This window comes from Pinus tabuliformis, chromosome 8, assembly GCF_031772625.1.
Source record: "Pinus tabuliformis cultivar Carrire ecotype Pingquan chromosome 8, CPIR1, whole genome shotgun sequence".
NCBI classification, from domain to species: domain Eukaryota; kingdom Viridiplantae; phylum Streptophyta; class Pinopsida; order Pinales; family Pinaceae; genus Pinus; species Pinus tabuliformis.
The window spans coordinates 1618940904-1619012992 of NC_142294.1; the positions used below are offsets into that span (position 1 = coordinate 1618940904).

The 72089-nt window shown below is 36.5% G+C and overlaps 1 protein-coding gene, 1 non-coding gene and 1 pseudogene across 2 annotated transcripts; 2 read left to right on the forward strand and 1 right to left on the reverse strand.

The window, feature by feature from the left end:
• The first annotated feature begins 692 nt into the window (after window positions 1-692).
• Window positions 693-810, forward strand: LOC149242281 (U5 spliceosomal RNA). Its single transcript, XR_016246858.1, has one exon. It is a non-coding gene; the product is annotated as a U5 spliceosomal RNA (small nuclear RNA).
• A 25817-nt stretch (window positions 811-26627) lies between these two features.
• LOC149242282 (putative pectinesterase/pectinesterase inhibitor 51) lies at window positions 26628-38899 on the reverse strand. Its single transcript, XM_089367668.1, has 3 exons — window positions 38270-38899; window positions 27088-27273; window positions 26628-26963 (listed from the first exon to the last, which is right to left on the reverse strand). Exons 1-3 carry the CDS (start codon window positions 38796-38798, stop codon window positions 26740-26742), a joined length of 939 nt encoding a protein of 312 aa, XP_089223794.1. The 5' UTR covers window positions 38799-38899; the 3' UTR covers window positions 26628-26739.
• LOC149242283 (uncharacterized) lies at window positions 34226-37224 on the forward strand (annotated as a pseudogene).
• Window positions 38900-72089: the final 33190 nt, after the last annotated feature.

Consider the following 72089-nt stretch of genomic DNA (forward strand, 5'->3'; position numbering starts at 1 on the left):
TGGGAAAGTTCTGGTCGTGAATTGGCATGGCGGTCCCAATATAAGGCGTAGCTACCGTTATCACCGCGGGAGGAAAGCCTTGAGCCATACTCCTGGTTTGCATCGAGCCCAGAGCTACCATGCTCGACTTGAATGCGTCGTCCCCTCGGCTCTGCTTCAAACTGAATTCAATTGCCGTCTGCATTAACTGATATTCTCCTTTGCAGGCCTCCGCGTACAGGTGCCGTCCTTCCGTCCTCATCCTAGGTGTCGTGGCGTGTGCCATGATTAATGGCAAGTAAAAGCACCCGCATCCGGGTTTGAAAAGCTTTAATGTTAACTATTGTCTCATATATAATATTTTTCATATAATTTTTTATTGAATTTTATTTTATTTTTTTAAAAATAATTTCGTGTTGACCTATATCATTTTAATTAAATAAATTTAAAATTATATGCACACAATTTATATATGTAAATAAAGAATAACATAAGTAATAACACTTAACATTTTACTACCCAGAAATACATGGTTTTTGTTGAATCAGATGCGCTGCTTTATATTCCACCTGAACAAATTTACTAGCAATATAATTTTTGAATAAATAAAAGTGAGGTGTGTATGGTGATAGCCTGTCCCACATTCATTGTGAGATTAGAAGGGAGAGAGGACGGACTACAAATACGCGGGCGATTGACGTATGAACTCACGGAGCCGTGTGGTCAACACAAAGCGAACTATTCTTTCGCCTTTTACTAAAGAATACCGTGTGTTGGCCACTTTCAGCGGCATACGCCAATTTTTGGAGGCTTCTCTCTCACTTGAGATATGAAGCCCACAAAGCAGATACAAAGAGGAATCAATGCACACCCTATATGCTCTTCAATTTGCCGGTATGTAGGTGTCTTAATTTGGAACTATATTATATATATAAAAGGTCACTCTTTTGCACACCCTTCAATATTGAGTGTTCCCATTGAACTTCACAGTGGAGTCATATACTTAAGAAGAAATGTTTAACATATTTCCTAATGGGAACTTCACAGTGGAGTCATATACTTAACAAGAAATGTTCAACATATTTCCTGTCCCACCGGGTAAACATGTGCGTCTAGTGCAGGGCCAGAGATGCGTATTGCGGATATACATTAACCAATGCTACTTCACAAAATTTAATGGCTTTGAGTAGCTCACTAAGGTCCATTCAGGTTGCTTCAAAATGCTATATTCATCAGTGGAAGCATCATAGTCATAGCTATCAGTAATAAAAGGGCCTCCTGTTGAATAACCAAAATTTGTTCCTCCGTGATACATATAATAGGTCTCTAATGCACCCTCGCTTTCGACGAACTGTGCAACAGACAGCGCAAGCTCCTCTGCATTCTTAACGATCATAATAATCACAAGTCTACAAAAAGATCAATCCTTCAAATCAAAAAATACTTCTCGACTACCAGAGGTTTTTCTGCAATAGAGACTGATAAATAGAAATAGGAATTTGTGTGATAAATTATCTAACAACAAAGATGCCGAGATGGCACCTACCAGTAGATTCAACAACAAAATTGCAGACAGATGAAGAAAAGAGTTAGGAACCACTTTCCTCTTTAAAAGAGTTAGTTTTAGGTTCACGGTTAGTTTTAGGTTCACGGGTCTTGCCAGTTCAATTTTCTGTGCCGGCCTTGTGTTGTGTAATATATTGGACATGATGAAGAATTTAGTCCTGCCAAGCTTAAAAAAAGCTGGTGTTAAGAGAATTTAGTCCTACCAAGCTTAAAAAAAAACTGGTATTAAGATATGGTGTTTAGGATAGATTTATGTTAGTTTAATTTATTATTTATTACATATAATTTTTTAATAGTAATAATAATTTAATTTCATTGTCATGATTTAGTTAGAAATTAAATTGATAGAAAAAATTCTGCTTAAAAGATATGGTGTTTAAGATAGATTTATGTGAGTTTAATTTATTATTACATATAATTTTTTAATAGTAATAATAATTTAATTTCAGAAATTGAATTGATAGAAAAAATTCTTTTGTTTAAATGACAGATTAATAGAAAAATTCCATTGTTTATGGGAGAAGGGACCTTTTTCTCTCTAAAGCAATTTCACTGGTTAAGTGTGAAATGTACCTACCGTATCTTATCTGGAACCTCCAAAACACATGTTTTTCACTGTTAGGTCTAGTCATTTATATATCATAATAATTAATGGTTTTTTTTATGCTTCAACTTTTTTCAGTTTGATTTACCAGCTATATGCTAGATACACCCGATGTTACACATCTCATCCATACTGTATTGCTTAAGTGTGAAATGTACCTACGGTATCTTATCTGAAACCTCCAAGACACAAGTTTTTAACTGTTAGGTCTAGTCATTTATACATCATAATAATTAATGGTTTTTTTGTTGTTCAACTTTTTTCAGTTTGATTTACCTGGTATACACTAGATACACCAGATGTTACACATCTCATCCATACTGTATTGTCGAGTGCGAGTGCAGTTAGCTTCTCTCTGTGTAATAATACTATCACACAATTCAATTGTTGTAGAAAAGGCAACCCAAAACCAATCTATAAAGTCCCATTTTTGAGAACTAATCAGATTCCAATGTCATAAGAGTTCTTGTCAGGTCAACACATAAAAATCTAGCAAAAATGGGAACACAAAGATGAATCCATTTGTACCTGAAATGTTGCCAAACATAAATTTACAGCAGAAGGGAATACATATTTCTCTCCCAGTTTTCATATACCAATCTACAGAGTCCCATTTTTGAGAAATAATGAGATTCCAATGTCGTAGGTCCTTGTCACCTTAACTAACAAAAAAAACCTATGGAAAAATAGGAACACAAATATGAAGTCATTTATACCTGAAATGTTACCTAACATAAATAAATTTACAGTGGAAGGGAATACATATTTTCTCTCCCACGGTTCATAGAATTTTACAATGCTTTGTTGACTGCGTGCCATAACCATACTTGAAATGTAAAAAAGATTTGACCCGAGTTATAATTAGAGTTCACTCCAAAAGCATAGGGAAATTTTCCACATATATGCAAGACAGAACCTAAAATTGAAAGTGGATATATCCAAGCATGTCACATTGAACACTGTAATGTTAGAGAGACTAAAACTGATTTTTTTCCAGAGTCTTGGGCTTGCTTTTATCATACCTTAATACTTTTCACTGTTCATACCATTTATATTCTTCGTGAAGATAAAAAAAATTGTGACTTAACTTTAGAAACAATATGCCCAAACTCATGTATGTCTGTACTTTGTGATCAGCGTGACTACCTAGATTAGTAGTTTGACACAAAGTATTGAAGGAAGCACATGAGAAATTGGAAAGGGGCATTGAAATAAAGAGATCCTAGAAAATGCGATTTTTTTTTTTTTTTCATCCTCCTCCATTATTCAGCCGACTTTGGAAATTTGTGTTGTGAACATGGGAGGATCATGACGCTTACTCAAGGGCAGAATATTTTATTGCATGGACAATGGGAAATCGTAGTTGTATGAGGCATGATGATGGTATTCGATGCTTCAAGTTTGTTATGGTTGCCGTGGCTGCGATTTTGGCAGAGCACCTACATTTACTGCTCCACTGGGCTTCCGGGAGATGAAGGTTTGACTGCTTCGGCAGAGATGCAGGTGTACAAAAAGTTCATTTTTTTGCAATCTCTGCGGTCGTCCAAAATGTTCATTTTTCTGCGTTCTACAACCTGTTAGGAAACACTTGTGATTTCACGAAATTTACACTTGTTTATTTTAAAAATAAAATAAAATATGTTCTAAATAAAAAATTAACACCTGTGATTTCACGAAATTTACACTGGTTTATTTTAAAAATAAAATAAAATATGTTCTAAATAAAAAATAATGTAAACTAAGATAAAAATATAAATGAATTTAAATATTTGGTTAATTTTAATTAAAATTATTATTTGAACTAGATAAAAATAAAATATAATCTAAATAAAAATCAATGTAAGCTATGATAAAAACATAAACAAATTTAAATATTTAATTAATTTTATTTAATTAAATTTAGCTTGAGTTTAGTTGAGATGATATTCAAAAGTGCAACACTAATAGCATAAAATTGATGCATATAATGTCATTCACACAAGAATAAAATAGGTAGGGTAGTAAGATGACTATAAATGCAGCAAAATTGATAGGTAAAGAAAGACCACAAAAACCAGTGGCTCAGATTTAAGCAAGGCAGGAATACACTTGTAGCTCTGATACCATGTTAGATGTACATGGAATGTGGACATCCCAATAAGATAAAACCTGAATGCATTTTTGTTGGCATTATGGCTAAAGTGTTGTCCTTGATGGCAACCCATTCAGGTGATAGACCACAGTACTTCAAGTTAGCAGCAGAGATTGATGATCAGCTATCAAATATAGAAGAAAATAAGGGGTACGCAGGTACACCTTACAGAAAGTGCGTACCCGCAAGTACACCGTGAAGGGACCGCGGCCTAATACGTAGATAAGCCGTCCAGGAGGTGCGTACCCCAGTGCACACATTTCAAGGCAAAGAAAAGCACACGTGGGGTTTCTTATGTTTAACTAGCCGACGGTATTTGTGTTTCTATGGTTTTGGCTTGTGGTATTGATCCATGTTTTTAGGAGGAGCTTGCCTATATAAAGCAAAGGAGATCATTTGGCTTGGGCATGTGCTTGGGTTGAACATCTTATGAGAGCTAGATCTGAAATATCATGATCTCTTGGGTGTAATGTCTAGATCTAAATAAGGCGAATCTACTGATGAATTGAGATCTCTTCGGCGCATGATCAGATCTGTAGATCTGACTGTCTGGGTTGTTCTTGAAGTCTTGAAATTATCTATGCCCGAAGGTACGCAGGTACAGTGAAAGAAAAGTGCGTTTCAGGTGCGCCGGTACGCAGGCACAGAAGGGTTGCAGGTGCGCCGGTACGCAGGCACAGAAGGGTTGCAGGTGCGGAGGTACGCAGGCAGATCAAAGGACACAGTGCGTAGGTAAGCAGGTGAGCAGTTCAGTTACCTGCGTAGGTAAGCAGGTGAGCAGTTTAGTTACCTGCGTAGGTAAGCAGGTGAGCAGTTGAGTTACCTGCGTACCGTAAGCAGGCTGTACATGGGTGAAGCTGCTTACTTCTCTTGAAATCTCTGTTTATCATTGCTGTGTTCTGGGTTGGTTCTATTATTGTTGATCTGGTTACTACAGTTGACTGGGTGATTTTCTTATACTTGATGATCATTTGATGCTTATGGATCCAGTTTGAAAATTTATGAAAAGTGGTCCTTGTAAGAAAAGAAGTAGGGGGTTGTAGCTCCCTTCCAGGAGAGACTGGAAAACGAGAGAGAGAGTTGTAGCTCTCTGCAGGTTGCAGCCTGCGTACTGGTAAAGGACTGCACCAGTACATAACCATTGTAAAAGGAGTTTCTAATTTGAAAGAAGATAGAGACATATTGCAGCAGGTGGTTTTCACCCACATTGGGTTTCCACCTTACATCTTGTGTTCTTTGGTGTGACTATCTGTTTTCTTTGTTCATGTTCATTATTTTATGGTACTGACATGCAAAAATAATTCAAAGAACAAATAAGGAAGATTTATTAAAATTATTAGATAATACTGATTCACCCCCCCCCTCTCAGTATTATTTCCAACAATTGGTATCAGAGCAGGTCCTTCAGAGAAGCTTGATCGCTTGAAGGTAGATCGTTCATCATGAGCAACTACGAGAGAGAAGCATCAATCAGGCCACCGGTTTTTGATGGGACAAACTTCAATTATTGGAAGGTAAGAGTTACTGCCTATCTTCAATCTCTTGGTACAGAAGTTTGGGACATCGTAGAGACAGGCTATGCTTTTCCTTCAGCTACTCCTACAGATGCAGACGAGAAAAAGAAGTATGAAACAAATGCAAAAGCAGTCAGTACCCTATTAGGATGTATATCCCAATCGGAATTCATGAAGGTAATGCACTATAAATCCGCAAAAGAGATATGGGACAAAATTGTCACGAGCTATGAAGGAGATGAACAGGTAAAGCGTGCCAAACTTCAAACTCTCAGGATTCAGTATGAGACTCTCAAGATGTATAATGATGAAAGTGTGGCTAACTATTTTCTTCAGGTAGATGAAGTTGTTAATTGTATGAAAAATTTGGGTGAAGAAATAAAAGAGGCTATTGTGGTTGAAAAGGTTCTAAGATCATTGTCCCCCAAGTTTGAATCTAAAGTATCTGCAATAGAAGAAAAAGAAAATCTACGAATTCTTACTATGTCTCAGCTACATGGAATTCTAACTGCTTATGAAATGAGAAAGGGAGGTCCATCAGACAGAAGAGAAGCTGCTTTCAAGGCATCAGGCAAAGGAGATTATTATGAAGCAAGCCACGTCCCAGAAGAAGAGGAAGAAGAATCAAACTTTGTCAGAAATCTTCAAAGGGGTTCTGGAAGGTTCAGAGGTAAGTTGCCTTTTAAATGCTTTGCTTGTGGAAGAGTAGGTCATTATGCTGCAAAATGTCCTTATAAGGATAAAGGAAAGGAACCTGCTAGATGGAACAAGAAACAAAGTGCAAATAAGAAAAGCTACTACACTCATGAAGATAGTGATGGTCTATCAAACAGTGATGAAGATGAACGAGGTAATGAATATAAATTGTTAATGGCATTTGAAGATGATGATTATATGGATGCTATAGATGTGGATTACCTTCATGAAGAAATTACTAGACTTAAGAGATGTATAGAAGAGAAGAATATGATCATTGATACTCTACAATTTCAAATTGATGAAAAGGAAAGACATCTTGAAAAATTAGAAGGTGAAATTGTTGGTCTTAGAAAAGAGATTGAGAAAACAAAAGCTATTAATCTTAAGTTTGTCAAAGGATCTGAAACTTTGGATGAGATTATCAATGTGCAGCGGTCTCCTCTAAACAAGACAGGTCTGGGCTATAATGGAGAAACTTCTCAAGCATCCACCTCAAAAAGTTATCTTGATGCAGCAAGAAGAAATGAGCAAAAGCACAATGAAGACCATCAAGTAAAGCAGGGACGAATTGCAAACAGAAACTATCAGGGGCAATCCATCTTAAGGGTGAACAAAAGCTACAACCAGCCACAGGTAAAATCTTCTCAATTTGGTTCAAGAATAGATGACAATAAAAATTACAATCAATTGGCTGGTAGATTCGATAACCGCAGAAGTTTTTTCAATGGACAATGCTTTTCTTGCCATAACTTTGGTCACAAAGCAGCGCAATGTGTTGCATATAAAACAATCATGACTAGGGAAGCTCAAAAACAAAGAAGTATGACCGGGATTACAAAAAGGACCTATAACAACTTTTCGGTTCTTGAAAATGAAGTTGAATGTTCTATTTGCAATAACTTTGGTCATGAAGACTCTGAATGCAGGAGCAGGTTTCAGCAGAAAAAGGAACAAGCCTCAAGCACCAAAACATGGAGAATAAAGGAACCACAAACAGAAAGATGTGGGATAGCATTTTATGCAGAGGGACAGGAAAATCTATGGTACGTTGACAGTGGATGTTCGAAGCATATGACAGGTGATAAAGAAAAACTTGAGTCATATTCTGCTCTAGAAAAAGGAAAGAAAGTCTCTTTTGGAAATGATACTCCTGCAACTATAAAAGGAAAAGGTATTGCTCACTTAAAAGAAAAGGTCAAGGCTGGAAATGTTTTGTATGTTGATGGATTGAAGCATAATCTTCTAAGTGTCAGTCAGATGTGTGACCAAAGAACCGAGGTAATATTCAGATCAAATGGATGTCTTGTTCGTGGTCTTGATACAGGTAAAACAGTGATCAAAGGCAAAAGAACTCCAAATAATCTGTACATATTTGAAGAAGGACAACAACAATGCTATCTAAGCAAGGATGATGAGCACTGGTTATGGCATCGGAGGTTGGGACATCTAAGCTTTTCACAAATAAGGAAAGCATGCAAATATCAGGCAGTTCGCGATCTTCCAGATATCAAAATTCCTGACAACACCATATGCAAATCATGTCAGTTTGGAAAACAGACCAGAACTAACTTTCCAGAGAAAGAAGGATCAGCTAGCATGCCTCTTGAGCTAGTACATACAGATACATGCGGTCCGTTCAGGAAAAGAACACCTAGAGGAGAAGAATACCTGATATTATTCATTGACGATTTCTCCAGGTTTGTCTGGTTAGGACTTATGAAGCACAAAGATGAAGCATTTGAAAAATTCAAATCCTTCAAAGCCTTGGTTGAAAATGAATTAGGTCACAAAATTAAGTGCCTCAGATCTGACAGAGGTGGGGAATTTACTTCAAATGAATTTTTCGATTTCTGTGAAGAACATGGGATAAGAAGAGAATTCTCTACAGCAAGAACTCCTCAGCAAAATGGAGTTGTGGAAAGAATGAACAGAACAGTCCAACAAATGGCTCGTGCTATGCTTGATGAGTCAGGAACTCCCGCAACTTTCTGGGGTGAAGCTGCACATGCTGCGGTTGTTATTCTCAACAAAACAAATGTCCGGGTGAACAGCACTCAAACTCCTCATGAGCTCTGGAGTGGTAGGACTCCTTCGGTAAAGCACTTCAAAATCTTTGGGAGCAAATGCTATATCAAGAATACTGATGAGCAGCTTGGCAAACTTGAACCTAGAGCAGATGAAGGCATTCTTCTTGGTTACTCTCCACATAGCAAAGCATACAAATGCTACAATAAAAGACTTGGCAGAATTGTTGACAGCATTGATGTAGTGGTTGATGAGAAGGGATACATTCCTAGACAAGTACATCATGAAGACATCGAAGAAGATGAAGGATACCCTCAACGACAGAATGATGAAGAAGAAGAACCTCAAGAAGAACCAGAGGAGCAAACAAGAATAGAAGAAAAGACTCCATCCAGATATGTTCAGAAGAATCATCCAGAATCTCAGATTATGGGGCAGAAAGAAGCAGGTGTACAAACAAGAAGAACACTTGCAGAAGCTTCAAGCTATTTGGCATTACTCTCTTCTACTGAACCACAAAATGTGAAAGAAGCATGCAAAGATGAATGTTGGGTGAAAGCAATGGATGAAGAACTTGAGCAGATCGAAAAGAACAACACTTGGGAGTTGGTTCCTAGACCAAAGGATAAGAATGTTATCGGAACAAAATGGGTCTTCAAAAATAAATTGAATGAAAATGGAGAAGTAATTAGAAACAAAGCCAGACTTGTTTGTAAAGGGTATGCGCAGCAAGAAGGAATAGACTTTGAAGAAACCTTTGCTCCTGTTGCAAGACTTGAAGCCATCCGAATGTTCCTTGCTCTCTCAAGTTTTCAAAACTTCAAAGTATTTCAAATGGACGTAAAATCAACCTTTCTGAATGGAGACTTGGAAGAAGAAGTATACATTGAACAGCCAGATGGGTTCATTCTTGGAAATGATCCAAATCTTGTATGTAGATTGAAAAAGGCTCTCTATGGTCTCAAGCAAGCTCCAAGGGCTTGGTACTACCGTTTGGACAAATATCTTCATCAACAAGGTTTTTCAAAAGGATCAGCAGATAGCAATCTTTATATAAAAGTTGAAAATGACAAATTACTAATACTTGTTGTGTATGTAGATGACATTATTTTTGGCAGCAATGAAGAAGCTATGAGTCAAAGCTTTGCCTTGGTCATGCAGAAAGAATTTGAAATGTCCTTGCTAGGAGAACTGACATATTTCCTTGGTTTGCAAATCCAACAAAAAGAAGGAGGAATCTTCTTATCTCAAACCAAGTATCTCAAACAGATTTTGAAGAAATATGGCATGGAAGATGCAAAACCAGTATGTACACCCATGGTCACAGGATGTAGCCTCAGTACAAATGATGAATCTGCAGCAGTACATCAACCAACCTACAGATCTATGATTGGCAGTTTACTTTATTTGACAGGTACTCGACCGGACATCATGCATGCAGTTGGAATAGTTGGAAGATTTCAGGCAAATCCGAAGGAGACGCATCTTCAGGCAGTGAAGAGAATTTTCAAATATCTTCAAGGGACCCAAAATTATGGGTTATGGTATCCTAGAGATACAGATCTTACACTTCATGCCTATACAGATGCAGATTGGGCCGGAAGCGTGGATGACAGGAAAAGCACAAGTGGTGGTGCGTTCTTTATGGGTTCCAGACTGGTATCTTGGTTCAGCAAGAAACAGAGTTCGATTGCCTTGTCTACAGCTGAAGCGGAATATGTTGCTGCTGCATCTTGTTGCACCCAACTCCTTTGGATGATGCAGACTTTGCAGGATTTTCAAATCACTTGTACACCACCTATCCCCATCTTATGTGATAACACAAGTGCAATCAGCATCTCAAAGAATCCTGTTATGCATTCAAAAACCAAGCACATACCAATCAAGTATCATTTTCTTCGGGAACAAGTGCTTGAACAGAAGGTCAAGTTGGAGTACGTTCCTTCTAAGGAACAAGTTGCTGATATACTCACCAAACCATTGCCCAGGGACACTTTTGAATACCTCAGGCAAAAGCTAGGGGTTGTTGATGCATCATCTTATTGTTGAACCTCTTCTGATTGATGGTTGTATATGCATACATGAGCTGGGTGGCTGATTGGTTGAAGATTGATGGTACAGGTTCAGGGGGAGCATATAATGCATTGTTGGCATTATGGAGGATGTGCAGAAGGAGATCATGGAAGTAGCTGCAATATGTCTCTATCTCTTTCATGGTGGATTATGGTTTTTCGCTGCAGATCTGGTTCATATTCAGGGGGAACATGTTCTTAGGGGGAGCATAACCCTTTGCCCTTGATGTCAAAGGGGGAGAATGAAGATGAAGCTTGTGAGGTTGCCATCAAGTCCAAAGGGGGAGATTGTTGGCATTATGGCTAAAGTGTTGTCCTTGATGGCAACCCATTCAGGTGATAGACCACAGTACTTCAAGTTAGCAGCAGAGATTGATGATCAGCTATCAAATATGGAAGAAATTAAGGGGTACGCAGGTACACCTTACAGAAAGTGCGTACCCGCAAGTACACCGTGAAGGGACCGCGGCCTAATACGCAGATAAGCCGTCCAGGAGGTGCGTACCCCAGTGCACACATTTCAAGGCAAAGAAAAGCACACGTGGGGTTTCTTATGTTTAACTAGCCGACAGTATTTGTGTTTCTATGGTTTTGGCTTGTGGTATTGATCCATGTTTTTAGGTGGAGCTTGCCTATATAAAGCAAAGGAGATCATTTGGCTTATGCATGTGCTTGGGTTGAACATCTTATGAGAGCTAGATCTGAAATATCATGATCTCTTGGGTGTAATGTCTAGATCTAAATAAGGCGAATCTACTGATGAATTGAGATCTCTTCGGCACATGATCAGATCTGTAGATCTGACTGTCTGGGTTGTTCTTGAAGTCTTGAAATTATCTATGCCCGAAGGTACGCAGGTACATTGAAAGAAAAGTGCGTACATACGCTGGGACGAAGCGTTTCAGGTGCACTGGTACGCAGGCACAGAAGGGTTTCAGGTGCGCCGGTACGCAGGCACATAAGGGTTGCAGGTGCGGAGGTACGCAGGCAGATCAAAGGACACAGTGCGTAGGTAAGCAGGTGAACAGTTCAGTTACCTGCGTAGGTAAGCAGGTGAGCAGTTCAGTTACCTGCGTACCGTAAGTAGGCTGTACATGGGTGAAGCTGCTTACTTCTCTTGAAATCTCTGTTTATCATTGCTGTGTTCTGGGTTGGTTCTATTATTGTTGATCTGGTTACTACAGTTGACTGGGTGATTTTCTTATACTTGATGATCATTTGATGCTTATGGATCCAGTTTGAAAATTTATGAAAAGTGGTCCTTGTAAGAAAAGAAGTAGGGGGTTGTAGCTCCCTTCTAGCAGAGACTGGAAAACGAGAGAGAGAGTTGTAGCTCTCTACAGGTTGCAGCCTGCGTACTGGTAAAGGACTGCACCAGTACATAACCATTGTAAAAGGAGTTTCTAATTTGAAAGAAGATAGAGACATATTGCAACAGGTGGTTTTCACCCACATTGGGTTTCCACCTTACATCTTGTGTTCTTTGGTGTGACTATCTGTTTTCTTTGTTCATGTTCATTATTTTATGGTACTGACATGCAAAAATAATTCAAGGAACAAATAAGGAAGATTTATTAAAATTATTAGATAATACTGATTCACCCCCCCTCTCAGTATTATTTCCAACATAAACAAATTTAAATATTTAATTAATTTTATTTAATTAAATTTAGCTTGAGTTTAGTTGAGATTATATTCAAAAGTGCAACACTAATAGCATAAAATTGATGCATATAATGTCATTCACACAAGAATAAAATAGGTAGGGTAGTAAGATGACTAGAAATGCAGCAAAATTGATAGGTAAAGAAAGACCACAAAAACCAGTGGCTCAGATTTAAGCAAGGCAGTAATACACTTGTAGCTCTGATACCATGTTAGATGTACATGGAATGTGGACATCCCAATAAGATAAAACCTGAATGCATTTTCTATTAACAAATGATATACATTTATAATACATGGGAGTGACCATTGGATTCCATATTCCAAGGTCTCTTGGACTCCCTTTGACGATTTATCTTCCACACCATAACCCTTAGAGGATTAGGTGTCCAATAATTTTCAATGATTTTTTTCTAAAACTATTGAAAAAAATTGCTAGAATTGTAAATTTAAATTGTGTTGTAATTGTGTAGTTTATACAATCAATTAAGAACGACACTTTCAAGATATTGTATTTATTTACACATTCAAAAATGCAATTTAAATAACTAAAAAGTACACATGGTGTATGTATATATATATGAATGAACTCTTTTGAGATACATATTTTTTTTTCAAGTTTTGCATGCTAAAATGAGTTTTCTTATATAAGAGATTTGATCCCCTATGGGGCTTGTAGAGCCGTGGTTAAAATGGATTTATAATGGTTAATTAAATTTCAATATGAAGTTTTGAAATATAATGTTTACCCATATGAATCATTATGTTAATTCATATGGTCAAATCAATTTATATATTTATTTATATTTAGAAATATTTTCAATTTTAATTATATATTTATTAATTAAATTTATTAAGTTTTATATACTTATTAATTATATGTTGTGGAATAGTCTTTATGGACAGTTCAATTGGTGATTGTTGTGATATGAATTCTTTGTCAAGGTTGTTTTAGGTTGTTGATTTCTCGATTCTCTTCAATTCCTAGATTCCTTGACCATTAATTCTGAAAATAAACATGTATAATTTCTTCGATGCTCAATATATCATTGATATACGATAGAAGATCCATATTAATCACTCATCTATCAAACATCTAAACACATAATCTATTAAACATCTAAAAACATTAAATATTTTAATATGAAAATATTTTTTCAAATTTTGTATTGTAACAAAAAGTTTAAGCTTTATTTGATCCTTTTAACATTTAATAGATTTAAGATTAATATAGAATCTATACTAATAGTTATTCCATTCATTAATTTTATAATTAAGAAATAATATTAAATTTTGACCCAGAAAGATATCTGGAGATCGCAGAGAGATTTATAGAGAAGTTGTGTGGTTTCTTTCTCTTTTTGGGGGAGTTGTACGTGTTTAGTGAACCAGAGGTGATGATGTTGAAAAAATGATTGGGCTGTTTTGGCCTCTCTTCTTTCTCTTATCTGTTTAACTTATCAATTTGACTAATTACATAGATAAATAAATATATATATATTTTTTGTGTGAAAACTCTGTTTACAAAAATCCAATCTTACCATTCTCTAACACACATGTCGCTTCCACCTTTTCATTCATGAATTTCCCCACTTTGGCGGGGTGGTCAACTGAGGGGAATCTTACCATTCTCTAACACACATAACATTAGCAGGAGGCTGTGAAAAGTAAACCACAACACCCAATCGTTTTTCTCACCATCCTACTTCATCACCTCTTTGTTCACTGAAGGCGTACAACTCCCTAGAAAAGATTGAAACCACACAACTTATCTATAAATCTCCCTACAATCTCGACATATCTTTGTGGCTTCTCCAAGTTCCTACTCTTGGGGCGAAAATTTTTGTTCTGCTTAGCCCATGAATTTATCTTCAAAGAAGGGGTCGTTAATGGGAAGTATCTTTTTCGAGGTGCCGTTAGCAAGGTTGAATCAAGCACAACATCTGCTGCTTGTCTCACATTTTTTTTTGGGTGGGCATATAGCTTAGGTCTGCTCACCATAGTCTCATAGATTCTGCACACAACTTTCAATATATTGTGTGATTAGTAAGGGTTTGTATGGAGTGATCAATTAAACAACATATGCATGGTTTGTTGTGCTGAGACCTTCTTTTGGAATGATCACTGATTGGTTAAGTGTTGAATCTGAGCGCTGCTAAGAGTCAACACAATGTTGTAGAGATGCCCCGGTTGAAAGTTGTAATCAATTATTAGAATAAATCTGCTGAAGTAGAAAAAGACCAAGATCTGTGCGGGATTTGAGATCCAAGGGTCTCACCATTATCAAAGTCACATATACTAAGCATGAAACAAGTTGTTTGCACTTCTGATTGTGTCGCGGCAGAGAAGCCTTAAGTCTGAAGAGTCCATCTTTGGTCTCATGTTGCAGAGTTCGCTCTTTGGGTTTCATCGTCTCTCGTCTTGATCTGCATGGTGTAAAGAATCAGTGTGTTGTTGTTGGTCTTCTCATTCTGATCTGCGTCGTGCACTGTAAGCGATTGCAGATCGACGGATCTATGTTGTGGATTTATCCATATATTTGCTTTTTCTTTTGCAAGGATGTGCTCTCAGGCTGACTCTCTTGTCGAAAGCAGTGAATATCATTAGAGTAATTGATTTAATGAATCGTGTTCTTGTGAAAGAAAAACAAACCGACTACTATCTAAATAGATCTATTTATTATGATCTGCACCCTCATAGACTCACTGTACAGTGTAAACACGGTAGAATAAGAGTTCAGATCACGACAGCGTAAGAGTTTGGATCTCTTGCAGGTGGAAATAGAGACGTGTTTCTTGTTTTGTTCTTTCAAAAGGAAGGCAAGACAATATAGTTTGTTGTTGTAGCGAGGGAGAATAATCTAATCCGCTCAAATCTCAAACGTCCACGCTCTGAAGGAGAATCGTTCTCAATGTTAATTTCATAGCTACTTTGTAACATATTTTTAGAGAAAAAAGATTATTTTGTTGTCGTCTCCAACCACTGTGAACATGCAGATCCTCGTTATAGGATATCACAGAACTTATCCATCGTTTCTTCCATGATGGAATTTTCCAATCTACACACAAGACTGCGATGATTTCGAGCGTCGACGACAATGAAGAAAAATGTTCCATCAAGGTTATGACGAGAGCATGTGTTTGAATCCCAACTAATTCTTCATCCCCTGAGTGGTGGAAATATGACAGACCAAGGAGGTGAAGATCTTGGGAGGCAATTGGGAGCTTCACAAGTGTAGAAATCAGAGCTTGTGAGATTGCTTTACTGTATTGATTGTGGGTTTGTTTATATGTTTGTTCATGTGTACAAGTGTGTTTGTGTTGTGTTATATTTTGGTTATAAAAAGGGTTGGTGGTTTTTAAACTAAAGCTTTGGTGTTTGAAACATTAATTCTTGTGTGTTTTTATTAGTTATTAAAAGGGTTAGTGGTTCTTAAATTGGAAGCCCTGGTGTTCGAAACATCAATTCCTGTGTAAGGTCAAGTTGTTTGATAAACTTTTAAACACATTTAGTATCTAGACAACGAAATATTCGACAGATGCTGGTTGGTTCATAGGATGGTTCATTACTTGACGACACTTATCGTGGAAGCCTCTACGAGTAGAGGCATCAATATTGTTGATCTTGCAAATTTCATCAATGATGGTGAGAGGTGGTTATGTTTTAAATGGAGGTCAAGTAACAACTCGAAGATGTAGTGGTGAAAGAGTGGAGTTTGCAAGATTCTAGAGTGGATGTGAGTGTTGACAAAGACGAGTCGGACAAATATCATATTGTTGTTGTCATATGTGTTTCATGTAAGCATTAAGTGAGGGTGTTGGAAGGAATGCTTCCATGTCATGTGTTGTTGTCATTAGGAGTTACGAGGAGTTAGTGAGTCAGTCTAAAAGTCATTATTTCCAATGTATGAGTTGGAGTCATTATCTAGAGGTGTCGAAGTCAGTGTATTATGTTTTATATAATTGTAATTTTTGTGATCAATAATATATTGAAGTGTGATTTGTGTTGTGTGCAATTGCTCTCTGTGTTCTTGATCTCAATTTCTAATATCGTAAGAGCGATTACACATAATGCAAATCTCATTTGATACTTTTATTGATCACCATATGTACAAATATATAAGACAAATTACTAACTTCAACACAACTAGATCATCATTATAACTTACACATTGGAAACAAGAACTTCTAGACTGACTTATCGTAACTCCTAATGACAACTACATATGACATGGAAGCATTACTTCCAACACCCTTTCTTAATGCGTACATGGAAAACATTGAAAACACATATTACAACAACAAAGATAATCTGTCTTACTGGTCTTTATCGACACTCACATCCACTCAAGAATGTCGCAAACTCCACTCTTTCACCACCACATCTTTGAGTGGTCACTTGACCTCCATTTAAAACGTAAGTGCCTCTAACCATCACTGATGAACTTTGCAAGATCAACAATATTGACACCTCGACTTGTCGGGGCTTCCATGATAAAAGTTGTCAATGAATCATCCTATGGACCAACCACCATTGTCAGATATTTTTCTTTCGGCTATCCATTAGTTGCTAGGATGAAACTCTGTATATTGAATGTGTTAAAAAATTAATCAAACAAATTGATCTTACAAAAATTAATATTTCAGACAACGAGACTTCTAGTTTAACAACTACCAACCTTTTTTTATCAAAACAAACAAATCAAAATCTAAATATTGTTAAGTGTGAAGCAAAATTCATGCAGGATTCTAGATCCTTCTACACCACCAGTAGTTTCTAGAATCACATGCAGGATTCTAGATTCTTCTACACCGCCATTAGTTTCTAGATCATTCCAGATCTCCATCTGAATCACATACATGATTCTAGATCCTTCTTCTGCCTCTATAAATTTGTAATTTCTCCCGCCAGGGATAGCAAACCAAGGCCCAAGCCTCTTACGTAATGCAAAGTGATTTCTGTTCTCTAGTGATTGTTTTATCTATTCCGCTCTTTCTGATTGAGTAATATTGTTGTTTCTCCATTTGTCTATCTCTGAAATTATTCTTTGCTATTGCCGTCTAAGTCTCTGAGTATAAATCTGTTGTGTGTGTTATGTATGCTCTGCTCTAACAACTGGTATCAGAGCTAGGGTCGAATATCCACTGTGCAAGCCGCTTAGTGCCATCGCCTTACTCTGGCAGTGTTCGTTAAAACGTTGGTTGTTACCCCTAGAGCTGTTGAAGGATCTGTCCAGAAAATAGCTGAGGAACGCTGGAACTAAAAGACAGTTGCTGCAGGAAAAACAAGGTCATGGATCTATGTTGAAACATGTTGCTGGAGTTTGAAACGTGGAGATCTGTGGAGTTTGGAGTTGAAACGTGGTGTTCGTAAGTTTTTTTTTCACATCAAGCTTGCACGTATACGTCAAGTTTTTTCTCAAACCAACATATGTATGTGTGAAATGTGAAAAGGTTAAAACATTATATATGTTTTTATATTTATTATGAAGCATATATAATTATATGTTGGAATTTTGAAAAGCATATTTTACAAAGGAGTAGGAATTTTGAAAAGGGTATTTTAAAAGGAGAAAGAGTAATAATTAAAGTTTTATTTTTAAGTGGAGTTTTTGTGTTTTGGGGCGTGAATTTGATTGAAAATGGAGACAACAGTTACAGATATGGAGAAGTTGAGCGGGGCTAATTTTTCCCTATGGAAATCACAGATGGAGGATACACTGATTTTAAAGGATCAGTATTTTCCGATTGAGGGCACAACAAAGAAACCCTCATCAATGACAAATGAAGAATGGAATAAGCTAGATAGAAAGGCGATTGCAACAATCCGCCAATATCTAGCAAAGAATGTGTATTTCAATGTGTCCGGAGAAAAGACGGCTGAAGGATTATGGAAGAAGCTCCATGATCTATATGAGAAGAACACAACATCAAACAAAGTGTTCTTGATGAAGAAGCTTTATAATCTCAAAATGAAGGAGGGTGCTTCAGTTGCTGAGCACTTGAATGCATTTAATATTATTACTAATAAGCTTGCCTCTGTTAAAATCATTTTAGATGATGAAATTAGAGCTATTTTGCTAATGTGTTTTATGCCAGACAGCTGGGAAAATTTAATTGTAGTTATGAGCACTTCAACAACTACAGGGACCCTAAAGTTTGATGATGTCAGCAATAGTTTAATGAATGAGGAGCTGTGACGCAAGTCAATTGCAGAAAATCAGGGAGGAGAGGCTCTAGCTCTAGCTGATCGTGGTAGGAGAATGGATTGAGGCTGGCAAGGGCGATCAAGATCGAGAGGTCGATAAAAATCAAGGAGAGGAAGGATCATCTGCTTTCATTGTGGCAAACTCGGGCACATGAAGAAAGAATGTTGATTTTGGAAGAAAGGACAAAAGGATCAGAGACCGTCCAGTACAAATCACAAGTCATTCAGCACAAATGAAGGTGAGACTACTACTGTAGCCACAGATGGTGATGTGTTGTTTACTGTTTCAGTAGAGGATTCATGTGTATATACATCTAGCAGTATCTTTGATTGGATCCTTGACTCTGGGGCATCTCACCATGTAACCCCATGCAAAGATAGCTTTGTTTCATATAATCTTGGTGATTATGGTAGAGTGCATTTGGGGAATAATCTTTTTTGCAGTATTGATGGAGTGGGAGATGTCCAGATTAAGATGAAAGATGAACGAGATATATTGTTGAAATAGATCAGGCATGTACTAGAAATGCGCATGAGTTTAATCTCTATGGGACGACTGGATGATGAAGACTATTCGACAAGCTTTGGAAAAGGAGGCTGGAAAATTAGCAAAGGTGCATTGGTCGTGGCCAAAGGACCCAAGACAGGAACATTATACATATTGAAGACACTGATAGAAAAATCAGATTTGGCTACTGTCACAAAAAAGGAAATTTAGCAGATCTGTGGCATAAACGTTTGGGTCACATGAGCGAGAAGGGTTTAAAAATCCTTGTTGATAAAAAATTATTGCTAGGTTTGAAATCCTACAATCTTGATCTTTGTGAGCATTGTATATATGGTAGACAAAGAAGGGTTTCATTCCTTAGAGGTGGCCATGACAGAAAAAATAAAATAAAATGTGTTAGAATTGGTACACTTAGATGTGTTTGGGCTTGTTAACATCAAATAATTAGGAGGAGCATCATATTTTGTTTATCGATGATGCATCCAGGAAGGTTTGGGCATATCCGATGAAAAATAAAAGTGAAGTGTTTGGAATATTTCAAAAATTCCATGTTGCTATTGAAAGAGAGACTAACAAATTGTTGAAGTGTTTAAGAACAGATAATGGTGGAGAATATTGCTCAAATGCATTTAAGGAATATTGTAACATGTTTGGCATAAAGCATGAGAAGATTATGCTTGGTACTCCTCAACAGAATGGTGTCGCAGAAAGGATGAATCGCACCATTATGGAAAAGGTGCGAAGTATGTTGTCCAATTCCGGTTTGGAGAAGAATTTTTGGGCTGAAGCAGTTAGGACTGCTTGCTACCTCATAAATAGATCTCCAACTACAGCGTTGGATGGCGATATCCCTGAAGAAGTTTTGACTGGTAAGAATTTGAATTATTCTCACTTGAAAATCTTTGGATGTGAAGCATTCGTACATATTCCCAAAGAAAATAGAACTAAGCTAGATGATAAATCTATGAAATGCATATTTTTGGGATATGCGGATGAAGATTTTGGTTATCGTCTATGGGATCCAGTCAAACATAAAATTATTAGAAGTAGGGATGTTATATTTAATGAGTCAGAAATGTTCAAGAGGACTGTAGGTGAGTTGGAGGTCAAGAAGGTTATTGACAGGTTTGAAGAGCAGCAGGAACACAGACCACCAATACAAGAAAATGAACAGCAAATTCAGGAGCATGAAGAACAACAAGTGGAAAATGATGAACAACAAGAAATATTGCAGGAACCTTTACAGGAGATTCAACCTGATAATGCACCACCACAGTTGGTTCGCAGATCCTCTAGGCCTCATAAGCCTTCACAAAGTTATCCTCCTTCAAACTATATTTTGTTGACTGATGAAGGTGAACCTAATTGTTTTCAAGAAGCTTGTAAAGTCGAGCACAGTAAAGAATGGAAGAAATGGAAGAAGAAATGAACTCTTTGCAGGAAAATAAAACTTGGGAGTTGGTAAACCTCCCAAAAGGTAGAAAGGCTCTACAAAACAAATGGGTGTACAGGATTAAGCATGAAGGTGACGAAAAGAATAAAGCAAGGCTGGTGGTGAAAGGTTTTGCCCAAAAAGAAGGTATTGAATTCACTGGAATTTTCTCACCTATTGTTAAAATGTCATCCATTAGAGTCATTCTTGGTCTAGTTGCTACTTTAGACTTAGAATGTGAACAGTTAGATGTAAAAACTGCTTTCCTTCATGGTGAATTGGAGGAAGAAATTTATATGGACAAGCCAGAAGGCTTCATAGAAAAAGGCAAAGAAGGCCTTGTTTGTAGGTTGAAGAAGAGTTTCTATGGGTTTAAACAGGCACCTCGACAATGGTACAAGAAATTTGATTCATTCATGTTGGAACATGGTTTTCAAAGGTTGGAAGCTGACCATTGTGTCTATATCAAGAGGTATGATCAAGGAAAGTATATCATATTATTGTTATATGTGGATGACATGTTGATTGTTGGGCATGATAAGAATAAGATCAATAGGTTGAAGAAAGATTCAGGTAGAAAATTTGCAATGAAGGATTTGGGACCAACACAACAGAGGTTGGGCATGCAGATTATGCGTGACAAGGAAAACAAAAGGTTATGGCTGTCACAAGAAAAATATATTAAGAAGGTGCTTGACAGGTTTAGTATGAAGGATGCCAAGCAAGTTGGTACACCCCTTGCAGCCCACTTCAAGCTGAGTACTGAATTATGTCCTAGTGATGACAAGGAGAAAGAAGAGATGAGCAAGATTTCTTATGCTTCTGCAGTTGGCAGTTTGATGTATGCCATGGTATGCACATGACCAGACATGCCATATTCAGTGGGAGTAGTGAGTAGGTTCCTTGCCAATCCAAGGAAACAACATTGGCAAGCAGTAAAATGGATTTTGAGGTATCTCAAGGGTACTAATCATTATTGTTTATGTTCTGGCCATGATGAGACTGTGCTTGAAGGATTTACAGGTGCGGATATGGCTGGAGATATGGATACCAGAAAGTCCACTACAGGTTATTTGTATACCTTTGCAAGTGCAACAGTATCTTGGGTGTCAAGGCTACAAAGAATAGTATCCCTCTCTACAACAGAAACAGAGTACATAGCTGCAACAGAAGCTTCTAAAGAGATGTTGTGGATGCAACGATTGCTAAGAGAGATAGGAATAAAGTAGGACAAGTATGTGTTATATTGTGATAGTCAGAGTGCCATTCACTTGGTGAAAAACCAAGCATTTCATTCAAAAACCAAGCACATTGACTTAAGGTACCATTGGATACGACATGTGTTGGAGGAAGAACAATTATCCTTGGAAAAGATCCATACATATAGGAACCCTGCTGATATGCTCACTAAGATTCTACCACGAAATAAACATGAGTTATGTAGAGGCATGTTAGGAATCGGTGTGACTTGATTCATATTTGGCTTCAAGAGGGAGAATGTTAAGTGTGAAGCTAAATTCATGCAAGATTCTAGATCCTTCTACACCGCCAGTGGTTTCTAGAATCACATGCAGGATTCTAGATTCTTCTACACCGCCATTAGTTTCTAGATCATTCCAGATCTCCATCTAAATCACATACAATATTTTAGATCCTTCTTCTGCCTCTATAAATTTGTAATTTCTCTAGCCAGGGATAGCAAGCCAAGGCCCAAGTCTGTTACATAATGCATAGTGATTTCTGTTCTCTAGTGATTGTTTTATCTATTCCGCTCTTTCTGATTAAGTAATCTTGTTGTTTCTCCATTTTTCTGTCTCTGAAATTATTCTTTGCTATTGTCGTCTAAGTCTCTGAGTATAAATCTGCGGTGTGTGTTATGTATGCTCTGATCTAACAATACTACCATCATCTCTTACATAGATCCGTCCCAAATAAAAAGATTTGTCATTTACCAATACTTCGAACAAACCGCTCGGTAATTTGACACAGAAATTAAGCTCTGGTAGCGCTGGACATGGCTCAATAATCCACTAACAATTTGAATTCATTGATCACACTGTTGGCCCTCAACGGAGTGTAGTTGATGTACGTCCTGCCTATCAGAAAAAATATGTTGATCTCGGAATTCATCTGCATTTCATCATCCTCGAAGCATTCTTCAATAAAACTCACACAGCGAGATCGCGACTCCAGATTTTAGACAACCCCGAAGGCATCCATCTTCGAGCCCACAACAGATCTAATTAAAGCACCAATTTTATCTCAAATTTATATTGAATTCCTTAGCGAACAAGAAAATATTCTGATGCGAAATCACCTTTCCTTTTAGGATTAATGTTGTTGTAGTCTTGTCCTTGATTACACAAATGGCTTATGACGGATCTGCAATCTCATTCCTTTAGTGATGATGATGGCGGCTACGACTTGAATATTATAGCGAGCGATACATTCTAATTACCTCTGAAACAGCCGATGCATTCCTATGCTTAATTGCTGTGTTGAAACAATGACTACTCCCCTATGAGTTGTGACAGTGATAAAATCAGGATATCTCATCTGTGCCGAGGGCGTTCTTTGATGGCGCTGGGCAAAATGGAGAATGTGGCTGTGGTTTTGTTATTATAGTAGATAAAGACACAAGTTTTTCTATCTTTTGGAACGGAGGAAGAGGCACCAACAATTCGGCTGAGGCAATGGCCCTTGCTGGCCTTTTATACTTTTGTCTCTTTCTTAATCTTCAGGGGGTTTCTATCTATGGCGATTCAAAGATCATGGTGGAATATGTCAAAGGAAAAAACTCCATCTCCAGTCCTCACCTTTCTGGTTGGCTAAACAGGATAAAGTTCTATTGGAATCTTCTGAAGGAGGGCTCAATCCAACATATCTACAGGGATAATAATGTGCAGGCTGATACTCTGTCAAAGAAGGGTCTTCTCGAGGCCCCTGGTCAATGGCATCTTCAGGTCTCCGTGGAAAGCGAGATCTTCTTTATTCAGGATTTTTATCCTACTGATTTTTAATTCCGTCCTTGCAGGTCTTCAAATCTCTTCAGTTTTTGATGCCCCAGCATTACTCATCTACAGGCCTTTTAATATTAAGATGGGGTTCTTCTCCGGAACCTCTCCTTATAGCTCTCATTTTTGTTATGTCTGATTTGCATTGGCTGTCCGCATTTCTGATGCGGTTTATCTCCTTATGTGGACGATCTACTTGTGTGGATCCTTTTCCGTTTTCCTGTATCAGTCTCTTCAGTCTCTTTCAGTTTGCTGGGCGTTCCGGTTGTTCAGCACTGCCTCCCCAGTTTTTGCTTATGGTCTAATTTTGCTGATCCAGATCTCTTTACTGGGTCATATGTTTTTTGTTCTTCATCATGTATATGGGACTTTTTATATATCTTATATAAATACATAGTGCTTTTTCATCCTGAAAAAAAATTAAAAAAAAAAAAAAAAAAAAAATTCTCTGCAATAAAGTCTGCAACAATTTTTGGAAATTCCACCATACGGTTTTTCAACTGATTGAAACAACAAAATTTTCTCCACATTGAAATGTGAAGAGAATCCATGTGACACCCATATTTTGAAGCACAAGTCTTGATTAGAAGAAACCTGCAGTTTCTAAATTCCACGCTGCATAAAATATCTTGTTCATATGATACTGTAGCGAGCATCTACATACAACACTAATTGTTGATCAGTTTCAAAGTCACCCTCAGATTTCAATAATGGATTTGAGATCTAGATTTTGCGGCAAATTGTTGGATGTTTTCTTCGAAGATGGCCAAATTTCATCTTCCTCTTACACACAACATGCAAAAATACGCAAAAATATCTATAAAGACACAGATTTAACAACTAGTCTCAAAACAACAATCTGTTCTACTATATGAAAGAATAATACACTGTCCTATCTTATTCTTATTTACAAAGAATCCGTTGTTATGGTATTCACATTTTTTTGGCTTTCCCCAAGGCGAAAATAGACTCTGATACCATATTAGGAAATAGAAGAGAGAGCAGAGAGCAATTACACACAACACACATTTTATTTGATATTTTTATTGATCACCACAGATACAAATATATAAGACACACAAATTATTGACTTCAACACAACTAGAGCATCACTACAACTCATACATTGGAACTTCTAGACTAACTCTTTGTAACTCCTAATAACAACTACACATAACATGGAAGCATTACTTCCAACAAAATACTCTTAACAAGCACTTTAAAACTAGATCATTTTATTTCCTAATTTAGTTTATTCGAAATTTTTTGCACATTAACACACAACTTCAAATGTGAAAATAGACAATCCAGTTTGTTGCAGATATGAAAATGGAGTTAAACATATGACATGAAGAGAGGGGCAACACTCCAGCAAACCTAATTTTAACCCGAAGAAAGAGAAAGATTATGAATCCTCCAACTTACATGTATAATTTAATTCAGTAAGGGCATTGACATTTTCAGTGAAAATTCTACTTTATAGCGGTATATAGAAATAACTTCAAAGTATATCGAAATAACTTTTATGCGGAGTATTTAATTTTTTTTAATTGTAACTTCTTATTCATAAGGTATAAAGGAGATTTCAAAATTTGTTCGGCCAAAAAGGTTGTAATAAAATCTGCAATGGGTTACTGCCCTTTTTTTAGTTATAAAAACTAGTAATGGCACTGTTATACAAAATGAGTAAAGCAACAAAATACATGTGAAGTAATTAATTTTATTAAATAGGTTAATTAATTATTAATTTGAAGTGTTTAATTTTATTAAAAATGTTAATTATTTCTAATTATAAAAATTAGTAATAGCCTTGTTATACAAAATGACTAAAGCAACAAATCGCATTTGAAGTAACTAGCATTTGCACCAGATGTTGCAAAGGAAACGCCGTAAGGCATAAATTGAAAAATACAAATACAACAAAAGAATACTTTGATAAAGAATAAAAATATATTGAACGCTCAAATCAATGCCCCATTAACTGGAAACACTTAGTAGACATATTTATCAACATTAGGATTATACACAATGATCAAGAAATTTCCCATATACAAACAACAACTTCCACAACAACCTTTTGTCACATCCACATTTTAAGAAATGCCTTGGAACGTGATCGGAAACTTCCATATTGCCTTTTTCATTATGTAGATAAATCTTCCATATTGCTATTTTCATCACGAATATTGTTAGTTCATTGTTGTAAAGTGTTAGTGTGTTAAATTCAATACTATAAGTTCGACAAGCGAAAAACATTCCTCAATTAGCATAATATGCATTTTTCTCTCACCGTGTATTTTTCAGTCAAAGAGCACAAGTAACATATTAACATGTATTTTCCCTTCATTATTTTCATCATAGAGCCAAGAAATTTGATCTATAAAGTAACAAAAACATTTTGAAATAAGTTTAATATTTCAAGCCAGTGTCTAACCTATAAAGTAACAAAAACTTTTTGAAATAAATTTAATATTTTAAGCAATTGACTAACCTACTTTAATAATTGAAAAATTCTCAAAGATGAATTATACTCCATAATAAGAGAGCCAACATTGGAGCCCATACTTTCACTAAAACCAAAAGAAACACAACCACTTGTTAAGAAGAAATTCAAGTAATAATAATAAAACAAAAATAATAAACATTAAAGTATAAAATGGTATTTCCAACACACAGGTATAAATATACATGCTCTATGTCCATTGTTAGATTAAATGGGTGTGGAGAAAATTAGTAGAGAACCCAAAATTGTATTTCTAATTAGGAGAGGGGTGGAGAAATGCTTTAAATGCGGGTTGTTGTCATTCTAATGAAACCCTTTGCAAAGGGGATGTTAAGATTCTGAGAGAGAAGCTAGGCTTCGTAGAGAACACCTTCCTTGTTAAACATTCCCCTATTGTAACCAAAAGGAAAGGGCAAGAGAAACAATAATTAGGTTTTTGTTCACAAGTTGTATAAAATATATAGGTGCTATTGATGTCTGAGTGAATAATGGGAGAGATTATTTATGAAATTGTGATAAGGCGCACCTAGTTTTGTCAGAAAGAGGCATATTAATGACAAGTACATCACATTTAGGTAGCATTTCATCAAGATTTGTCTCCAATGTTGCTCCAGTTTCCTTTTCCAATTTGGGTCCAATAGAAAGACGATCGTGGTAAAGAAGCTTACAATTGAAGGGTTGTACAAAGGAACGCAATTCAATTCAACATCATGTAATGTTTATTATTATTAGGTTGAAATTTTGAAACAAACAGCATGCATGCATAAGAATTATGGAGCACTGATTTTTGAAAAGAAGTTTGCAACATCATGAAGTAGTACTAGATCCTAAGAATGAATACCTTCAAACGCTTAAGTAGTTCTTTGCCAATACGCCCTGCACCAATAGTACCAATAGTTTTCCCTTCTAGATCATATGACCTGTAAGAAATTGTTGCCACTTTCCAATCACCCTCAACGAGTTGCTTATATCCAGGCACAAAGTTTCGCATCAATATGAGAATGCGCATTAGCTCATCTTCTGCCACGGACACCACATTACTTGCTGTAAAAATTGTTGAAGAAGGTGTCAGTTAAATTATGAAGAATCATTGCAGAAACTTGTTCATACCAAAATGTCCATAGCGTGAACAGGGCAGTGACAAGCGGTATAATTTCAGAAATAGTACCTGTAACTTGTGCGACAGTCACAGCAGCGGCTGCTGCAACATTTAGATCAATGTGATCAGAACCAATACCAGCTGTCAAAAGAAGCTTTAAGTTCTTTGCCTTCTTGATCCTGTCTGTTGTCACATAGGCCGGGTGGAAAGGCATAGAAATCAAAACATGTGCATCAGGTATGTGCTTTTCAAGTTCTGCAAAGGAAATTAATTGTGTAACTTTAGTCCGTAGTGGGTTACAATTCTCAAATGTAAAAGCAAGCAAGCAATACACCTATGTTGCAGGAAACGTGGGGTAGGAGGGCGTTTCCGTACGGAAACGAGTACGAAATGCTGAAACGCGTTTGGTACGGCCCTGAAACGCGTTTCAGGCCGTACTGCCACGTTTCACGAAACTGAAACGTGGCCAGTACGGCCTGAAACGCGTTTCAGGGCCGTACGACCCACGTTTCAGCTTGTACTTGTGTTTTTTTTTTCATTTTTTTTGTTTTGTTTTTTGTTTTCTAATCTATTCTTACGTTAGCCTAGTGACTTCTAGTTGCTTCCAGATGCCTGTCTAAAGTTATAAAAGTGAACTTTTGCCCTAGTGTTGATATGCAGTTCATGGTAATGTTAAATTCTTAAAGTAAAAGTGATATTCTCCTTTATTTTTCATTTTCATCCTTTTACTTAAATTTTTAACATTACCATGAAATGACTCACGATGTTTGAGAGTGGTTTCACCCTCATTGGATTTCATATGGAGAAAGTAGAATTTTAGATCTCACTCAAAATCCAGCAGAATTATCTGTTTTTCAGGATTTCAGGATTGGGGGGGATTGCAATGTTTCCATTGGATTTTATCATGTACTAGGGTATGGAACTTGTATTTAATCGAGAGAACAAAGCCCTCTATGCAGGGGAGACTCCCAATAATCAAGAGAATGTAGGGTACTAGGGTATGAAACTTGTATTTAATTAAGAGCACTAAGGTCATTCGACTATGTAGGAGGAGACTCCCAATCAAGGACGAGACAAAAAATTAGAAATTTCTCATGGCTGATTTTGGATATTTCTATTTTCATTATGTGATTATTCATGAGTAAATGTGATGTAAATTTAGATACTTATAGTTTATGCATTGACAATTGACAATTTTATCATAATGTAATAAATTAGAATGTATCATATATGCTTTATGATTGCACATATTTCTTAAATGTCCATATATATATATATATATATATATATATATATATATATATATATATATATATATATATATATATATATATATTATATATATATTCGCGTTTCCCCGTTTGCAAAATTTGGGGAGGTCACGTTTCGTTTCGCTTCCCGTTTCGGAAACTCGTACCCGTTTCCCCGTTTCGTGCAATCTTGCAATACACTGATTTCGACGATCCATGGTAGCAAGAAGTAGGAAAGGGAAGGCATACTAGAAAAATAATAGATTGGATTGTGGATTAAACAACCACCCAACTTCAATTGTGAATAACCAGAAGTCATTTATGACTTGTTCGACAAGATATATATTCTGTAAATCTCTCTTTTTGAAGCAGCACATACAATACCATCTAGATTGATTATTATTCAGGATATGAGGAACAAAAGGAAGTCTAGGACATAAACTATTCATCCATATCCCATATCATTAACAACAACAAATAACACGATTTTATATCCCAAGGGGTGGGTGGCCCTTCACGGGAGAAAATCTCATTAAATACCTTGGGGTTACCAGCTGGTATTTCAGCGAGCAGTTGGTTACTACCCTTGTCGTCCATCCAGAAAAACTGGGAAGAGGGAGGAAATCTGCAAGGGGCTAGCAAGATGCTTGGAACGCCTAAACTGTGGGACAATATTTTTTCGGACCCGAAAAAGAAAGATGACACCAGGTGATGTGGAGTTGGAGTATGATGTTACTAGGTACCATATAATAATACCTTCCTCCCAGGTCAAAGAAAAAGCAGTGATGAAAGAACAAGGCTGGAAAGCGCTGTGGGCTGGCAATGGCAAGACCTAAGGGTCTAGATTCATCCTCTCCTCTCCTCACCAAGTCTATATAATGAAGCCACTCCAGAGAGAGATAATTACATGCTGCTGAAAAATCTTAGAGAGAGCTTTCTTTCTGTCCCTTAGGAATGACTTCATTATATAGACTTGGTGAGGAGAGGAGAGGAGGATGATTCCAGACCCTTTGTCCTAGTGAATTCAAAGTTTAGTACGAGTTCCCAAGCGATTAGATGAGGTAATTGAAAATTCAAACCTCTTCAAAGTGATCCCCTAAAAAATGAACAAATCTAAAAGGTTGACCAGGTCATTGCTGCTGAAGGGCATTAGGCAATCATTGCTCCTTGCAGTAAGGACAAGGGCGATGCATTGCTCCTTGTCAGTGTACAGGGAGCAATGAACCTGCTAATCTTTGCTTTTAAGGGAAGAAAAGTGGTGCTTCAGCAAGGTGACATCGTGGGACCCATTTTAAAACAAATGAACCATATTAAATTTAATCCAAAAGAAAATCGAAAAATCTAACCTTAGATTACATCTTCAGAAGCTTACCTTGCATCAATTGTCAGTCGTTGCTCTAGTGGAGAGAGCTTGCAGTTGAGATGTTGAGTAAACCTTCCCTGCTGTTGTAGCTGATTTGGAGATGATTTCACAGGGGAAACCATTTCTGTCTGAAAATGACATATACATACTTGTACAGTTATCAACAGAACCCCAGGATCCAATTTATAATTTTAGCTTATGACCTTGGAAATTATGCTCTACTGCGGTGTAACCTGAGGATCAAACTTGCAAAGCTCAATGCCTGTTAAATGACATTACAGGTGTCATGATGAAAGGTTCCAGATATTTTATCCTTAAAATGTAAAACTATCTTTAAATGTTTTCTATTTTAAATGCCTTAAGAGGACCGAATCTGCAGAAATAAATATTATAGTTCTCCTCTCTTGAACAACCCACAATCTAAAGAAAAGCATTGTTCTTGTTTTAGTAATTGACAGAGCGCATTCAAAACAATCTTGGATTTCAACTGTTCTCTTCTCCCATCTGAATTCTTGTTGATGATTTCTATATCAACATTTCCTAGCAAGCAATTTAATCTGGGTTGAACTTCAGTGGTGAAATTCTAATTCGTTGATTGGATATTTAAGCGTCATTTTCCATTTTGATTCCCTAGAAGGAGGTCTTGTCATCTATATCTGTACCTTTCTTCAGACTGTTATTAACTTTATCTAGCATGCAGGGCATTGGCATTGTGTTTTGGCATTTTCAGGCAACAGTTGTAAGCAACATGATGGGAAAGGCACACCTTCTGTCTGCATTCCTTGACTACAAGATTTGGACAAGTGATTAGACCCCTTTGGGCTCATTAAGAGGATCCATAAAAGAATCTGCAACTGTATCAAAGGTAGTTGCATCCATGACCAGACTTGCAGACCTTTGAGAGATCTACAAACTTTTGAGAGGGGTGCCAGTCCCTTAGGGATATATATTAATAATCCAACTTTTAAGGTCACAGCCAACCGAGACATCAAATTGATGTATAAGATCTTTTTGTTTGTGCGACAAGGGACCTACCTTTAAGTAGCCATTGGATCCTTCAGGCAGCCATTGTACTACTAAAATATACAAAAGCATACATAATCCACACTACTCTGGATTTTAACCGGAAGAAACACATGTTCTTAAGCTCTCACTGATCTTCTTCTAGAGCTGTACGTGGTGTCAAGTTGGCAGTCGCAGCAATCAACCGCATTTTGTACACAAGTCACCAAAAAAGAAGCCAGAGTCCTGGATAGAGAAAGTAGGTTGGCAAGCAGTCCCTGAAGCATTTTCTCAGGGAAACGGTTAATTTCCTGTTTTCTTGTTTCACACAAAATGTAATACTCAGCCGTTAACCCTTTACATGCTTAATGACTCTTAAGCAGTTTGTCTACCAATGTTTTGTACTTTCATCTTCGAAGTTTGAACTATAACATCTGGAAAGTTTTACAAGCTAGGAATCAAACCCAACCCAAGACCAAAGCTGCTCTTTGACTGTGCTACGTGCCATTTTCATGAAGACACGCTTAAGAGTTCGCTGTAGGAATGTGAATTGCATATTCAAAAATACCATCTTCCCTGCAATTTGAAGGCAAAGGAAAAGGGCCAACTTTTATAAAATAATATTAAAGAAGGGACTCAAGACACCAAACTTGATCATTGACAACCACTCTTTCAATAAAAGGACCATGGCATAAAACCATAAAGTTCAAAAAAGTTCTTGCTTTACTAAACTTTATTAATCCCTTTTGCATGATGAATCGTTTCTGCTCTTAAGATATTACATAGTTTACACTACCCCGTAGCAACAATAACATGTTGCACAAGCTAGTAGCCATGGAGCTTCAAAGCCTACGATGGAGACTCTTTTTCGACAACCAGGGTCAACACTTGGTCTAAAGACGATCTCCCGTACATAGTCAGGGATGCTTACTCAAAGCATTGAAATAAGAAGCCATCTCTTACAGTTCTAGCTGTATTGTGTCTATTTCCCTCTTACATAGACAGCCTGAACCTTTCTAGCTGTATTGTGTCTATGACTATTTCCCTCTTTCTTAGAGGCTGTAAAGCTCAGCTCATTGGATTTCGAGTAAAATTGACAAAAGCCAAAACACTATGTTATTTGGATAAACTGGAAATATGCATTTGGGATTTCTGAAGCTAAACTGGAAATATGTATTTGGGATTTCTGAAGCTGCACACTGAGTCCAGTATCCATATTAAATCATAAATGTACCAAATGCATGGATTTGATTCAATACACGCTTGGTGGGAGCAGGGGGCGTGGGGCAGTGGACACAACTCAGGTTGTAGAATACACCTCCATTTTGTTCTTGGAACTATCAAGGGATTCGGGAACCTACTTAGCTTAATGGGTATTTGCTTTTCAAATCAAAGAGGTTTTTTCTACTTCAGTAGGATTCCTTTGGTTCATAGGTCTAACACATGGAATTCAGGCATGTAAAATCAGCGAGGAATCACACCATCATTAAGCACAATACCATAACCAAACTCAGGCAAACAAAATTAATTTGGTATGAAGGAGAAGAAAGAGGAACCAGGACGAGTATTACCAACAGTTGAAAATATACAAAAGCATACATAATCCACACTACTCTGGATTTTAACTGGAAGAAACACATGTTCTTAAGCTCTCACTGATCTTCTTCTAGACCTGTACGTGGTGACAAGTTGGAAGTCGCAGCAATCAACCGCATTTTGTACACAAGTCACCAAAAAAGAAGCCAGAGTCCTGGATAGAGAAAGTAGGTTGGCAAGCAGTCCCTGAAGCATTTTCTCAGGGAAACGGTTAATTTCCTGTTTTCTTGTTTCACACAAAATGTAATACTCAGCCGTTAACCCTTTACATGCTTAATGACTCTTAAGCAGTTTGTCTACCAATGTTTTGTACTTTCATCTTCGAAGTTCGAACTACAACATCTGGAAAATTCTAACACATGGAATTCAGGCATGTAAAATCAGCCAGGAATCACACCATCATTAAACACAATACCATAACCAAACTCAGGAAAACAAAATTAACTTGGTATGAAGGAGAAGAAAGAGGAACCAGGACGAGTATTACCAACAGTTGAAAATATACAAAAGCATACATAATCCACACTACTCTGGATTTTAACCGGAAGAAACACATGTTCTTAAGTTCTCACTGATCTTCTTCTAGACCTGTACGTGGTGTCAAGTTGGCAGTCGCAGCAATCAACCGCATTTTGTACACAAGTCACCAAAAAAGAAGCCAGAGTCCTGGATAGAGAAAGTAGGTTGGCAAGCAGTCCCTGAAGCATTTTCTCAGGGAAACGGTTAATTTCCTGTTTTCTTGTTTCACACAAAATATAATACTCAGCCGTTAACCCTTTACATGCTTAATGACTCTTAAGCAGTTTGTCTACCAATGTTTTGTACTTTCATCTTCGAAGTTCGAACTACAACATCTGGAAAATTTTACAAGCTAGGAATCAAACCCAACCCAAGACCAAAGCTGCTCTTTGACCGTGCTACGTGCCATTTTCATGAAGACACGCTTAAGAGTTCGCTGTAGGAATGTGAATTGCATATTCAAAAATACCATCTTCCCAACTTTCAGGTGATGACTCTGATATGCAAAATGATGAAGAAGCTATTGTCTATAGAGGGAGCTTCAAGAATGGATACAACATTGGAAATACTCCAAACCAAATTTATTGTAAAAATCCAAAGCATGTTTCGATGGATTTGACAAAAAATTCTCATGTGGTTGGAGAATATAACCCAAATTCTTTCATAAGAAATGATAATAATGTTATAGTGCATTCATGGTCAACACAATATCCAGCTCCTATTTCAAGGACTCTACCCACTCATGTAGGTAAATCTTCCTCATTGCAAAGGATTCAAACAGCTAGTGTCATATTGTCTGCACTTGATAAGCCTATGCAGACATTATCTGTCACAGATTCTGGTCAACATGGAATGCCTTCTAATGAAACAAATGCAGGACAAACTTCAAATTTTTGGGTGCAACCTAGTGATATTCAAGGTTTAAAAAGACAACTTGTCCACATTCTCAATATATATAGAGGAAGTATGCTTCTTGTACATGTTCCATCTGAATATCAAAAGGTCTTTGGCAGACCTCTATATTTATTGGAGTATGGTTCTTATAATCTAGTTAATTTGATAGAAAAGATGCATGATGTCTTCACCACATCATTGAAAGAAAAGGAAACAATAAGTTTGTGTCTTTAAGAGAGTTATCAAACAAGTTCATACAAGGTAATATAAAAATGAACTCTTCTACCAATGATTCAAGAGATGTGCTTAGGAAGAAAGAACATACTGGAAAGTTAGAGAAGGGAAAAGTTTAAAGGAGTCCAAGAATTCACAGATTTAGGTGCTTGTAATGACCTATGTGATGACTTTGATGCATATGGCATAGAAGTGAAAATGGCTTCACATTGAGATGGAGGTTCAGATGATGGAAGTTGAAGTGAACAAGATGACGAAGATGGGGATGGAGAGATGATCCTCCAAGGAGATTTGAATGTTGATGAATATGCAGCATAAGCAAGCCTAGAAATATTCAAACGAGAACCGCATGGGATTTTGGTAAGCCATTCATGTGCAATTCTGCTGCCAAATTTTTCAACACTGGACTAACAAAGATACACCGAAGATCTTGATTACAATGTATTTGGTGTTTAATAACTTGAAGCACTAATTCAAAAATTCATAGATGTTGCAATTGTGATGGAGGAACGCGACATTAAAAGGAAATTCGTTGTTGCTGACGGTGGTTCTAAAGTTTATTAAAATTAACAATCCACCGATGTTGCAGTCACCATTCTTTGTCTAGATGTAAGTATCAAATCTTAATGTCTCAGGATAGATGATTTCAAACTATTTAGAGCATTGTCAAAATACATTTTTTAAAGAGTTAACTAAGCAAGTAATTGACATCTTGATTCTCAACAGCATTTTGAAGTTCTTGGCTTCTCAAGAGTTTGAAGCTGTTTCTAAAAAGAAAATGCTAGAGTTATGGAACAAAGCTCTAAATGATATTGAGAATTACAGGTTTGTAATTTATCTATAGCGACATATAAATATGCAGAGTAGAGGTTATGGTTTGCATTTTGGAAGATGTAATTTATATATTGTATTGAGGAATTCTTATTACAAATATATAAGATGAAATGAGAGCTTTTATATTGTGAGAAAGTTGAAGGTTGACATAATGATTTTGTTTTTTAGTCTCTTGTGATGTGATTCTAGCAACATGACTTGTTTGATTACTGATCAATTTTATTTCATGACTTGTTATTAACTAATGCAGGATGTACAGGACATGTGACCCCATAAAGATGATATTTCCCATTTTCTGAACAGATTATATAAACGTATTTGAAAGGAACAGAATTTCCTGATTTCCAAATAAACCTGGACTTTGACCTTCTGAGGATATATTTGGGGATTTTCTGTTTCAGGTCTCCGCAACATGGTTTTGGTTTCCTCTCAGTGCATAGGTCCACATTAGTATTGTTCTAGTAGTGGGCATGTGTTCATGAGACAAAATTGTCTGGGGTCAGCTTGTTTAAATGCATCTTTCGGGCAATGGCATTTTTGAATGTGCAAGATGCGTAAAAGTTATATTGCAAAATAGATATGGCTCGTCTTTCAAGCTTGATGAAGTTCCTTAAGAAAATTGCAGATAATACTATCCCATGTGTTACTGGTCACTGAATAAGTACTGGTTAATAAAGTCGGAGGATATTTCTAAATTGGGATATTGAAAATTGCCCTATTCCTGGGGAAGTCCATCCAGAGGATGTAGCAGGTAATATTAGGATGGCTCTTGGGTTGCATCCAATGGTTACAGGTGTTGTCACTATGCTCTCGGCATTATGGAGATTTTAATAATTTTCCTCCAAGACTGAGAGAAGGCTGTCAAAAGACTGGAGTCAACCTCATTGACCTTCCCAATGGAAGGAAAGATGCAGCATATAAATCGATTTTAGTGTATATGTTTTCATTTTCTCTTGATAATCATCTTCCCTCTACCATTTTATTGATTTCATGAGATGTTTATTTTTCTCTTGCTTTGCACAAACTAGGGAAATGGGGGTATACAATTGTTCTTGCATTTCCAGATGGAGTGGGTGTCTCTTCTTCACTACACAATGATGGTCGATTTGTGTGGGATTAACCATGTTTGGCTTGAGGTGAAGGTCTTGTTCCAGCAAAATCCTTGTCTCTAGCACCCGATTTCACTTTTTATCATGTTGGTTGTCTTTCAGGTGATGACTCTGTTATGCAAAATGATGAAGAATCTACTGTCTATAGAGGGAGCTCCAAGAATGGATACAATATTGGAAATGCTCCAAACCAAATTTATTATATAAATCCAAAGCATGTTTCGATGGATTGGACAAAAACGCCTCATTTGGTTGGAGAATATAACCCAAATTATTTCATAAGAAATGACAATAATGTTATAGGAATGCATTCATGGTCAACACAATATCCAACTCCGATTTCAAGGACTCTACCCACCCATGCAGGTAAATCTTCTTCATTGCAAAGGACTCAAACATCTAGTGTCATATTGTCTGCACTTGATAAGCCTATGCAGACATTATCTGTCACAGATTCTGGTCAACATAGAATGCCTTCTAATGAAACAAATTCAGGACAAACTTCATATTTTTGGGTCCAACCTAGCGATATTCAAGGTTTAAAGAGACAACTTGTCCACATTCTCAATATATATAGAGGAAGTATGCTTCTTTACATGTTCCATCTGAATATCAAAAGGTCTTTGGCAGACCTCTATCTTTAGTGGAGTATGGTTCTTATAAGCTAGTTAATTTGATAGAAAAGATGCATGATGTCTTCACCATTGAAGGAAAAGGAAACAATAAGTTTTTGTTTTTAAGAGAGTTATCAAACAAGTTCATGCAAGGTAAAATATAAATGAACTCTTCTACCAATGATTCAACAGATGTGATTAGGAAGAAAGAACATAATGGAAAGTTAGAGAAGGGAAAAGTTTAAAGGATTCCAAGAATTCACAGATCTAGGTGCTTGTAATGACCTACATGATGACTTTGATCCATATGACATAGAAGTGAACATGGCTTCACATTCAGATGAAGGTTCATATGATGGAAGTTGAAGTGAACAAGATGACGAAGATGGGGATGGAGAGATGATCCTCCAAGGAGATGTGAATGTTGATGAATATGAAGCATAAGCAAGCCTAGAAATATTCAAACAAGAACTGCAGGGGCTTTTGGTAAGCCATGCCTGTGCAATTCTGCTGGCAAAATTTTCAACACTGTACCGACAAAGATACACCAAAGATCTCGGTTACCAGGTATTTGCTGTTAAATAACTTGAAGCACTAATTCAAAAATTTAGAGATGTTACAATTGTGTTGGAGGAACGCGACATTAAAAGGAAATTCGTTGTTGCCAACTGTGGTTCTAATGTTGATTAAAACTTACAATCCACTGATGCTGCAGTCGCCATTCTTTGTCCAGATGTAAGTGTCAAATCGTAATGTCTCAGGATAGATGATTTCAAACTATTTAGAGAATAGTCAAAATACATCTTTCAAAGAGTTAACTAAGCAAGTAATTGACAAGTTCCCTGCAATTTGAAGGCAGAGGAAAAGGGCCAACTTTTATAAAATAATATTAAAGAAGGGACTCAAGACACCAAACTTGATCATTGACAACCACTCTTTCAATAAAAGGACCCTGGCATAAAACCATAAAGTTCAAAAAAGTTCTTGCTTTACTAAACTTTATTAATCCCTTTTGCATGATGAATCGTTTCTGCTCTTAAGACATTACATAGTTTACACTACCCCGTAGCAACAATAACATGTTGCACAAGCTAGTAGCCATGGAGCTTCAAAGCCTACGATGGAGACTCTTTTTCGACAGCCAGGGTCAACACTTGGTCTAAAGACGATCTCCCGTACATAGTCAGGGATGCTTACTCAAAGCATTGAAATAAGAAGCCATCTCTTACAGTTCTAGCTATATTGTGTCTATTTCCCTCTTACATAGACAGCCTGAACCTTTCTAGCTGTATTGTGTCTATGACTATTTCCCTCTTTCTTAGAGGCTGTAAAGCTCAGCTCATTGGATTTCGAGTAAAATTGACAAAAGCCAAAACACTATGTTATTTGGATAAACTGGAAATATGCATTTGGGATTTCTGAAGCTAAACTGGAAATATGTATTTGGAATTTCTGAAGCTGCACACTGAGTCCAGTATCCATATTAAATCATAAATGTACCAAATGCATGGATTTGATTCAATACATGCTTGGTGGGAGCAGGGGCGTGGGGCAGTGGACACAACTCAGGTTGTAGAATACACCTCCATTTTGTTCTTGGAACTATCAAGGGATTCGGGAACCTACTTAGCTTAATGGGTATTTGCTTTTCAAATCAAAGAGGTTTTAACTACTTCAGTAGGATTCCTTTGGTTCATAGGTCTAACACATGGAATTCAGGCATGTAAAATCAGCCAGGAATCACACCATCATTAAACACAATACCATAACCAAACTCAGGCAAACAAAATTAACTTGGTATGAAGGAGAAGAAAGAGGAACCAGGACGAGTATTACCAACAGTTGCAGAGTCATATGTAGTGGGAACACCAGGCAAGGACGGCACACTCATAGACCCCCTGATCACAGTCCTATCCATGCCATCGCCCACAAACATGATATTAGTCTTATTGGGAGGAATCCTAACGATCTCCTCATAAACCCCAGCCTTGATACGTATCACAAATCTCCGTTCAGAATAATCCGGTGCACTGTTCACAGCTTGTTGAATGCTCATGGAGGATTCATCCTTCGAAACAGTAACGTCGGGAACCAATTCATTTACCTCTGATACACCCAAAATTTTATTGAAATGATGGGAATAATCTGCAGTGCTAGATAAATTCAATGATCTCTCCGTTTTGGGAGGCCTCCATATGACCATATTCTTCCCGTAAGTATCCAGAGCATCGACCATGCTTAGAGCATTACTAGTGAAGTTCATAACTATAATGAGTTCTTGCATGGATCTTCCAACTGCCTGGGTAGTATTAACATATTTGAGAGCCGAATTGCAGTCATTCTGACGACTCAGCGCTGCGCTCATCCAGATCGAAACTCCAGCGTAGCCATCAATTCTGACGACTCAGCGCTGCGCTCATCCAGATCGAAACTCGAGCGTAGCCATCACTACTGTCTGCGAAGGGTTTAGAGCGGGTAATCTCTCCAGCATGAGATAAACAGGGAGTTCAACCAGCACATGCAAGGTTAACCGATTAAAATTCCAACTATAATGATCTGATCCAACGGTACAATCTCTTTTAATCGTCTAACATATCAGATCAATGGTCGAAAATAGGACACGGTAGCATATAAGGGAGTTCTTCCCAGAGGAAAACGCCTTACGGCGTAATTAATTTTATTAAAAAGGTTAATTAATTATTAATTTGAAGTACTTAATCTTATTAAAAAAGCTAATTAATTAGTAATTTGAAATACTTAATCTTATTAAAAAAGTTAATTGTTAAAAGTAGTCACAACTCTTTTTTATTGAGTAGGAATTTAGCTAAAAATAAATAATTTTGGAAGTAATTAATTTTATTAAAAAAGCTAATTAATTATTAATTCGAAGAATATAATCTTATTTAAAAAGTTAACTTTTAAAGGTGGTCACTACTATTTTTATTGAGTAAGAATTTAGCCAAAAATAAATAATCTTTTGGATTTCTGGATATTTTGATTAGTTTTTAAGTTTTATATTTATTTTTTAAAATAATTTAACTTATCAAAAATTGAAAAAAACGAAAAAGTGTGAAACTTTGTGTAATATTATTAAAAGCAAAAATAAATTAATAAGTAAATAAATTGATTTCTTTTCTTAAATTCACTGATTTAGTATTTTTTGTCCTTGAAATAAGAATTTTGCATATACTTTTTAAACAATACAAAATTGTTAAGAACAAAATCTATACTTAAAAAAATGATTTATCTAACTCTTTTTTCTAGTATTTTTATTTAACTAGCGTAGTGAACTCTAGATCTATCAAGCTTGAGAGGATCAAATCTCTTTGCAAAGAAATTTGATATTCAAAGAGATTTGATCCTCTCGGTGCTCGATAGATCCACAGTTAAGATAGATCTAGGCTAGTTTTATTTCATCCTTTAAATACGCTCTATTTCACATGAATACCATGGGTCAATACTATAGGTTCTCATAAACCTGGAGCTCAGAACCATGAGACGAAGCCAGCTTTACTTTATTATTTTAAAGTAGAATTATTTTTATTTTGTTTCGACTTAGTAAAAAACCACTAGTAGCTTGACCAAGTCAGGTTTACTTTATTATTTTAAAGTTATTTTTATTTTAATGTAGAGTTATTTTTAATGTAGGGTTCCAACATCTCTATTATACTAAGTTGGAGAGCACCTCTTTGCGCAATTATCAATAATTAATGAGTGGATGGTAGGGATTTAAGCTATGCAAATCAAAGGTTGAGATTTATCTCCAAAATAGTTATGTTTGTTTGTTTGTTTGTTTGTTTGTTTGTTTGTTTTTTTTTTTTTTTTTTTTTTTTCTCTTTTAATTAAATTGAATATTTGAAAAAAAAATGTAATATGAACAAGTGTCATATGAAATGGATTATGGTGTTTTTAGGCATATGATATTGATAAGCCATTGTATAGGCCCATGGTATTGTAACAAATCCTATTTAGTGCATCCAAAGACGCATTTTACAAAGAAATATGAGGGAAATGTGTTATTCCGTAAACATGTAGTTGATCAATGTCCTTCTTAAAATAATAATAAAATACTCTCTAAATAAATAGAAAAGCAGTGTGGGCTATAATAATAAAAAAAATGAATATGCATGTTTAATTAGTTTTAATTAAAAGTATTATAAAACATCAATAATCTTATCCTCACTATGGTCACTTGATATGTTGTTGATATTACAACCCAATGTGGTAAAAATATTTCACTCACTCTCAATCATAAATAAAATATTTTAATGTCCACATGACAATATAATTTCATGTAAACTTTAAAAGGAGATAAAGATATGTTGTTGATATTACAACGCAATGTGGTAAAAGTATTTCACTCATTCCCAATCATAAATAAAATATTTCAATGTCTACATGACATAATATAATTTCATGTAAAATTAAAAAAGAGACAGTGATTAGAAGTAAAAAAAAAACATGTTTAAACCTTATACTTTTCAAAAATATTTGAACATGGATTTAAATCAACTTAGATCCATCATAACTTTGGATCTATCCAACACAGAGAGGGATCAAATCTCTCGAGGTGCAAACTTCTTTTTTGAGTGCAAAACTTGAAGAAAAGTTTGCACCTCCAGAGATTTGATCCCTCTCAGCACTTGACAGATCTGGAGTTAAGATGGATCTAGGCTATTTTTAAGAGTGTACGACCAAAAAAATCTAATGAACATATGATTAATTTTATTAATAATATGTAAATTCATCTAATATTAATATAATCATTTATATGCTAAATGCCTCATACTAATCCGGTCATTTTAATTTTAAATTTGCTTAGTTACCTTAGTTTGTTGAGATGATAAATATTGTTAATAATTTTAATGATGAATTAAAAAAAAAAAAAAAAAAAAATTGAATGTAAAGTGACAATGTAATAGTGTTGAATGATAGAAAATGTGAATAATACAAATATACTCAATTATAAATAGTCTTCACTGTGATTAATCTCAAATTATTTTCTTCTTTTTTCCCCGCGGAAAAATCGTAATTTTCTATTAATTGGAAAATTACATGTTGTATATGCCTAAAGGCATATGTTGTATGTTGTGGCCATATCCTTCAAGAAATATAGGTCTGTACAAAAATTACCAAGAGATGGTATACACTCATTGTTCAGTAAAAAGTTTTATACAAAAATATATAATGCATAGATAACTCATATGTATTGAAGTATAATAGCTGTAAAATTAGGTCCTATTGACCCTCTGATGAAACTGATCGATGTATGGCCTGTGGTAGTATTGAAAATGCTTTAGCTGCCTTTGTTCTTGAATTAACCATAAACCTCTGGGCCGGTTCGAGGCCTCCTTGGATAGTTTATCTGCAACCTGATTGCGTTCCCTGTAAATGTGTAGACAAGAAATATGATCAACTTGTGTTTTTAATTGCATGGCATCATCCAATATGTTCCTGAGTGAATGCACATGACATGCAGATGTGTTATTGAACCAATTTATGATGATTTTGGAGTCCTCGAAAATATGTAATTGTTTGCATTCATGAGCCAAAACAAAATGTAATAGTTGTCTGAGTGAGATGAGTTCAGCAAAGTTATTGGTACCAACACCCAAACCCATTCGGATACAGTAAGAATGATTGTCTGATAGGTGAAATAAAATGCCCCCCCCCACCCAACATCCTTGTTCTTGGGCAGATCTGTCAAAATAGGCCCAAGGTTGATTACGGTTAATAGCTTAAGGTATCACAGAACAGGTAGGTGGAGTATGGTCATCATCGGGTACCTCATGAAATGCATTGATAATCTGTGCAATTACTAATGGCCACCAAATTTCTTTGTTGCTGAAGATGATATGGTTCCTGTTTAACCAAATAGACCAACATATAATCAATGGGAGATTTTGATTTTTCATATTTGTGGACCCAACCCACCATTGGTTCCATGCATCCAAGATATTATGACCAAACCAACATTGTGTGATAGCCAGTGAGGAGAGGACTTGTTCCCATATGTGACTAACAGTGGAACAAAGAAGGAAGAGATGCTCATTCGATTCCTCAGCTTGATGGCATATGACACACCAGTTCAGACCATAGTGGGATCGTTTCATCAGGTTTACTCCAATAGGGGTCTTATTCATTATAACATTCCACATAAATAGTCGGGTTCGAGGGGGATCCTTAAGTTTCTGAAGATATCTCTGCGACCCCTCCAAAGTAGGTGGCTTGTGTGCAGCGAGTATGATAGGGTATCCTTCCTTGGGGGAGTATACTCCATGTGCTGCATGTGCCCAAATGAGCTCGTCATCATAATTTGTTATGCGTACATGTGATTTGATCAATGCAGTGATGTATCCCTCCCAGTCTTGCAACCACTGGTCAGGTATTCCAAGATAAGTTGTTGATTTCCATGCCGGCAAGAAAATAGTGGAGTTCTCCGAGTCTGCAATATGATCAATCGTGGCAATGCCCCTATCATTAAGAAAAAATATGAGTTCAGGCGGAAGGCGATACATATTGCCACAACCAGTCCATGGGTCCAAGCTGATGCGAACTGGTGTGCTTGCTTTAATGTGCCAGGTAAGGTCGTTCCTGATGGTAGGAAGAGTGTGAAGAACGAACCGCCAGATAATCAGAATTCCTTGTCTGTGCCATGTAGGGAGTCGTATCCATTCCATAAAGTGTAGCGGCCATATGTATTTATATAATACCACCTCTTTCCATAGACTACGGGAGTTAAGAATGAGCCATCCCATTTTGGAAGCTAGTGCATGTGCAAATGATGGAATGTCTTTTAGTCCCCATCCTCCCCATTCCTTGGGCAATGCAATATGACTCCATCTCACCCAGGCAAACGACTTCCCTTCCTTGTGACCATTCCAAAGGAATTTACAACAAATTTTTTGGATTTGAGAAAGTATACCTTGAGGAATCCATGCCAAGGACATCCAATATACTGGTATAGCTTCCAATACAGATTTAATAAGTACCAATCTCCCTGCTCTGGATAAGAATCTGTGATTCCAGTTGAGAAGTCTTTTTTCCACCTTGGCCACAAACCAGATCCAGTTTGTTATTTAATACCCATGATATTTGATACGAAACCCTAGGTATTTAAGTCCGTCCTCCAATAGGTGGCTTTGAAAAGGGAACTTTTGATATGCATATCGAGTTTCCTGTGGAGAGCACGCCGAGAAAGTAATGGATGACTTTAGCTTGTTAGTTTCCATCCCAGTGGCAACACTAAAAAGTATCATGAGATCATAAAATGTAGAGAATTCCCAAATGCCACCATTAAGGAAGATAAGCACAACATCTACAAATAGGAGATGAGAGATTGTACACTGAACTGTGATCTTGAGTCTTTGTATGTGCCCTTCTCTTCTTTCCTGCAATATCAATTTGCTTAGACCTTCCATAATGAGCAGAAATAGGAGGGGATGAAGGGGGAATCCTTGTCTGAGACCACGCTCAGCATGGAAGAAATTGGAGGCAGAACCATTGATAAGAACACTGAAATATACAGTAGAAATGAAGCACATGATCCATTGAATGAAAGAGAGGGGGAAGCCTAAATGTGTGAGGAGCATTCTAAGATAAAGACAGCTTACCCGATCAAAATCCTTAGAGAGATCAATTTTGAGAATGGCTCCTTTTAAATGCTTCATCTTAATGGAGTGAAGAGCTTCCTGAGCAGTACCAATAGCTTCATGTATTTGTCGATTGTGCAAAAAGGAAAATTGCTCGGAAGAAATATGAGCAGAGAGGATAGGTTTGATATGGCTGGCAACAATCTTGGATAGACAGTTGCAGAGGGAAATGAGCTGAAAATAATTGAAATATTGAGGAGAGTCTACCTTGGGAATGAGGGAAATGGAGGTAGAATTTATAGCTCCATACATGTGACCTGTGGTTCTGCATTCCTCCACCACCTTAAGAATGTTCAGTCTGATAATCTCAAAAAAGGCTAGATAGAATTCAACTGACCATCCATCTAGTCCAAGATTTTTATCCTTCTTGAACCATTTAAGTGTACTTTCTAGTTCCCCCATAGTTACTGGCTTAGTAAAATCTTATGTTGCTTCATGGTCGACGAATCGAGGGAATATTCTAGAAATGTGGATAATTTCAACAAGAGAGGCCCCAGGTGGAGCCTTGAAAAACTGATGAAAGTGTGAAGTTCCAGATGAGCTAGTTGTTGAAAGGTGTTTGCAAACTGTCCATGATCAATAGGCATCTTCCATATAGTGTTACAAGCTTGTCTCCCCTTCGCAAAATTATGGAAGAATTTAGTATTATCATCCCCAGCCTTTAGCCAGATGGCTTTACTCCTAAGTCGCCATGTCTCCTCTCGTTCTTTGAGTATTTTGGTCCTTTGAGCCTCTAAATTAGTGAGTGTGTTTGTAGCTTCTTCAAAGGAGAAACCCCATCCCTTCTCATCCATCAGTTCAACCAGATTATCCTCTATAATGCACAATGTCTGATCATCTCAAGCGTTTTTGGTTTTTTCCCATTGAATAGATAGGCTCTTAAGTTCAATGAGATTGTGACAAAAACCTTCTGCCATAGTCCGCCCCTAAGTAAGTGGGTGAGATCGTTAGAAATCAATGACCAATTTGTGATGATCAGGGTCCATCAGCCAATTTGAGTTCAGTTTAAATGGTGCTCTAGGTTTTTGAAAGGGTCTTGCCAACTCCAGGTAGATAGGGGAATGGTTAGAGAAACCACCAGATCCTACCCGTTGTCGGAAGTTTGACAGGGTGCCTAGCAAGTGTTCCTTAATGAGGAAACGATCCAATCACCAGGACAGAGCTGCATCTCCTATTCTTCTATTACGCCAGGTCGGTTGCTTCTTATTCATGGGGATATCAATCAAATGGTGTTGCTCCATAAAATCTGATAGGGGGTCCAATTGTGCATTATGTCCCCAGGATTCCGCATGACCAATTGTGAAGTTAAGATCCCCTCCCATAATTAGATTGTTGGAATTTATCAGGGAATGATGCATTAAGTGATTCCAAAAATTGACCTCGTTGAGATAGGGTGCATATACATTGATGATTCGAAAATCCCTACCCATCTCCGAGGAATAAATGTCCATGCTTATAAATCCAGGACCCCCCCCGGTTGAGATGAGGTTGATAGTGTGGGTATTGATACCAAATGCAATTCCCCCAGATCTACCATTGACATCAAGTGCATGAAAACACCATCCTAGCTTCATAGAGAGCAAAACTCGGATGACCTGCTCAACCTTCCCTAGGGTTTCTTGTAAGAAAATGATGTCAGTCGGTTCTGAATCCAGAAGTCTTTTGAGGGCTAATTTTTTAGCAAGGCTAGCAAACCCTCCATAGTTGAAGGACATCCACTTCATGGATGAGACCGAGAGAGGGTGTTCGTTTCTCTAAGAACCCTATCAAGAGTGGATTGTCTACCTTGGGCCACATCTGCGTAGCTTGGATGATACCTTTAGAGATATATGATTGATGCCCCTGAGGGATATTGGAGGATTTAGGAGGGGAGATAAGGCCAATCCTAGATGGCTCAGGTGAAATAGATACCCGAGAGTGGAGGTTGTAGGGATGAGATTGTCGAGATGAAGTGGAGGGTTACAAAGAAGAGGTTGTGACGGATAGACCAAGTACAAAAGGTGGGGTGGTAGAAAATGTAGAGTTAGGAAGATCCAAGGGACAAGTGAGAGGAGTGGTATACATGCAAGCAATGGATGCAAATGCAACATATAATTATTGTGAAGAACAATGTAAAGAAATGGAGGAGCAAGGAGGAGGAATAGTACCCGAAGAGAGAGCGGCCACAACTACAGCTTGAGATCTCATCATGGGTGGAGAAGGATTCTGCGGAGAGATAGAATAAGTCAGCTAATTTGTGCCACCATCCATTGCCTATGATTAGGTGGAGCGAGGAGCTAGATCACTCGCTGGTGATGCCTCAGATCTTGGAACATTTGCACCTTTGGAAGGGGACGATGTTGAAGTTACAAAATGGCATTCTTTGAAGAGATTTACAACCTTATGACACCTTCTGCACCTAAAAGGCACCCCTTCGTAATCAAGTATTTGAATACAAGTGAAATGTATCCAGTGAAGTGTAATATGCTCTTCTAGACCTTCCCTGGTATCCAAGTGAACCAGGATGTGAGCCAAATATTTATTGCCCAAAGTGGTATAGGACTTATCATAGTCCAAGAAAGTGCCCAGGGCATTACCAATGCGAGTAAAAATATCTTTCGACCAGAAGTGCAATGGAAGCCCAGGTAGGCGAACCTAAATCGGTCCAGCACCTAATTGTTCCTGGTCAAGATCAAAAAGAGGGCTCCATCTCTTGAGTAGAACAGGAGCCAATTCGATGTGCCAATATCAGGACATAATCCAAGTGGTGTATTCCTCCTTGTGAAAACTGAGAGCGAACCATCCCCGTGCCAAAGTCGTAATAGTCGGAAGTTCCTTAAGAAAATTTCCCCAAATCTCCATAACCTAGAGACGAAGGCGCGCAACAGAATATGTTCTACCCCTAACACGGCCCACCAAAACCCTATTTGTTATGTCCATATTAACACCTTCATCAAAACAGAGGGAGAGGTCCTTACGAGATGCCTTGATGCACTTGTTCTTCTTGGCTTTGTCGGATCAGGGAGCCGTCGAATGGTCCTGAAGAGGATCCCGTAAACCTTGGTTATCTGCCTGTGAGTTGGGGATACAAGTCCGTGGGTTGACGACCAAAATGGAAAAATAGCCGGAAGCGATAGATGACCACCCCGAATTGGTGAGAGGATTAAGGAGGGTGGATGAGATTGGAGTATGGGCGGGTAATTCAACAGCAGGTACAAACCCTACCAATGAGGGAGGGATGGACGAGGTAGGATGAAGGGTAGAATCAGGTGATGGTAAATCGAATGATGGGGAAAGGGTTATGCAGAAGATAAGGAGATTGAGAGTGGCAGGTGAAAGAGGTGGGTAGTCGATACGCAGTGAGGTAATGGAGAGAGTAGAGAATGGTAGATAGGGCACGAAGGGGCGGGGATCCGCAAGGATAGATGTAGATCCCATCCACGCCAGTGGATGAGAACATGGTGGTCCTGGAACTGACACTTCCGATGATGTATTAGGGTGTGACCAAATAGGCTCGTAGGGATTCAGGTTAACCAAATAATCGACAACATCAATCTCCATTCTGACAAGCAGCAGACATAATGGGACCAAAGGTAACAGACCGTAGATAGGGATGGAAATGATCCACAAACTGTCACGGTGATAGTGCCACGCTATAGGTAGGAGGTGGATGCTTCAACAATGACTGCAGTGGAGATGGTCGTGTGAAACCCTAACCTAAGTCCCGCGGAGCTTCAGAGCAGAGCTCCATCTTTTTCTCTTTCTTATACTATTCTTATTGTCACCCTTATTACTTTTGTCATCTTTTCATTTAAATTGTAAACCATTTAAATTTTTAGCTCGAGCTATTGAACTAAAAATCATAACTTGTCTCTCTTTCTCTCCAATACTAATAGGTTGAATCACTATAACATAAAAATCAATGTAAATTTTCAATATTTTTTTGTACTTACATTGAAATCAATGCACAATGTTAATCCAATCAATTTAAAATTAATGTACCATCATACATCCAATTACATCAAATCAGAAATCAACATCTACACTGAAATCAATTCATCTAATGCAAGCAATCAAATAAGATTATAAAACAACATTTACATTGAAATCAATGCATCTAATGCAAGCAATAAAATAGGATTAGAAATCAACATTTACACTCAAATCAATGCAACTAGTGCAAGTAAGAAAATAGGATTATAAACCAACATTTACACTTAAATCAATGAATCTAGTGCAAGTAAGCAAATAGGATTATAAACTAACATCTACACTGAAATCAATGCATCTAGTGAAAGCAATAAAATAGGATTAGAAATCATCTACAATGAAATCAATGCATCTAGTGCAAGCAATCAAATATTACTAGAAATAAACATCTACATTAAAGTCAATGCATCTAGTACAAGCAATCAAATAGGATTAGAAATCACCATTTACACTGAAATCAATGCATCTAGTGCAAGCAATCAAATAGGATTAGAAATCATCTACATTGAAATCAATGCATTTGGTGCAAGCAATCAAATATCATTAGAAATCAACATCCACACTAAAATCAATGCATCTAGTGCAAGCAATCAAATAGGATGAGAAATGATCATCTACACTAAAATCAATGCATCTAGTGCAAAAATATTCTTCCCTCTCTCCCTCCTCTATCTATATCTATATCTCCCTCCATCTCTCCTTCTTTGTCTCTCTATCTCAACCCCACAAACACACACGCTCTCTCACTCCTTATCTATCAATCTTTCTATTCCTCCCTCCCTCTCCCCATCTCTCTCTTCTTTCCTCTCTTCACTTTCCATCTATCTCTTTATCTCCCTTTGTCTCTCTATATCACCCCCAAAAAATATTCTCTCTTTGTCCAATCTATCTATCTATCCCTCTCTCCCTCTCTTTAGTCCCCTTCTCTCCCTCTCCCCCACTTCTATCTCTCTTCCCTCCTATTGTCCTCTCTCTCTCTCTAGATTTCCCTCTCTATCTCTTTCTTCTTACCTCTCTCCCCCTTTCTCTCCCACCTCTCTCTCTCTCTCTTCAACCTCCAACTCTATTATTATATCCCCCCCTCTCTCCTCTCTCCTTCTCTCCCCCATTCTCTCCATATCTCCTTCTTTGTCTCTTTATCTCAAACCCCAAACATACACACTCTCTCTCCATCTCTCCCTTGTCACTCCCTCTCTCTCTCCACTTCTCACTCTCTATGTATTTCATCTTCCCTTCCTATCTCCCCCTCCAACTCCATATCCCTATCCCTTCCTCTTTCCTCCTCTCTCTCAAGTCTAATGTCTTGTACTTATTCTCTCCCTTTCTCTCCTAACTCCCTCTCTCTTCCCCATCTCTCTCTCTCTCTCTCTCTCTCTCTCTCTGCCCCCAAATCATCTCTCTTCCCCCATCACTCTCCTCCTCTCTCTCAAGTCCTATCTCTCGTTCTTCCTCGCTCTCCCTTTCTCTCCTACCCCCCTCTCTCCCCCATCTCTCTCTCTCTCTTTTCCCTTTAATCCCCCCCCCCTCCCCCTCCCTTTCTCTCCTACCCCCCTCTCTCCCCCATCTCTCCCCCATCTCTCTCTCTCTCTTTTCCCTTTAATCCCCCCCCCTCCCCCTTATCTCTATCTCTTTCTCTATGTTACTATATCCCTCCCTCTCTCTTTCTCTCCGCCTTCTCTCTATCTCTCCTTCTTTGTCTCTTTATATCACACCTAAACATACACACTCTCTCTACATATCTCCCTTGTCACTCCCTCTCTCTCTCCACTTCTCACTCTCTGTGTCTTTCTTCTTCGCTCCCTCTCTACCCCTCCAACTCCAACTCCATCTCTATATCCCTCCCTCTCTCACAATTCCTCTCTCTCATCCTTCCTCTCTATCCCTTTCTCTCCTACCTTCTTCTCTATTCCCCTATCCCCCTCCCTCTCTCCTTCTCTCTCTCCCCCTTCCATTTTTGTGTCTCCATCTCCCTCTCTTACCCTTCTCTACCTCTCTCACTCATCTCCCTCTCTCTCTCTTCATTCCTCCTCTGCTCTCTCCTTCAGTTTATCTCCATCTCTCCCTTGTCACTCCCTGTATCTCTCCACCTCTATCACTCTGTCTTTGTTCTTCCCTCCCATAATATCTAGAGTTAATACATATCATGATATATTATAATATAACCAATTTAATATTGTATTAATCCAAAGTTATTAAATTTAATAATATTAATATTATAATATATTAATATGAATATTAGATTTAATAATAATAATAATATTTTAATATTAATGTTAGGGTTAATAATATTTGTTTGCATGGTATTAATAATAATTTGGCCCATAGGCTTCAACTAAATAAAACCTTTTTTTTAGTGTTAGTAAGTATAAAGAGGTTTATGGAGTGAATATAAAAAGATATTTTATTTATTTACCATACCTGTGGTTTATTTATATTTTTATTTATTAAAATATCTCTTTTATTTACCATGGTATTTGGTCCATATGCTTGGTATATAATTAGATGTTGATTTTTAATGCTATTTGAAATATTTTTATTTATTTACCATACCTCTTTTTTTAGTGTTCGTAAACCTCTTTATATTTTAAATTTATATTGTGTTTATACATAATAATAATTAGATTTATTTTTAAATAGGGCCGACATTAGATTAAAAATGGTTTTTATGTGAGATCTACCCCCATACTAGGTTGTAGAGCGCCTCGGTGCAATGAATCATTTGAAAATCTATGTTAACTAATTTATGTTGATATCAATTTCATATATATCTATATATAAAAATAAAATGTTTAAAGAAAATATTTTAATGTGGTATATAATAACATATTCAATGACCAAAGAAAAAAGTAATTGGAATTTGAAAAGGAAAATAAAAAATATCAAGTACTTCCTAATAATAACAATAAGAGAGACAACCCCAAGGGATAGCTCAGTTGGTCAAGTTCTTGTTGCTAGGTACCTTGCCAATCGGGAGATCACATGGTCAAATCTGCTCGACGCCCTTGGGGGGAGGTCACAGGGTCAAATATGCTCGACGCCCTTGGAGTTGGACCCTGCTAGTTTGGATGGTGGGTATATCCATAAATAAAGTGTCTCAATGCACATGTTATATAAAATATTTCAATGTCAACTATGCATATATTATATATTGTTTAAAAAAATTATGTATATCTCAAATAAAGAAATTTAAAAAAAAAGTAGTGTCAGGCCAGGATATAACTCCTCCTATAACTCCTTAAAAAAAAACTATGTTATTTTCATTAAGGCTAAACATTATTATATACAAGAGGGAGTGACTGTTCGGTTCATCTCCCGACTCTCTATCTTCTCTATTATTTATTTACATTAATTATTGTTGTTCACCCAATCCTTCTGATTAGGTGTCAACATTCCCCCCCTTAATATGAAGGGTTGTTGGTGAGTCCAAGCATCATTCTGAATCTTTCAAGCTTTTCTCTTCCAAGTTCTTTGGTGAAGATGTCTGCAATTTGCTCATTAGTGGAACAATGGTGGTGATGGATTGTTTTGGCCTCAACATGATGTTGAATTAGATGATATTTAGTATTGATGTGCTTTATTCGATCATGGAACTTTGGGTTCTTGGCCAACTTTATTGCAGATGTATTGTCAATCATGAGTGGAGTTGATTGCACTTGTTTTACCTGAAAATCTTCAAGAGTTTTCCTTAGCCACACAATTTCTTTTGTTGCCTCAACTACTACCACATATTCTGCCTCTGTTGTAGAATCTGCAGGAACTGATTATTTGCGTGATCTCCAAGAGGCAGCTCTTGATCCAAGATTCATAGCATAACCTGAAGTAGATACCCCTGTTTCTTTATCTCCATCGAAGTCTGAATGAGAGTATCCAATCAAGCTGAAGTCGTCCACCTGTGTATACTTGATTTCAAAGTCTTGAGTTCCCTTCAAGTATTTTAGAACTCTTTTTGTAGCATACCAATGTCCCTCACAAGGCTTTTGCATAAATCTGGAGAGGATTCCAACAGCAAAAGAAATTTTTGGTCTGGTAGTTGTCAGGCAGTTGAGACTTCCTACAAGCTGTCTATACTTTGTTGCATCCTCAAATTCTTTTCCTTCATTTGATGTGAGCTTTAAGTTTTGTTTCATTGAAGTAGTCAAAGGATTGCATTCAGTCATACCAAATCTATTCAACATATCTCCAATGTATTTCTTTTGAGAATGGAATATGGACTTTGGATGTTGATTTACTTCAATACCAAGATAGTAATGAACATAGCCCAAATAAGTCATTTCAAAACCTTTCTTCAATTCCTTCTTTATGGATGCAATGTAGCTTTCATTGTTCCCTGTTATCAAAAGATCATCTACATATACTACAAGATATACAACTATTTTGCCAACTTTCTTGACAAACAAAGTTGCATCATCAAGATCATAATGTTTGAAATTGAGTTTTAGAAGATGCTCCGTCAATTTTTCATACCAGGCTTGTGGTGCTTGTTTGAGGCCATACAAGGATTTCACAAGTTTGCATACTTTATCTTCATGTCCTTTCACAGCAAAACCTTCAGGCTGGGACATAAAAACATTTTCTTTTAGATCTCCATTCAAGAAAGCGGTTTTTACATCCATTTGATGGACTTTCCAACCATTCTGAGCTGTTAGGGAAAAGAGTGTTCGGATGGTAGCCCATTTTGCTGTGGGGGAAAAAGTCTCCTCATAATCGACCCCTTCCTTCTGTGCATAACCTTTTGCCACAAGTCTGGCTTTGTGCTTGTCAAGTGAGCCATCAGCTTTATACTTGTTCTTGTAGACCCACTTGCAGCCAATTGGTTTGGTTCCCAATGGAGGATCAACTAGCTTCCAAGTGCCATTCTTTATCAGGGCATCATACTCCTTTTGCATTGCTTCTTTCCATTCATCATGAGAAGCAACTTCTTTGAAGGAAGTTGGTTCAAAATCTATAGAAAAATTTAATTCACAATCATAAGAAACATCCATATCAATAGGTGAATCAAAGTCATCTACATTACCTCCATTTTTCTGATTTGAATTTCTAGTTCCTGTTTTTCCAACCTCATCAGGATGAACACTTTCAAGTGTCTTTGTCAGCCACTTTGGGGGACCTTTCTCAGATGGTCCAGGCTTCTCTGTTGACTGATTTGGAGCTGAATCAAGATTGAGTCTCCCAATTCTGTCAATCACATCACTCAAAGTATCATCTGTTGTTGGAGATTCATGCAGGGGAGAGAGTGCTTCGGAAGAAGATTCCATAGGTTGATCTAGTATAGGAATCCCCCCTTCAAGATGTGGAATCTGATTATCAAATTATTGAAATGATTTTACAGTTGTGAATCTATCCAAGCAATCAACTTGCCTTTCAACAACATTGTCAATTTTGGATGATTCAAGAAAGATTACATCTCTAGAGACAATAAACTTTTTGTTGACTTCATCATAGAGATGGTATGCTTTGGAGGTGTTTGAAAATCCTGGGAAGATACATTTACGACTTCTTACACCAAGTTTGTTTCTATGTACTTTTGGTATTAAGGCATAACAGATGGAACCAAAGACCCTGAGATGCTTTCCTGAAGGAATGTGCCCATACCACATTTCATAAGGAGTCTTGTTTCTAATAGCATTAGATGGACATCTATTCTTTATATATACAACACATAGAACAACATCAACCCAAAACATTACTTTTACATTTTTGAAGAAGAGCATGGAGCGTACCATATTTAAGATTGTCCTATTCATTCTTTCAGCTACACCATTTTGTTGGGGATTATAAGGCATAGTTGTTTGATGTTTGATCCCATGTTGGCGAAGATAGTTTTCAAATTCATTTGAAGTGTATTCTTTTCGATTATTAGTGCGAATAGAGCCAATGTGAGATTGTGCATCATTTTCAATCCATGCATGAAAGTTCTTGAATGTTTGAAAAGCATCAGATTTGTTCTTCAATAAATATACACAACACATTCTGGTGTAGTCATCAATAAATGTCATCATATATTTATTTCCATTTGCAGAAGAGACATGCATTGGACCACATATATATGAATGAATGAGTTCAAGTTTTCTATGTGCTCTGGAATGTGAATCATGAAAGGGTTGTTTGCTATGCTTTCCTAGAATACAAGCATCACATTGCTTAAGCTTCCTAGGAATAGTAATAATAATTTAATTTCATTGTCATGGTTTAGTTAGAAATTAAATTGATAGAAAAGATTATGCTTAAAAGATCTGGTGCTTAAGATAGATTTATGTTAGTTTAATTTATTATTACATATAATTTTTTAATAGTAATAATAATTTAATTTCAGAAATTAAATTGATAGAAAAAATTCTTTTGTTTAAATGACAGATTAATAGAAAAATTCCATTGTTTATGGGAGAAGGGACCCTTTTTCTCTCTAGAGCAATTTCACTGCTTAAGTATGAAATGTACCTACTGTATCTTATCTGGAACCTCCAAAACACATGTTTTTCACTGTTAGGTCTAGTCATTTATACATCATAATAATTGATGGGTTTCTTTATGCTTCAACTTTTTTCAGTTTGATTTACCAGCTATACACTAGATACACCAGATGTTACACATCTCATCCATACTGTATTGCTTAAGTGTGAAATGTACCTATGGTATCTTATTTGGAACCTCCAAGACACAAGTTTTTCACTGTTAGGTCTAGTCATTTATACATCATAATAATTAATGGTTTTTTTTTATGCTCCAACTTTTTTCAGTTTGATTTACCAGCTATAGACTATATACACCAGATGTTACAAATCTCATCCATACTGTATTGTCGAGTGCGAGTGCAGATCGCTTCTCTCTGTGTAATAATACTATCACACAATTCAATTGTTGTAGAAAAGGCAACCCAAAACCAATCTAAAAAGTCCCATTTTTGAGAATTAATCAGATTCCAATGTCATAAGAGTCCTTGCCAGGTCAACACGTAAAAATCTAGCAAAAATGGGAACACAAATATGAATCCATTTGTACCTGAAATGTTGCCAAACATAAATTTACAATAGAAGGGAATACATATTTCTCTCCTAGGGTTCATATACCAATCTACAGAGTCCCATTTTTGAGAAATAATGAGATTCCAATGTCCTAGGTCCTTGTCACCTTAACACACAAAAAACTAGGAAAAATAGGAACACAAATATGAAGCTATTTATACCTGAAATGTTGCCTAACATAAATAAATTTACAGTGGAAGGGAACACATATTTTCTCTCCCATGGTTCATAAAATTTTACACTGCTTTGTTGACTGCGTGCCATAACCATACTTGAAATGTAAAGAAGATTTGACCAAGTTATAACTAGAGTTCACTCCAAAATCATAGGGAAATTTTCTACATATATCCAAGACCCTAAAATTGAAAGTGGATATATCCAAGCATGTCACATTGAACACTGTAAATGTTAGAGAGACTAAACTGATTTTTTTCCAGAGTCTTTGGCTTGCTTTTATCATACCTTAATACTTTTCACTGTTCAGACCATTTATATTCTCGGTGAAGATAAAAAAAATGTGACTTAACATAGAAACAATATGCCCAAACTCATGTATGTTTGTCCTTTGTGATCAGCGTGACTACCTAGATTAGTAGTCTGACACAAAGTGTTGAAGGAAGCACATGAGAAATTTGAAAGGTACATTGAAATAGAGAGATCCTAGAAAATGCGAAAATAAAATTTTTCATCCTCCTCCATTATTCAGATGACTTTGGAAATTTGAGTTGTGAACATGGGAGGATCATGACGCTTCCTCAAGGTCAGAATATTTTATTGCAACCGCATGGACAATGGGAAATCGTAGTTGTATCAGGCATGATGATGGTATTCGGTGCTTCAAGTTTGTTATGGTTTCCGTGGATGCGATTTTGGCAGAGATGTGGATGTACAAAAAGTTCATTTTTCTGCAATCTTTGCGGCCGTCCAAAATGTTCATTTTTCTGCGTTCTACAACCTATTAGGAAACACTTGTGATTTCACGAAATTTACACTTGTTTATTTTAAAAATAAAATAAAATATATTCTAAATAAAAAATAATGTAAGCTAGGATAAAAATATAAATATTTGGTTAATTTTAATTAAAATTATTATGTGAACAAAATAAAAATAAAATATAATCTAAATAAAAATCAATGTAAGCTATGATAAAAACATAAACAAATTAAAATATTTAATTAAATTCGTCTTGAGTTTAGTTGAGATGATATTCAAAACTGCAACACTAATAACATAAAATTGATGCATATAATGTGAGAGTCACACAACAATAAAATAGGCAGTGTAGCAAGATGACGAAAATGCAACAAAATTGATAAGTAAAGAAAGACCACAAAAACTGGTGGCTCAAATTTAAGCAGGGTAGGAATACGCCTGTAGCTCTGATAGCATGTTAGATGTACATGGAATGTGGACAGCCCAATAAGATAAATCCTGAATGCATTTTCTATTAACAAATGATATACATTTATAATACATGGGAGTGACCATTGGATTCCATATTCCAAGGTCTCTTGGACTCCCTTTGACAGTTTATTTTCCACACCATAACCCTTAGAGGATTAGGTGTCCAACAATTTTCAATGAATTTTTTCTAAAACGATTGAAAAAAAATTGCTAGAATTGTAAATTTAAATTGTGTTGTAATTGTGTGGTTTATACAATCAATTAAGAATGACACTTTCAAGATATTGTATTTATTTACACATTCAAAAATGCAATTTAAATAACTAAAAAGTACACATGGTGTATGTATATATATATATATATATATATATGAATGAACTCTTTTGAGATACATATTTTTTTTTCAAGTTTTGCATATTAAAATGAGTTTTCATATATAAGAGATTTGATCCCCTATGGGGCTTGTAGAGCCATGGTTAAAATAGATTTATAATGGTTAATTAAATTTCAATATGAAGTTTTGAAATATAATGTTTATGGATATGAATCATTATGTTAATTCATATGGTCAAATCAATTTATATATTTATTTATATTTAGAAATATTTTCATTTTTAATTATATATTTAATAATTGAATTTATTAAGTTTTATATACTTATTGATTATATGTTGTGGAATAGTATTTATGGGCAGTTTGGTGATTGTTGTGATATGAATTGTTTGTCAAGGTTGTTTTAGGTTGTTGATTTCTCGATTCTCTTCAATTCCTAGATTCCTTGACCATTACTTCTGAAAATAAACATATATAATTTCTTCGATGCTCAATATATCATTGATATATGGTAGAAGATCCATCTTAATCACTCACCTATCAAACATCTAAACACATCATCTATTAAACATCCAAAAACATTAAATATTTTAATATGAAAATATTTTTTCAAATTTTGTATTGTAACAAAAAGTTTAAGCTTTATTTGATCCTTTTAACATTTAATAGATTTAAGATTAATATAGAATCTATACTAATAATTATTCCATTCATTAATTTTATAATTAAGAAATAATATTAAATTTTGACCCAGAAAGATATATGGAGATTGCAGAGAGATTTATAGAGAAGTTGTGTGGTTTCTCTCTCTTTTTGGGGGGAGTTGAACATGTTTAGTGAACCAGAGGTGATGATGTTGAAGAAATGATTGGGCTGTTTTGGCCTCTCTTCTTTCTCTTATCTGTTTAACTTATCAATTTGACTAATTACACAGATAAAAAAAATATATTTTTTTGTGTGAAAACTCTGTTTACAAAAATCTAATCTTACCATTCTCTAACACATGTCGCTTCCACCTTTTCATTCATGAATTTCCCCACTTTGGCGGGGTGGTCAACTGAGGGGAATCTTACCATTCTCTAACACACATAACATTAGCAGTAGGGTATGAAAAGTAAACAACAACACCCAATTGTTTTTCTCACCATCCTACTTCATCACCTCTTTGTTTACTGAAGGCATACAACTCCCCAAAAAAGAATGAAGCCACACAACTTAACTGTAAATCTCCCTGCAATCTCGACATATCTTCATGGCTTCTCCAAGTTCCTGCTCTCAGGGCGAAAATTTTTATTCCACTTAGCACCATGAATTTATCTTCAAAGAAGGGGCCATTAATGGGAAGTATCTTTTCCAAGATGCCGTTAGCAAGGTTGAATCAAGCACACCATCTGCTCGCTTGTCTCACATTTTTTTTTGGCTGGGCATATAGCTTAGGCCTGCTCACCATAGTCTCATAGATTCTGCACATAACTTTCAACATATTGTGTGATTAGTAAGGGTTTGTGTGGAGTGATCAATTAAAAAACATATGCATGATTTGTTGTGCTGAGACCTTCTTTTGGAACAATCACTGATTGGTTAAGTGTTGAATCTGAGCGTTGCTAAGAGTCAACACAATGTTGCAGAGATGTCCCGGTTGAAAGTTGTAATCAATTATTAGAATAAATCTATTGAAGTAGAAAAAGACCAAGATCTACACGGGATTTGAGATCCTGGGGTCTCACGATTTATCAAAGTCACATATACTAAGCATGAAACAAGTTGTTTGCACTTTTGATTGTGTCGTGGCAGAGGAGCCTTAAGTCTGAAGAGTCCATCTCCGGTCTCATGTTGCAGAGTTCACTCTTTGGGTTTCATCATCTCTCGTCTTGATCTGCATGGTGTAAAGAATCAGTGTGTTGTTGTTGGTCTTCTCATTCTGATCTGCGTTGTGCACTGTAAGCGATTGCAGATCGGCAGATCTATGTTGTGGATTGATCCATAGATTTGTTTTTTCCTTTACAAGGATGTGCTCTCAGTGAATATCATTAGAGTAGTTGATTTAGTGAATCATGTTGTTGTGAAAGAAAAACAAACCTAGAGCTATCTAAATAGATCTATTTATTCTAATCTGCACCATCACAGACTCACTGTACAGTGTAAACACAGTAGAATAAGAGTTCAAATCACGACAGCGTAAGAGTTTGGATCTCTTGCACGTGGAAATATAGACGCATTTCATGTTTTTTTCTTTCAAAAGGAAGGCAAGACAATATAGTTTGTTGTTGTAGCGAGGGAGAATAATCTGATCCGCTCAAATCTCAAACGTCCACGCTTTGAAGGAGAATCGTCCTCAATGTTAATTTCATAGCTACTTTGTAACGTATTTTTAGAGAAAAAGGATTATTCTGTTGTCGTCTCCAACCACTGTGAACATGCAGATCCTCGTTATAGGATATCGCAGAACTTATCCATTGTTTCTTCCATGATGGCATTTTCCAATCTACACACATGACTGCGACGATTTGCAGCATCGACAACAATGAAGAAAAAGGTTCCAACAAGGTTATGACGAGAGCATGAGTTTGAATACCAACTAATTCTTCATCCCCTCAGTGGTGGAAATATGACAGACCAAGGAGGTGAAGATCTTGGGAGGCAATTGGGAGCTCCAAAAGTGCAGAAATAAGAGCTTGTGTGATTGCTTTACTGTATTGATTGTGGGTTTGTTTATATGTTTGTTCATGTGTACAAGTGTGTTTGTGTTGTGTTATATTTTGGTTATAAAAGGGGTGGTGGTTTTTAAACTAAAGCTTTGGTGTTCGAAAGATTAATTCTTGTGTGTTTTTATTGGTTATTAAAAGGGTTAGTGGTTCTTAAATTGGAAGCCTTGGTGTCCGAAACATAAATTCCTGTGTAAGGTCAAGTTGTTTGATAAACTTTTAAACACATTCAGTGTCCAGACAACGAAATATCTGACAGATGTTGGTTGGTCCATATGATGGTTCATTACTTGACGACTCTTATAGTGGAAGCCTCGACGAGTAGAGGCGTCAATATTGTTGATCTTGCAAATTCATCAACGATGGTGAGAGGTGGTTATGTTTTAAATGGAGGTCAAATAGCAACTCGAAGATGTAGTGGTGAAAGAGTGGAGTTTGTGAGATTCTAGAGTAGATGTGAGTGCTAACAAAGACGAGTCAAACAAATATCATATTGTTGTTGTAATATGTGTTCTATGTACGCATTAACTGAGGGTGTTGGAAGTAATGCTTCACTGTCATGTGTTGTTGTCATTAGGAGTTACGAGGAGTAGTGAGTCAGTGTAAAAGTCGTCGTTTCCAATGTATGAGTTGGAGTCATTATCTAGAGGTGTCGAAGTTAGTGTATTATGTCTTATATAATTGTAATTGTCGTGATCAATAATATATTCAAGTGTGATTTGTGTTGTGTGCAATTGCTCTCTGTGTTCTCGATCTCAATTTCTAATATCGTAAGAGTGATTACACACAATGCAAATCTCATTTGATACTTTTATTGATCACCATAGGTACAAATATATAAGACAAATTACTAACTTCAACACAACTAGATCATCATTACAACTTACACATTGGAAACAAGAACTTCTAGACTGACTTATCGTGACTCCTAATGACAACTACATATGACATGGAAGTATTACTTCCAACACCCTTTCTTAATGCATACATGGAAAACATTGAAAACACATATTACAACAACAAAGATAATCTGTCTCACTGGTCTTCATCGACACTCACATCCACTCAAGAATGTCGCAAACTCCACTTTTTCACCACCACATCTTCGAGTTGTCACTTGACCTCCATTTAAAACGTAAGTGCCTCTAACCATCACTGATGAACTTTGCAAGATCAACAATATTGAAATCTCGACTTGTCGGGGCTTCCGTGATAAAAACTATCAATGAATCATGCTATGGACCAACCACCATTGTCAAATATTTTTCTTTCAGCTATCCATTAGTTGCTAAGATGAAAATCTGTATAGTGAATGTGTTTAAAAATTAATCAAACAACTTGATCTTACAAAAATTAATATTTCAGACAACAAGACTTCTAGTTCAACTACCAACCTTTCTTTTATCAAAACAAACAAATCAACATCTAAATACTACAATCATCTGTCCCCAATAAAAAAGATTTGTCATTTACCCCTACTTCGAACAAACCGCTCGGTAATTTGACACACAAAGTAAGCTCTGGTAGCGCTGGACATGGCTCAATAATCCACTAACAATTTAAATTCATTGATCACACTGTTGTCCCTCAACGGAGTGTAGTTGATGTATGTCCTCTGCATCATCTTCGAAGCATTCTTCAATAAAACTCACACAGCGAGATCGCGACTCTAGATCTTAGACAACATCGAAGGCATCCATCTTCGAGCCCACAACAGAGCCAATTAAAGCACCAATTTTATCTCAAATTTATATCGAATTCCTTAGAGATTTTGTGTGAAATCGCCTTTCCTTTTAGGATTAATGCTGTTGTAGTCTTCTCCTTGATTACGCAAATGGCTTATGACGGATCTGCAATCTCGTTCCTTTAGTGATGATGACGGCAGCTACGACTTGAAGATTATAACGAGCGATGCATTCTGATTACCTCTGAAACAGCGGATGCATTCCTATGCTTAATTGCTGTGTTGAAACAATGACTACTCCCCTGTGAGTCGCGACAGTGATAAAATATTCTCTGCAATAAAGTCTGCAACAATTTTTGGAAATTCCACTGTACGGTTTTTTCAACTGATTGAAACAACAAAATTTTCCCCACATTGAAATGTGAAGAGAATCCATGTGACACCCATATTTTGAAGCACAAGTCTTGATTAGAAGAAACCTGCAGATTCTAAATTCCACGCTGCATAAAATATCTTGTTCATATGATACTGCAGCGAGCATCTACATACAACACTAATTGTTGATTAATTTCAAAGTCACCCTCAGATTTCAATAAGGGATTTGAGATCTAGATTTTTCGGCAAATTGTTGGATGTTTTCTTCGAAGATTGCCAGATTTCATCTTCCTCTTACACACAACACGCAAAAATATCTATAAAGGCACAGATTTAACAATCAGTCTCAAAACAACAATCTGTTCTACTATATAAAAGAATAATCCACTCTCCTATCTTATTCTTATTTACAAAGAATCCGTTGTTATGGTATTCACAATTTTTTTGGCTTTCATAATAGACCCTGATACAATATTAGGAAATAGAAGATACAAATATATCTTGTAATTACACACAACACACATCTTATTTGATATTTTTATTGATCACCACAGATACAAATATATAAGATACAAATTATTGACTTCAACACAACTAGAGCATCACTACAACTCATACATTGGAACTTCTAGACTGACTCTTTGTAACTCCTAATAACAACTACACATGACATGAAAGCATTACTTCCAACAAAATACTCTTAACAAACACCAACTTCAAATGTGAAAATAAACAATCCCGTTTGTTGCAGATATGAAAATGGAGTTAAATATATGACATGAAGAGAGGTGCAACACTCAAATAAACCTAATTTAACCCGAAAATTTTTCGCACATTAACACACAACTTCAAATGTGAAAATAGACAATCCAGTTTGTTGCAGATATGAAAATGGAGTTAAACATATGACATGAAGAGAGGGGCAACACTCCAGCAAACCTAATTTTAACCCGAAGAAAGAGAAAGATTATGAATCCTCCAACTTACATGTATATTTTAATTCACTAAGGGCATTGACATTTTCAGTGAAAATTCTAATTTATAGATGTATATAGAAATAACTTCAAAGTATATAGAAATAACTTTTATGCGAATTATTTAATTTTTTTTAATCGCAACTTCTTATTCATAAGGTATAAAGGAGATTAGTCTTCATACATACCGAAAGGCATGTTTCAAGATCTGTTGCTTCAGGTTTCAAAACTTGTTCAGCCAAAAAGGTTGTAATAAAACCTGCAATGGGTTACTGCCCTTTTCCAGTTATAAAAACTAGTAATGGCACTGTTATACAAAATGACTAAAGCAACAAAATACATGTGAAGTAATTAATCTTATTAAAATTAATTTGAAGTTTTTAATCTTATTAAAAATGTTAATTATTTCTAATTATAAAAATCAGTAATAGCATTGTTATACAAAATGACTACAGCAACAAATCGCATTATTTGAAGTAATTAATTTTATTAAAAGGTTAATTAATTATTAATTTGAAATACTTAATTTTATTAAAAAAGCTAATTAATTATTAATAAGTACTTAATCTTATTAAAAAGTTATTATTAAAAGTAGTCACAACTATTTTTTATTGAGAAGGAATTTAGCTAAAAATAAATAATTTTGGAAGTAATTAATTTTATTAAAAAAGCTAATTAATTATTAATTTGAAGTATATAATCTTATTTAAAATGTTAATTTTTAAAGGTGGTCACTACTATTTTTATTGAGTAAGAATTTAGCTAAAAATAAACAATCGTTTGGATTTCTGGATATTTTGATTAGTTTTTAAGTTTTATATTCATTTTTTAAAATAATTTAACTTATCAAAAATTGAAAAAACAAAAAATTGTGAAACTTTGTGTAATATTATTAAAAACAAAAATAAATTAATAAGTAAATAAATTGATTTATTTTCTTAAATTCACTGATTTAGTATTTTTTGTCCCTGAAATAAGAATTTTGCATATACTCTTTAAACAATACAAAATTCTTAAGAACAAAATCTATACTTCAAAAAAAACTATTTATCTAACTCTTTTTTCTAGTATTTTTATTTAACTAGCCTAGATCTATCTGAACTCTAGAATTATCAAGGGATCAAATCTCTTTGCAAACAAATTTGATCTTCAAAGAGATTTGATCCTCTCGTGCTCGGTAGATCCATAGTTATGATAGATCTAGGCTAGTTTAATTTCCTCCTTTAAATAGGCTCTATTTCACATGAATACCATGGGTCAATACCATAGGTTCTCATAAACCTGGAGCTCAAAACCAAGAGACGAAGTCAACTTTACTTTATTATTTTAAAGTTATTTTTATTTTAATGTAGAGTTATTTTTATTTTGTTTTGACCTAGTAAAAAAGCCACTAGTAGCTTGACCAAGTCAAGTTTACTTTATTATTTTAAAGTTATTTTTATTTTAATGTAGAGTTATTTTTGATGTAGGGTTCCAACATCTTTATTATACTAAGTTGGAGAGCACCTCTTTGCGCAATTATCAATAATTAATGAGTGGATGGTAGGGATTTAAGCTACGCAAATCAAAGGTTGAGATTTATCTCCAAAATAGTTATGTGGTTTTGCTCTTTTAATTAAATTGAATATTTGAAAAAAAATGCAATATGAACCAGGGTCATATGAAATGGATTATGGTGTTTTTAGGCATATGATATTAATAAGCCATTGTATAGGCCCATGGTATTGTAACAAATCTTATTTAGTGCGTCCAAACATGCATTTTACAAAGAAATGTGAGGGAAATGTGTTATTCGGTCAACATGTAGTTGATCAATGTCCTTCTTAAAATAATAATAAAATATTCTCTAAATAAATAGAAAAGCAGTGTAGGCTATAATAAAAAATAAAAATGAATATGTATGTTTAGTTAGTTTTAATTAAAAGTATTATAAAACATCAATAATCTTATCCTCACTATGGTCACTTGATATGTTGTTGATATTACAACCCAATGTGGTAAAAATATTTCACTCACTCTCAATCATAAATAAAATATTTTAATGTCCTCATGACATAATATAATTTCATGTAAACTTTAAAAAGAGATAAAGATATGTTGTTGATATTACAATGCAATGTGGTAAAAATATTTCACTCACTCTCAATCATAAATAAAATATTTCAATGTCCACATGACATAATATAATTTCATGTAAAATTAAAAAAGAGACAAAAGTGATTAGAAGTAAAAAAAAACATGTTTAAATCTTATACTTTTCAAAAATATTTGAACACGGGATTTAAATCAACCTAGATCCATCATAACTTTGGATCTATCCAGCACCAAGAGGGATCAAATCTCTTGAGGTGCAAACTTCTTTTTTGAGTGCAAAACTTGAAGAAAAGTTTGAACCTCCAGAGATTTGATCCCTCTCAGCACTTGATCAATCCAGAGTTAAGATGGATCTAGGCTAGTTTGAGGCGTGTGCGGCCAAAGAAAATCTAATGAACATATGATTAATTTTATTAATAATATGTAAATTCATCTAATATTAATATAATCATTTATATGCTAAATATGTCTCATATTAATCCGGTCATTTTAATTTTAAATTTGCTTAGTTACCTTAGTTTGTTGAGATGATAAATATTGTTAATAATTTTAATGATGAAAAAAAAAAAAAAAAAATTGAATTTAAAGTGAATAATAGTGTTGAATGATAGAAAATGTGAATAATACAAATATAGTCAATTATAAATAGTCTTCATTGTGATTAATCTCAAATTATTTTCTTCTTTTTTTCCCCGGGGAAAAATCGTAATTTTCTATTAATTGGAAAATTACATGTTGTATATGCCTAAAGGCATATGCTGTATGTTGTGGCCACAGCCTTCAAGAAATATAGGTCTGTACAAAAATTACCCACAGATGGTATACACTCATTGTTCAGTAAAAAGTTTTATACAAAAATATATAATGCATAGATAGCTCATATGTACTGAAGTATAATAGCTGTAAAATTAGGGCCTATCGACCCTCTGATGAAATTTATCGATGTATGGCCTGTGGTAGTACTGAAAATGCTCTGCGTCCCTCTGTTCTTGAATTAACCATAAATCGTTGGGCTAGTTCAAGGCCTCCTTGGATAGTTGATCTGCAACCTGATTACGTTCCCTGTAAATGTGTAGACAAGAAATATAATCAACTTGTGTTTTTAATTGCATGGCATCATCCAATATGTTCTTGAGTGAATGCACATGACATGCAGATGTGTTATTGAACCAATTTATGATGATTTTGGAGTCCCCGAAAAGTCAAAGCAAAATGTAATAGTTGTTTGACTGAGATGAGTTCAACAAAGTTATTAGTACTAGCACCCAAACCCATTCGGATACAGTAAGAATGACTGTCTCATAGGTGAAATAAAATTCCCCCACCCCCCCCCCCCCACACAAACATCCTTGTTCTTGGGCAGATCTGTCAAAATAGGCCCAAGGTTGATTATGGTTAATAGCTTCAGGTATCACAGTACAGGCAGGTGGAGTATGGTCATCATCGGGTACCTCAAGAAATGCATTGATAATCTGTGCAATTACTAAGGGCCACCAAATTTCTTTGTTTCTGAAGATGGCACGATTCTTGTTTAACCAAATTAACCAACATATAATCAATGGGAGATTTCGATTTTTCAGATTTGTGGACCCAACCCACCATTGGTTCCATGCATCCAAGATATTATGACCAAACCAACACTGTGTGATAGCTAGTGAGGAGAGGACTTGTTCCCGTACGTGACTAATAGTGGAACAAAGAAGGAAGAGATGCTCATTCGATTCCTCAGCCTGATGGCATATGACACACCAGTTCAGACCATAGTGGGATTGTTTCATCAGGTTTACTCCAGTAGTGGTCTTATTCATTATAACATTCCAAATAAATAATCGGGTTTGAGGGGGAGCCTTATGTTTCCGAAGAGATCTCTGCGACCCCTCCAAAGTAGGTGACTTGCGCGCAGCGAGTATGATAGGGTATCCTTCCTTGGGGGAGTATACTCCATGTGCTGCATGTGCCCAAATGAGCTCTTCATCATAATTTGTTATGCGTACATGTGATTTGATCAATGCAGTGATGTATCCCTCCCATTCCTGCAACCACTGGTCAGGTATTCCAAGATAAGATGTTGATTTCCATGCCTGCAAGAAAATAGTGGAGTTCTTCGAGTCTGCAATATGATCAATCGTGGCAATGCCCCTATCATTAAGAAAAAATATGAGTTCAGGTGGAAGGCGATACATATTGCCACAACCAGTCCATGGGTCCAAGCCGATGCGAACTGGTGTGCCTGCTTTAATGTGTCAGGTAAGGTCGTTCCTGATGGTAGGAAGAGTGTGAAGAACGAACCACTAAATAATCGGAATTCCTTGTCTATGCCATGTAGGGAGTCGTATCCATTCCATAATGTGTTGCAGCCATATGTATTTATATAATACCACCTCTTTCCATAGACTACAGGAGTTAAGAATGAGCCATCCCATTTTGGAAGATAGTGCATGTGCAAAGGATGGAATGTCTTTTAGTCCCCATCCTCCCCATTCCTTGGGCAATGCAATACAACTCCATCTCACCTAGGCAAACGACTTCCCTTCCTTGTGACCATTCCAAAGGAATTTACAACAAATTCTTTGGATTCGAGAAAGTATACCTTGAGGAATCCATGCCAAGGACATCCAATATACTGGTGTAGCTTCCAATATAGATTTAATAAGTACCAATCTCCCTACTCTGGATAAGAATCTGTGATTCCAGTTGAGAAGTCTTTTTTCCACCTTGGCCACCAGCCAGATCTAGTCTGCTATTTTATACCCATGAGATTTGATACGAAACCCTAGGTATTTAAGTCCATCTTCCAATAGGTGGCTTTGAAAAGGAAACTTTTGATATGCATATCGAGTTTCCTGTGGAGAGCATGCAGAGAAAGTAATGGATGACTTTAGCCTGTTAGTTTCCATCCCAGTGGCAGCACTAAAAAGTAGCATGAGATCATAGAATGTAGAGAAGTCCCGAATGCCACCATTAAGGAAGATAAGCACATCATCTACAAATAGGAGATGAGAGATTGTACATTGATCTGTGATCTTGAGTCCTTGTATGTGCCCTTCTCTTCTTTCCTGCAATATCAATCTGCTTAGACCTTCCATAATGAGCTAAAATAGGAGGGGATAAAGGGGGAATCCTTGTCTGAGACCACGCTCAGCATGGAAGAAATTGGAGGCAAAACCATTGATAAGAACACTGAAATATACAGTAGAAATGAAGCACATAATCCATTGAATGATAGAGAGGGGGAAGCCTAAATGTGTGAGGAGCATTCTAAGATAAATACAGCTTAACCGATCAAAATCCTTAGAGAGATAAATTTTGAGAATGTCTCCTTTCAAATGCTTCATCTTAATGGAGTGAAGAGCTTCTTGAGTAGTACCAATGGCTTCATGTATTTGTCGATTGTGCAGAAAGGAAAATTTCTCTAAAGAAATATGAGCAGAGAGGATAGGTTTGATATGGCTGGAAATGATTTTGGCAATAATCTTGTATAGACAGTTGCAGAGGGAAATGGGCCAAAAATCATTGAAAGATTGAGGAGAGTCTACCTTGGGAATGAGGGAAATGAAGGTAGAATTGATAGCCTCATACATGTGACCTGTGGTTCTGCATTCCTCCACCACCTTAAGAAGGTCCAGTCCAATAATCTCAAAAAAGGCTAGATAGAATTCAACTGACCATCCATCTAGTCCAAGATTTTTATCCTTCTTGAACCATTTAAGAGTACTTTCCAGTTCCCCCATAGTTACTGGCTTAGTAAAATATTATGTTGCTTCATGGTCTACGAATCAAGGGAATATTCTAGAAATGCGGATAATTTCAGCAAGAGAGGCGCCAAGTGGAGCCTTGAATAACTGATGAAAGTGTGAAGTTCCCAGATGAGCCAGTTGTTGAAAGGTGTGTGCAAACTGTCCATGATCAATAGGCATCTTCCATATAGTGTTACAAGCTTGTCTCCCCTTCACAAAATTATGGAAGAATTTAGTATTGTCATCCCCAGCCTTCAGCCAGATGGCTCTACTCCTAAGTCGCCAGGTATCCTCTCGATATTTAAGTATTTTGGTCCTTTGAGCCTCTAAATTAGTGAGAGTGTTTTTAGCTTCTTCAGAGGAGAAACCCCATCCCTTCTCATCCATCAGCTCAGCCAGCTTATCCTCTATAATGCACAGTGTCTGATCATCTCAGGCTCGTTTGGTTTTTTCCCATTGAATAGATAGGCTCTTAAGTTCAATGAGATTGCGACAAAAACCTTCTGCCATAGTCTGCCCCTGAGTAGGTGGGTGAGCTCGCTAGAAATCAGTGACCAATTTGTGATAATCAAGATCCATCAGCCAAGTTGAGTTGAATTTAAATGGTGCTTTAGGTTTTTGAAAGGGTCTTGCCAACTCCAGGTAGATAGGGGAATGGTTAGAGATACCACCAGATCCTACCCATTGTCGGAAGTTTAACAGGGTGCCTAGCAAGTGTTCCTTAATGAGGAAACGATCCAATTGCCAGGACAGAGCTGCATCTCCTATTCTTCTATTACGCCAGGTCAGTTGATTCTTATTCATGGGGATATCAATCAAATGGTGTTGCTCCATAAAATCCGATAGGGGGTCCAGCTGTGCATTATGTCCCCAAGATTCCGCATGACCAATTGTGAAATTAAGATCCCCTCCCATAATTAGATTGTTGGAATTAGTCAGGGAATGATGCATTAAGTGATTCCAAAAATCAACCTTGTTGAGATAGGGTGCATATACATTGATGATTCTAAAATCCCTACCCATCTCCGAGGAGTAAATGTCCATGCCTATAAATCCAGAACCCCCCAGGTTGAGATGAGGTTGATAGTGCGGGTATTGATACCAAGTGCAATTCCCCCAGATATATATCATTGACATCAGGTGCATGAAAACACCATCCTAGCTTCACAGAGAGCAAAACTCGGATGACCTGCTCAGCCTTCCCTAGGGTTTCTTGTAAGAAAATGATGTTAGTCGGTTTTGAATCCAGAAGTCTTTTGAGGGCTAATTTTTTAGTGAGGCTAGCCAACCCTCTACAGTTGAAGGACATCCACTTCATGGATGAGACCAAGAGAGGGTGTTCGTTGCTCTAAGAACCCTATCAAGAGTGGATTGTCTACCTTGGGCCACATCTGCCCTAGCTTGGATGATAGCTTTCGAGATAAATGATTGATGCCCTTGAGGGATCTTGGTGGATTTAGGAGGGGAGATAAGGCCAATCCCAGATGGCTCAGGTGGAAGAGACACCCGAGAGTGGAGGTTGTAGGGATGAGATTGTCGAGATGAAGTGGAGGGTTCTGAAGAAGAGGTGATGGATAGACCAATTACAGAAGGTGGGGTGGTTGAAAATGTAGAGTTAGGAAGATCCAAGGGACAAGTGAGAGGAGTGGTAGACATGCAAGCAATGGATGCAAATGCAACATGTAATTGTTGTGCAGAAAAATGTAAAGAAAGGGAGGAGCAAGGAGGAGGAATAGTACCCGAAGAGAGAGCAGCCACAACTATAGCTCGAGATCTCATTATGGGTGGAGAAGGAGTCTGTGGAGAGATAGAATAAGTCGGCTGAGTTGTGCACGGAGGGGCTGGGATCTGCAAGGACAGATGGCAATCCCATCCACGGCAGTGGATGAGAACTTGGTGGTCCTGCAACCGACACTTTCGGCGATGTATTAGGGTGTGACCAAATAGGCTCGTAGGGATTCAGATCAACCAAATAATCAACAACATCAATCTCCATTCTGACAAGTAGCAGATAGAACGGGACCAGAGGTAACGGACCGTAGATAGTGATGGAAGCGATCCACAAACTCTCACGGTGATAGTGCCACGCTACAGGTAGGGGGTGGATGCTTCAACAGTGACTGCAGTGGAGATGGTCGTGTGAAACCCTAACCTAAGCCCTGCAGAGCTTCAAAGTAGAGCTCCATCTTTTTCTCTTTCTTCTACTATTCTTATTCTCACCCTTATTACTTTTGTCATCTTTTCATTTAAATTATAGACCATTTAAATTTTTAGCTCGAGCTATTGTACTAAAAATCATAACTTGTCTCTCTTACTCTCCAATATTAATAGGTTGAATCACTATAACAGAAAAATCAATGTACATTTGCAATATTTTTTTGTGCTTACATTGAAATCAATGCACAATGTTAATCCAATCAATTTAAAATTAATGTACCATCATACATCCAATTACATCAAATCATAAATCAACATCTACACTGAAATCAATTCATCTAATGCAAGCAATCAAATAAGATTAGAAAACAACATTTACATTGAAATCAATGCATCTAATGCAAGCAATAAAATAGGATTAGAAATCAACATTTACACTCAAATCAATGCATCTAGTGCAAGTAAGCAAATAGGATTATAAACCAACATTTACACTTAAATCAATGAATCTAGTGCAAGTGAGCAAATAGGATTATAAACCAACATCTACACTGAAATCAATGCATCTAGTGCAAGCAATCAAATAGGATTAGAAATCATCTACATTGAAATCAATGCATCTAGTGCAAGAAATCAAATATTATTAGAAATAAACATCTACATTGAAATCAATGCATCTAGTACAAGCAATCAAATAGGATTAGAAATCACCATTTACACTAAAATCAATGCATCTAGTGCAAGCAATCAAATAGGATTAGAAATAATCTACATTGAAATCAATGCATTTAGTGCAAGCAATCAAATATCATTAGAAATCATCATCCACACTAAAATCAAAGCATCTAGTGCAAGCAATCAAATAGGATTAGAAATGATCATCTACACTAAAATCAATGCATCTAGTGCAAAAATATTCTTCCCTCTCTCCCTTCTCCATCTATATCTATATCTCCCTCCATCTCTCCTTCTTTGTCTCTCTATCTCAACCCCACAAACACACACACTCTCTCACTCCTTATCTATCAATCTTTCTATCCCTCCCTCTCTCTCCCCATCTCTCTCTTCTTTCATCTCTTCACTTTCCATCTATATCTTTATCTCCCTTTGTCTCTCTATATCACCCCCAAAAAATATGCTCTCTTTGTCCAATCTATCTATCTATCCCTCTCTCACTCTCTTTATTCCCCTTCTCTCCCTCTCCCCCACTTGTATCTCTCTTCCCTCCTATTGTCCTCTCTCTCTCTCTAGATTTCCCTCTCTATCTCTTTCTTCTTACCTCTCTCTCCCTTTCTCTCCCACCTCTGTCTCTCTCTCTTTCTCTTGACCCTCCAACTCTATTATTATATCCCTCCCTCTCTCCTCTCTCCTTCTCTCCCCCATTCTCTCCATATCTCCTTCTTTGTCTCTTTATCTCACCCCCAAACATACACACTCTCTCTCCATCTCTCCCTTGTCACTCCCTCTCTCTCTCCACTTCTCACTCTCTATGTATTTCATCTTCCCTTCTTATCTCCCCCTCCAACTCCATATCCCTATCCCTCCCTCT

Coding starts and splice junctions, on each gene's coding strand:
- LOC149242282 (XM_089367668.1), bottom strand. CDS start 38,798: ATGAGCGCAGCGCTGAGTCGTCAGAATGACTGCAATTCGGCTCTCAAA. Junction 27,274..38,269: donor ATATGACTCTGCAACTGTTG/GTAATACTCGTC, acceptor TTTCCTTTGCAG/AACTTGAAAAGCACATACCT. Junction 26,964..27,087: donor GACTGTCGCACAAGTTACAG/GTACTATTTCTG, acceptor CAATTTTTACAG/CAAGTAATGTGGTGTCCGTG.